The sequence below is a fragment of the Zingiber officinale genome, chromosome 11B (assembly GCF_018446385.1).
Source record: "Zingiber officinale cultivar Zhangliang chromosome 11B, Zo_v1.1, whole genome shotgun sequence".
Lineage (NCBI taxonomy): Eukaryota > Viridiplantae > Streptophyta > Magnoliopsida > Zingiberales > Zingiberaceae > Zingiber > Zingiber officinale.
Window position 1 is genome coordinate 20,394,385 of NC_056007.1, and position 72,089 is coordinate 20,466,473.

At 37.5% G+C, this 72,089-nt stretch overlaps 1 protein-coding gene and 1 pseudogene across 1 annotated transcript; both read right to left on the reverse strand.

Annotated features, from left to right (window-relative positions):
* Positions 1-5,097: 5,097 nt before the first annotated feature.
* Positions 5,098-47,116, reverse strand: LOC122033828. Its single transcript, XM_042592992.1, has 7 exons — positions 46,583-47,116; positions 6,460-6,546; positions 6,160-6,360; positions 5,890-6,060; positions 5,773-5,826; positions 5,560-5,706; positions 5,098-5,469 (listed from the first exon to the last, which is right to left on the reverse strand). Exons 1-7 carry the CDS (start codon positions 47,114-47,116, stop codon positions 5,098-5,100), a joined length of 1,566 nt encoding a protein of 521 aa, XP_042448926.1.
* An 11,133-nt stretch (positions 47,117-58,249) lies between these two features.
* Positions 58,250-58,321, reverse strand: LOC122035608 (annotated as a pseudogene).
* Between the last annotated feature and the right edge of the window lie 13,768 nt (positions 58,322-72,089).

Here is a 72,089-nt window from a genome sequence, read left to right on the forward strand (position 1 = left end):
GTCAATTTCCTCAAAGTTGGGTTAACTACCCTTCTTATTGGAGTTGACACTCTCTAACCCATTTATGGGGTAGAGAAGATGCTCCTAGGAACCCAATACCTATTTGAGCTCATTGGGTTCACTAAATATTCACTAGGGATGACTTCCCTAGCAACCCTCCTAATGACCCTCTTAGGCTTTGAAGCCTTGGTCATTTGGGTCTCATCAAGGTCAACTATAGGGGTGACTCCCCTTGTAACCTTGGTAATGGTCTTACTAGCCCTAGGTTTTGTTCCATAATCGAATGGAACATTGTGGTAAGTGGGCTTGACCACTTGGGACTTAGATTTGTGACCCAAACCTTTCTTGTCCTGGGACTTTTGACCCTTAGGCCCTAGAGTTGACTTCTCTAAATTTTTAAGGGCCTTTTCTAGGGTATCAAGCCTTGACCTCAAGACTTGATTTTCCTTTTCTAATACCTCAAGTTTTGATTTGTCATTCTTTCTTGAGGTGTTCCTAGGCATGTGTCTAGTTGATTTAGGGTTTCTACCTAGGTTTTCCTTAACCTTAGAGGTGTTAATCCTAGGGTTAGCATTCCTAGTAGTATCCCTATCTAGGTTGACATGTTTAGCATCTAAGCACATGTATTGATTTTTAGTGTTAACATGCTTATCATTATTGACTAATGCAATAAAATTACTAGCATGTATCCTACTAGAATTGCACGAATGAGCCTTAAAAGATACTTTAGGGTTTGCCTTAGCTCCCCCTATCGATGTGCATCCCTTGTCCTTGTGAGGTTTCCTCCCCTTCGGACATTGGCTCCTATAGTGTCCCCGTTGCTTGCATTGGAAGCACACCACGTGCTCCTTGCCCTTGCGTTTTGGGACTCCGACTTCCTTGATCTTTGGCGCCGGAGGAGTCTTCTTAGTCTTCTTTGGACATTTACTCTTGTAATGTCCAAATTCCCTACACTCAAAACACATTATATGCAATTTACTTGAACTTAAAGTGTTTGAGTTACCTAGGGTCGAGGATAGATGGATGCTCTCTTCTTCATCCCTCCCGGAGGTAGAAGCTTCTTCTTCGTGCTCCGATCTTGAAGAAGAACTCACCTCCTCTTCTTCTTTAGATGTTGAGTAGCCCTCAACTTCTAATTCCTCACCTCCACGATGTGAGCTACTTGGCTCACTAGGCTCCTCTTCATGGCTTGGAGTGGGGCTCTCCTCATGGAGTTTGGCCAAGTTGTTCCACAACTCCTTAGCATTATTGTATCCACCTATCCTACACAACACATCATTAGGTAAAGAGAATTCAATGATTTTCGTTACCTCATCATTGATGGTTGATTGGTGGATTTGCTCCTTCGTCCACTCCTTCTTCTTGATAGGTTTTCCTTCCTCATCCATCGGAGGGGAAAACCCTTCTTGTACACAAAACCAATTTAACATATTAGTCCTAAGAAAATACATCATCCTTACCTTCCAATATGTGAAGTTGTCGTGAGACTCGTAGAAGGGTTGAATCGTGACATCTTCTCCATAGAGATCCATCTCTAGCCCGTGCTCCCCCGGGTATTGATCCGTCGAAGAGCGGCCTCGCTCTGATACCACTTGTTAGGATCGTTCGTACTCGGCTAGAGAGGGGGGGTGTGAATAGCCGACCCCAAATCGTCGTTTCTTTCTACAAAACGTGTTAGCGCAGCGGAAAATACAAAGAAACGAAAGAGAAGAAAACCAAACCTTAACACAAGGATGTAACGAGGTTCGGAGATTAGGGCTCCTACTCCTCGGCGTGTCCGTAAGGTGGACGAGTCCAGTCAATCCGTCGGTGGATGAGTCCCCGGAGAACCGGCTAATACACACTCCTTCTGGGTGGAGAAACCTCGCCACAACACACTCTTGCAACAGCAAGTAAGGAGAGTACAGAAATACAAGGAAAGACAGCAAGAAATACAACAGTAAGAGAACTCTTGCTTGCCTTCTTCGATGGAAGAAGCGGCGGCTCAGCGCCTACAAGGTGACCCGGTAAAGGAAGCTCACGAAGCTTCAACGCTCAAGAACTCAGCAGAGCTGAAGAAGAAGAAGGTTCGAGAAGTATATTTCAGAGAGTCGCTGAACCCTTATATAACCTCGAACACCGCAAGCCAAAAGCCGTAAACACAGAGCTAAAATAGCCTAGCCGTTGTCTCTCAGTAGCTGACCGATCGCATCGCCGATCGCAGGCTATCCTGACGGTCCGAGACCGATCAGGTTCCCCCGATCGGTCCGGACGATCCCACCTCTTTACGAGAGGTGGTGCGTCTCCGATCGGTCGTGAGATCGATCGCTCCATGCTGATCGGTCTCGCCGATCCATTTCTACGACGCCCAACTTTAGTACTCGATCGGTCCGGGATCGATCAGATCTCGATCGGTCCCGGATCGATCGAAGCTCCGCAGGCACACGATCGCTTCGATCGGTCTCCGCATCGATCATGAATCTGATCGATCCATCGATCGATCCATCTTTTTTGTCCAAACCAATTCCCACGCCTTCCACACCAATATCCGGTCAACCTTGACCTATTGGTATCTCATGCTTAGCATCTGTCCCTTGACCTGCTAAGACTCCCTACCAAGTGTCCGGTCAATCCTTGACCCACTTGGTCTTTCCAACACCGGATGTCCGATCATCCTTGATCCATCCGGATTTTCCCTGGCTTCACTCACCCGGACTTTCACACTGCCCAGTGATTTCCACACCGCCTAACATCCCAGTTAGGACTTTCTGCCTGGCTTCACTCACGGGACTTTCACCTTCACTCATGATTTCCACACTGCCTAACATCCAGTTAGGACTTTCACCGCCTGGCTTCACTCACCGGACTTTCCAACCGCCTAACATCCCAGTTAGGACTTCCCAGCCTCGCTTCACTCACTGGACTTTCCAACCGCCTAACATCCCAGTTAGGACTTTCCCTTGCCTGGCTCCACTCACCAGGACTTTCCAACCGCCTAACATCCCGGTTAGGACTTTCCTCGTGCCAAGCTCCCTGCTGGACTTTTCCGTGCCAAGCTCCTCGCTTGGATTTCCGTCCCAAGTCTCCATACTTGGACTTTTCACCAAATGTCTTGACTTTTCCAGCCAAGTCTCCATACTTGGACTTTTCGCGCCAAGCTCCTCGCTTGGACTTTTCCAGTGCCAAGTCTCCATACTTGGACTTTTCAGGTCAACCAGGTCAACCTTGACCTAGGGTTGCACCAATAATCTCCCAACCATCTATTCTTGTCTCACATCAAGAATAGAACTCTCTCACGAGTGTCAAACATCAACATGCAACTCAACTAGGTCAACCTTGACCTAAGGTTGCACCGACAATCTTTCCAAGTCAAACATCAAAATACAACTCGAGTCAAGTCACCTCGAGTCGGGTCAACCAGGTCAACCTTGACCTAAGGTTGCACCTAACAAAGCCTTGTTTGGACACCAAGCAAGGGGTCGACCAAGTTAAACTTGGAGCCTAAGCTAGAGTTGGTCAAACCTTGCTTGGAGCCCAAGCAAAGGACCGATATAGAGAAGGAAATTTTATTTTTTATAAAATCTTTCTTTTCATAGAGTCGACTAGACTTCCATTAAAGGTTACGGATCATATCTTCGTCAGATTCCGTTAGTATTGCATAAGTTTGTCAGTCGAGTTCAATTGTGCTTCGAAAAAAACTGATCTAGAGAGCAATTTGCATAGAACTGTAGATAATTTTTTACATATTAATTCTGTAGATAATTTTTTACTTATTAATTGTTAATTGTCACAATGGTTTTCATATCAAATTAACAAGTACTCAGTTGCGGTTCAATGGGATGATAATTCAAAGAGCGTTAATAAGTTGAATGGACCTCTGTAAGTGATTTTTAATTTATTTTGATGATCAATAAAATTTTTTATGGAACTAGATCGATGACTTTCAAAATTAAGGTATTCGAAAATCTGATAACTATATTACCAAAAAAACACTTATTCAAACATTTAAATATCAAATAAAAGAATATTTAGACGACACCACGTTCTCTGCTGTAACGTTGGAATAGCTTCGATGAAGCTATAAATTAAAGTAGAAGATGCTTACATCTATTTGAATTATTAGTTAATTTGAAGTTGCAAAAACAAAGTTTGTTTTTTTTTGTAAAACGTAATTAAATCGGTTCGGTTTTTTGTTTTGAATTTTAGAAAATAGTTAAATTGATTAAATAATTTTTTATTAAATAATAAAATAAAATTTAATAATAATAATAATAAGATATTATTTTTTTACTAAACTTATTAACTTTTTTATTTATTTTATTTATATATTTTAAAAAATACAATTCGGTTGTTATAGTTTTAAATTTTTAATAACAAAATTTAAAAATAAATAAATTTACATTTGATATAGAAAAGGAGATTTATATTTGCTATTAACACTACCATAAAGATAAATAGTGTTTCATGATGAAAAAAAAAAAATCTCCTGCAATATGTGACGTTTACCTCCAAATATGGGAAAAAAAAAGTAATTCCCGTAAAGAAATTTATCAAAACAAGTAAGTTTTTGTAAGGAGGAGAAAAATATTGGTTAATTTGATACTGACGGGTAAGTAAAACTTAGATTAAATCGAAATAATCAAATTAATTCATAAATTTGGTACGATTTATTCAAAAGTTTTAACATATATTATTTTGATTAAGTTGTTTCTTTTATAAATTTTGAAAATAGTTAAATCAATTTTTAATAAATAATAAATTAAAAATTAAAAAAATAATATTCTAATTTTTATTAAACTGATTAATTGAAATAATCAAATTAATTTATAAATTTGGTTGGATTTATTTAAAATTAAATTTGTTTTTTTGAATTTTGAAAATAGTTAAATCAATTTAATCGATTTTTATTAAATAATAAATTAAATTTTTAAAAATAATAATTTTAATTTATATTAAACTGGAAGACATGGGTTTGGGCATGATAAGAATCTATTTTGGGCCAAATGCTTCCATTGAAAAACTTAGATCGAAATTTAATAAAATTTTCTCTGAAAAAAAAGAAAGCTAATATATATTTATTAATGAACTTAAGACAATTTATTACACATCAGATTAATATCACTCCGTAAAACCTCCAGTTCCTCCATAAGTAAAAACATATTTATCTTTATCATTTGCATAATGATCATCCGCTATATTATAATAATTATCAATATCAAACTTAGACTTAACATAATAAACATTCAAATCCAAATTATTTGATTGATCCATTGACTGAACTTGAATGAAATAAGCAGCTTTATTACGTCCTTCGTTACTCGGATGACCACTGCCCATCGGAGGACTTGGCACATTCAAGGGAGAGTAAACATGTCCACCCATTTGAATAGCATCTGAATAATCATCCATCTTCGGAAGTAATTCCTTAGGGAAATACCCAAGAGGTAGTCGATCATCATAGGTAACCCACCAATTTCCCGTGATAGAATCCTATAAATGAAAATATATAAATTTTTATTAATAAGGATTAAACTTTAATAAAAAATAGCACATTTGGGAAAAAAAAGAGAAAGAAATTACCCTAGCTATCAGTATAGCTAGATATTTTTGTTCGCCATCATAAGTGGAAAATTCAGGAATAAAACTTCCAGGTCCATAAATATTAGTGGTGCTAATAAAACCAGCACAAAGCAAATTCCCACATCCAGTTTTCTCATATCCATCACTCTGAAAATAGTTAATGAAATATTTTATTTAAGAATTTATATATAAAGTTAAAAAATTTATACTTACTGTCCAATAAGTAAAAAATCGAGGATAACTGGTATTGTACAATACTGTTGATACCTGCAAAATTGGATATTAGTGACGATATAAAATAATATTAGTAAATGATTTATATTAACTTACATGCCAACCAGCCTGGATTACATTGAGTTCATTGTTTGGAACATTTGTATCGCCAAAAAGATATATAGTGCTAGATGATGTTTGACCAGCTTGTAAATCTGGAAGCTTATAAGTTGCCATTTTTGCATAAGCTCCATAAAATGGACCATGTTCGGTTTGAATTATTGCGTACTATGTATAATGCAAATATTATTTATTTTTAAACTCTACAAATAATGAATTAAAATTGCAATAATGATAATAATAAAAGTGATAAAAATGATAACTCACGTGACTTCCTTTTGCAATTGGATCGTCAGCTATGGCTTGTGCTCTAAATTGGTTTCTCAAGTGCAGAGACTCAATTAAATCTTGTTTATGAGCACGATGGATGAGAATAGTACCAGAAGGACAAGTATCATTGAATCCGTAAAAAGAAGCTGGTTTAACTTTTGCAAGCTTTATTCCTTTTGGGAGACTACTTGGTTTTAACTGCAAAGATTATTAGGTCAGTTAAAGAGCCAAAGGAACTATACCATGCAATAAAAAACATAAAATCAAATTGACTTTTTTTTAATGCTCACTCGATACCTGGAGAGTATGATTTTTCAACAACGGGTGGTCAAATGCTGGTTGTTTGTACATATCAACACAATCAAATAGATCTCCTGTTATTGTCTAACAAAAAAAAAAATGATAAAGTATTATTTATAATTTCTCAAAAAGAAATATTAATAATGACCTGAATAGTTTTAAGCGAATGCTTAGCTTTCTTGTTCCATGATCTTGCTTGTGTACCATAAATTGAAATAAGCATAAGAAATAAAATACGAAGTAACATGATGTGAAATGATAGGAAAGCTCAGTATTGCAATATCTTGTAAACCTAGCTTGGCCCATTCTCTAGTTTATAAATACAAAATAAAGTCTATAGTTGGTAAAATATAAGACTCATGAAATAAAATAAAAGAAAGATGGTGAAATTATTTGTATGCTTTAAATGTGTAATTTATTGTTAATGTAATCTTGAAATTTATACAAAATGTAACCTTATTTCTATTAATGCAATGTGAAAATTAATGTAAGCTTACCTCTATTAATGTTAAAATAATAAATTTTAAAATTTATACCAAATCAACCTTATCTCTCTCTGTTAATGCAATGCTAAAATTTCTTCTAAATTAATATAAGCTTATCTCTATTAATGTTAAAATAATGAATCATAAAATTTATTCTAAATTAATGTTAAAATTAATGTAAGCTTATCTCTATTAATGTCAAAATAATAAATCATAAAATTTATACTAAATTAATGTAAGCTTATCTCAATTAATGCCAAAATAATTAAATTTAAAATTATACCAAATCTAAGCTTATCTCTCTATTAATGTAAGTTTAAAACAAAATTGTCTTGAGGCAGGTTTTTGTGTCATCTCTTTGCTCGAGCTCATGTCTCGAGTTTTCTCTCAAGTAGTCATTGTATTGTATTTCGACTTATTGTTGTAATTGTACTCTCTCTCTCTCTCTCTCAAAAAAGTTTTACAAAATTAATATAAGCTTATCTCTATTAATGTCAAAATAATAAATCTTAAAATTTATACTAAATTAATGTTAAAATTAATATAAGCTTATCTCTATTAATGTCAAAATAATAAATCTTAAAATTTATACTAAATTAATGTTAAAATTAATATAAGCTTATCTCTATTAATGTCAAAATAATAAATTTTAAATTGGTACAAAATGTAAGCAATTATATCTCTCTCTTTTAATATAATCTTAAAATTTATATAAATTTAATGGAAACTTATCTCTATTAATGTTAAAATAATAAATTTTGAATTTTATATAAAAGGTAAGCAATTATATCCCTATTAATGTAATTTAGAAAATATACAAAATTAATGTAAGCGTACTATATTAATGTTTAAATAATAAATTCCCTTCCATTTACTTTTTATTTAAACGTAAATAAATTTTACACATTTGATATATGCAAATAATATTCTTTTTAATTATTATTTTATTTAATGATTCTTATATTACTGACTCTATTTATTTTTTTGTGTCTTTATAAACTAAAGAATGAGACGAGATTTACAACATATTAAAAATTTAAACTTTCATATCAAATCATATTACCTAACATTTTATTTCTTGTGTTTATTTCGATTAGTGATTAGTGGGAATAAGAAAGTTAAACATTCACTTAAAACCATTAAGATTCTTATTAATATTTTTTAAAAGTAAATTATACTTTTATTAAAATTATTTATTTTTTGTCACTAAATAATTAGAGACCCAGCATTTGACTGCCCTCCATTGAAAAATCACACTCTTCATTGATATGATGTATATATTTTTATTTCAAATTGAGTATTAGTTGTACATTTTGAGTATGGATTGTATTGAATCTAAGTTTTATATAATGTTTTTTATTAATTTAAAAAATAAATCAAATTGATATGATGTTTTTGTTAGTTAGAGCCCTAGAGCTAATCATATGATGATTGTTGTATGGACTCGATGTATCATATTCCTATATACTTATAAAGATATTTCTTTATGGTTGTTATATTTACTTGTATTGGTACCAAATAACTAAGTGTAATAGCGTCCTTGAGTAGAATGTTCTTATCTATATCAATCGATTGATTGAATTGATAGTGAGATGATATAGAGAACACTACTCTTAATCATTCCTAGTCAAGTATTAACATTCAGGGACAATGTTAATGCGCTGAGACTAGCATGTAGGTCAACTCGATGACTTGAACTCACAAGTCATGGATATAGAGATATCAAGTTGACACATGGGTATGCATTGAAAAATATAGACTGAATGACCTGCTATGAGAAAGTATAATGGATCGTTATATGAGTGTCATATACTTTCTCATGTGACTATTAGTATGACTATAGGTCCTTGGACCTGAAGTCACCATAGTTCCCTACATAAGGAGTTTCATACTTTGGTTTTGTTAAACGTCACCCGTAACTGGGTGGATTATAAAGACGATTACTGGGTATGTAACAAATTATGCGGAGGGATGTGAGTGATGTAGATGGGATCTATCCCTCCTATATGACGGAAGTGACATCATGATTCTTGATAGAGTGAGACCACTGAGTGCATGTCCATGCTCAAATGAGTCAATATAAGATATTGAGCTCATTTGTTTAGAGTGAGTCTACTTGGAGTTCAAGATATATATTGATTAGAGGATGACACGGTCTATGCCTCAGTTGATCAATTTAGATGTCTAGGATAGAAGGACATTGTCACATATTGTGAGAGTCACAATTAGTAATCACAAAGGTGATGCTGGATCTCAACATTCTTGTAACTTGGGTAGTAATGATGTGTTGCTAGATACGCTCATTACTGATGCTTCTAAATGGGTTTAGGAGCATTGCCAACGTTACAAGAACCTATAGGGTCACACACAAAGAGTAATTAGATGGAGAATGAGTTCATATGATGAACCAAATTGGATTAAGAGTAATCCAAATTAGACTAATTGAGTTGGACTCAATTTGATTCATGTATTGAATGAGTCTAATTTAGATTATGACTCATTGAATCAATTTAATTTAATGAATAGAGATTCATTAAATCAAATTGACTTGAATCAATGGTTAGATTTGATCAACTATGGGGGATAAATGAGTCAAGTTTGACTTGACTTGAGAGGGAAGATGAAGGGTCAAGTTTGACTTGACCAAATGGCAACTCATGAGTGACTTGGCATGGCCGGCCAATGATGGTGTTCCACATCATCAAGAGCCACCTCATTGTGTGCCACCTCATGAGGAAGACCAAGAGCCATGACTCTTCACTCAATGTGTGGCCGGCCAAATTAAGTGTTGCATTCAAGCCTTCTTCTTCCTCTCTTCTTTTTTGATCTCCCTCTCCTCCATTGCCGTGACTCCTTTGGGGTGCTAGCACACTCTAAGGTGTCTTCTCCATTTTCTTGTCCGTGTGGATATGTATAGAGGAGTGTACGCTTGACACTCTTGAGATTCGGCAACCTTTTGGACGAGCGGGATAAGCGAAGGGCTTCGCAACAAGGGTAACACTTCTTATTCATGTAGATCTAAGGTAGATCTAGGTTAGAAACATGTACATGATTTATTTTATATATCTTCACACGGATCCGTAGTAAGACTTCGAGGTTTCCGCAACACAAAAAGTAATTTTTGCGACTCGAAAGTTCCAATAATTTTTTATTGGATTATAAAAAAATCACACTCTTTATCTTTTTTATTTTAAATCACACTGTGTTTCCAATTCTACCCAGTACATTATATAACCTTATAAGTTTATCAAGACCTATATTCAAGTTAATTTCATACCAGAAAAATATGTCATTTCTTCATATACTACATTAGTGCTATCATATTATAGATAAATGAAAACAGTTTTATCACAGGACTATAAGAGTTCAACAACAACCATGCAACTCTATGAACTTTATAGTCATAAATTTGAGTGCAAAGGCATGTTGGAAGAATTAATCAGAGAGAGTAGTAAAAATAATAACTAAGGAGCCACAACAATTAAAACTGCAATAACATAATTATAAGAGTTATCTCTAGCGGGTTGAAAAGTCATTTTGCAAGTAATTATCACACTCTTTTTCATCTTCTTATCTTGGTTGCCTTATAATGAAATTTAGTTTGATCATGATTCTCATTTTTACTCAAGATTATGGATCGATTCTCTGACTCAAATCTGAAAAGAACATGTCTACTAAAAGAGATAAGTTCATGTTATAGCCTTTAGATTATGAATGTGATACATACATATTTCATAATTATATTTTCTGATATATAAAAAGATTGACAAACTTAAAGAATAATCTTGTCGCATGTGCATGTGTATGTGTATGTGTATGTGTATGTAGTATCTGATAGCATGAAACACAGAACAAAAATTAAATTATAAATAACTCACAACGATTTGTTGAGAGAATCTTGATCTCTGCTTGATATCTGAAGCACAATCATGGATGAAACCGGAAAGTCCTTAGAGTTTCACGAGCCAAATCCCTTTGCTCAGGACGTTCTGCTTTGCTTGAGATCACCTCCAACCCCTCTTGTTTTTCCTTTTCTTCGTATGCTTCATGGCTTGGACACATTTATTTATAAGATGACTGAGGAAGACGAAGGGGAAAGGACGTCCCTTCGTCTCCTTGATGTTTGCAGCAATGAGGGACATGAAGAGGAAGCAATGCCCCTTCGCCTCCTCAACATCCAACATCTCCCACTCGTCCAAGTCAATCCATAAGGTTATATGGTCACATAGATCATGTCGGTCACATAGACTATGTCTGTCACATAGACTATAAGGTGATCATGTCATAATGCCAAAGCCAAACATTAATTGGTCACAAAGATTAAATAAATCACATAGACTATTTGACGATCAAGTCACAAAGACCAGAGCAAAATTAATTAGTCACAAAGACCAAATAAGAACATCCATTCCATACATTAGGGAAAATGGTTCATGTAACAGTAAGCATACTAAACATTCATTGCTAAGAAAATTGTCACAACTTACATAGGTGCTCCATAGAACAAATTACAGACATCAAAACTTGTCTTTACCATAGATTAAATTATTTACAACATTATGAACATATCTAATCCCTCATATTGACTATATGTCAAGAGCATGTTCAACATCTCCAATCAAATAAATTATTCACAATTACATTTTATGTACTGAACTAAAAATGTAACTGGTACCAGTGAATAAATGTTACAGATGTAAATCAATCTTAATCTTCCTTTTTAGCTAGAATCTATTCATTCTAATCAGTTACTTTCCTAGTTATGCTCCATAGAATGAATCATCCATAGCCAATAGGAAACATGTTAAAGTAGCAGACACTGATAAGAACTTTAAGTAGATAGTTAAATAGTCACTTAGGGTAAGATTGAGATTAACTTATAATCTTAAGGGTCTCACATAGTAGAGAAGTAGGGATCCATTCTCCTACTACCCTTTTTGTCGCCATATCACATGGTATGAATCACATGCAACGATGTTATTCTCTTTACTAAAAAGAGCGCATATTTTTTTTCAAAATTTAATATCGTACAGATTTCGATCTAAACATACCTAATGTCTAATCTTGAATTCAACATATGAATTCTAATATGACCTTAAGCAGATTCAATAAATGGTGGGTGCATTTACTCCAATCATTACATAAATGATCTCATCTTGACACAATAATCAAGGTGACCTTAATTTATAGGTGTGTCTCTATTCATAGCTACAAAAGTTGTCCCATAAATAACGATCGTACCTCTATTTGTACTGAATAAATAGAGATGATTGTTCATGTGAGTGAACCAATCTCAATCTGTCAATATGCTTATCGAAACTTTTATTCGAATGTAACAAAGACATATACACTAAATAGATCATGACATATTTCATTTATCAAAATGTATTTACAATAAATTACATTCTTCGAAGTCTCAAAGACTTCACATGTCCTTAAAATGACTCTTTAGTTAATGGCTTAGTAAAAGGATCAGCAAGCATATTTAGTGTAGGGATGTACTCTAGAATTATCTTTTTCTTGTCAATAATATCCCTTACAAAGTTATACTTAATTTCTATATGTTTGCCTTTGATGTGATATTTGGGATCCTTAAAAAAAGTTATTGCAGCTTGACTGTCACAGTACACTGTAATATGACTCCCATTATCCTCAGCAATCTTCAAATACTTCAGGAACTTTCTTAACTAGATAGTCTCTTGCACAACCGTTGTACAAGCCACATACTTAGCTTCCATTGTCGACAAGGCTACACAAGCCTGCTTCTTGCTGTTTCATGAGTTGGCGCCACCATTCAGCAAGAAGGCATAGCTAGATGTGGATTTTCTGTCATCAAGGTCCCCTGCACAATCTGCATCTGTGTAGCCACTGAGGCTCATATCTGATCCTTGGAAACAGAGGTAATAATCTACTGTTCCTTTGAGATATCTGACTATCCTCTTACCGCTTTCCAGTGTCTCAATCCTGGGTTTGAATGGAAATGACTAACTAAGTTAACAACATATCTTATATCAGGACGAGTACACAACATAATGTACATTAAACTACCAATAGCACTGACATATGATTTTTTCTTCATTTCATCTATTTCCTTAGGAGTCTTGGGATATATACCTTTGCTTAATATAGTACCTTTCGTTATAGGTGTTTGTTCAATGTTGTAATCAAATATATTGAAGTGTTGTAGCATCTTAGTGATATAATCTTCTTGAGACAAACCCAAAAGCCTTTTTGATCGATCTCTAATGATTTTCACTCTTAAGATGTATTTTTCTTCTCCTATGTCTATTATGTCAAATTGTGATGAAAGCCAGGATTTGACTTCTATCACACACTTTATGTCGCTTCCAACTTTTAGCATATCATCAACATATAATGATAAAATGACAAACCTTCCTTTTTCCTTTCTTAGGTAAACACTATTAGAGTAATCTCAATGGTTTGTGCGACCATGTATTTTGGTGTTTGGGCAAAGGGTTTAAGTTAGGTTTACTCTTGTTATTTTATATGTGTTTGTGAGTGTGCAGATTTGCAGGATACACATATGACTCACCTTGATGGATTCGGGTCTGGTGAAGGATGGAGCACCCGAGGGACCATGGACAAGGTAGCAAGGACAAGAGCCGAGGGAAGCGCACTTCAGGGCATACGCGAAGGATAACATTGAGATAAGTCACGGGCTTCAATGCATCCGATGGACGAGAGCCAAAGAAAGAAGGCTTGAAGGCAAGAGACGAGGGAAGCCACTTCGAGGCATACATGAAGGATGACATTGGGATGAGTCGTGGGATTGGATGCATCCAAGGGACAAGAGCCAAAGGAAGTAGGATTGAAGGCAAGAGGTCAAATCTATAAAGAAGAGTCAAGTGAGTCGTGAGGGTCCGAGTGCTGAGAGAAATGTACTCGGGAAGGGGAACCTTAGGTTTAGGATTGTACCAGTTGACTGGTACAGGGATTAGTCAACTAGGGGTGTGTACCGAGAGCTTCTGTCCCCGAAATAGCTAGGATCAGTCTACTAGTCCATTGACCAGTCGACTGGTAAAGAGACGTTGGAGTGCCGTTGGGCTAGCACCAGTTGACTGGTGCAAGGACTAGTCGATTGGTAATGGTAAAACAACAGGGCTATTTTCTTCCAAGCTCTATAAGAAGTAGCTTGGAATGGCTGGCCAAGGTGACAAAATTAGACTTGGTTAAAGTATAATTAGAGTCTCCAAGCCTACGTAGTAATCCGTGTGTTCTTAGTGTTGGGTGCTACTTGGAATTGCGTTCTGTTTCCTTGTACAAAAATTTGTACAAGCACAGAACTTTCCTAGCAACCCATGTGCTCTACTGAACTTAAACTTAGATTGCAAATGATGATTAACATTATTAATCCAAGTTGTTCTTCAGAAGTTAAACTTAGATTGGAAACGAAACTAAACATTTTTACTTCAAGTTTAACCCATGTGTTCTTCAGAAGTTAAACCATATTACAGAAGTTGATTAAATATTTATTTCAAGGATTACCTTCTAGGTTAAACATGGCGAGGCACTCGACCTTCTTGGGTATGGGATCATCCACCACTTCCTAGACAAAGCCTTTCAAAGAAATTGAATATTTAAACTTCTTACAGTAACCCTAGGTTTAACTAAAGAGACATCAATAGAAGCACAAGATCGAAACACAAAATCAAAACACAAAATTGATGGATAAAATCGATAGCCTCATGTGTTGGTATTTCAGGATCCATACAAAGAATATAAGCTAGTACGCAGTGGGATAAGTTTTCTAGTTGTACCTTTCTTTGTAGCTTAAAGACCTCTTGATCTTCTATTGTATTCCTTTCCTCCTCTTGGACGTCATGTGGCTGACGGTCTACCAAGATGAAATCCACCCGAACCACTTCTTCTCCTCCAAGAAATTCGGCCACCAAGGGAATGACAAAATAGGAAACTTCTTTCTCTTCATCTTCTTCTCTATACAACCGGCCACCAAGGATGAGGTTCTCTCCTTAATGCCGCTAGCCACAAGGAAGAGCGAAGGGAGAAGAGGATAGCCGGCCACCAAGGGAATAAGAGAGGGAATAAGAATAGGTGTTGTACCCATAAGGCACCCTCTACCTCTCTTTTATAATCCTTGGTCAAGGCAAAAAAAGGAAATTTTAACAACAATTAAAATCTCTCTCTTTTAAATTTCCTATTGTACATGGATACAAAAGGAAAGATTTAAAAATTAATCTCTCTCTTTTAAACATTGTAGACGACTACCAAAAAAGGAAAGATTAAAATTTAAACTTCTCTTTTAAATCATGGTTACAAAAAAGAAAAATTTTATCAAAATTAAAATCTCTCTTTTTAAATATTATAGATAACTACAAAAAGGAAAGATTTAACAAAATTAAAATCTCTCTTTTAAACCTTTGTAGATAGCTGTAAAAGGAAAGATTTTAAAATTTAAAACTCTCTTTTAAAACCATGTGGATGGCAAAAAAGGAAAGATTTTATCAAAATTTTATTTTAAATAAAATCTACTTTTCTCTTCTACTATGGTCGACCCCATGCTTGGTCACCAAGCATGGCTTGGCCGACCCACATCTTGGGCACCAAAAAGGCTTGGCTGGCCCCCTTGCTTGGGCACCAAGCAAGGGTGTGGCCGACCCCTTCCTTGGGTAGGAAGCTGGGCTTGGGTGGTTTAAAAGGTTTTATGTCTAGAGGCTACAACAGGGACCGAGAGGAGGAATTGATTTTGGTCTCCTGATGAGCATGAGTTTCCTGTGTTCACCCCGAACACCTAACTTAAGTTCATCAATAATAACTCATACCGCTAAAGATTTATTATTGATCTACCACACCAATTCCATATTAAATTATGGGCTCCTTCTTATCATGAGTGATTAATCTTCCTATGTTTAAGATATCGAATGTTCATTAATTAAATGAGTTACTAACAACTCACCTAATTAATATTTAACTCCAAGAGTAGTACCACTCAACATCATTATCATGCTGGACAAAATCCACCTGCAGGGTTTGTTGGGTTTTTCGGGCCGCGAAAACCGCTTTTTCGCATCGCGGAAACCCCGAAACCACCTAGCCATTGGATCCGTGCGAAGAAAAATTTCGGAAATACGAGTACGAGCTTTAAACTTCGATCTATAGTAGATATACAAAGGTTAAACATTTTATACCTTCGATGTGTGCCCGTCGCAATCCCGCAAGTCCAAGGTACGCCGGATCTCGAAGTTGTCAACGTAGACAACTCTCTAGTGATATCCACACGAACAAGATGTGTTCTCTAACACTCAAGGATGGAGAAGAGAGCACCCCAAGTATGCTAGCACTTTCTAGGGCTCTCGGGTAGGATTTAAAAGGAGAAAAGGAGAGAAAGTAAAAGGAATCTCACATACTCCTCTAGGTACCCTCCTTTGTGACCTTCACTTCACCCTTTTCACTTGGAACTCAACTCACTCACCTTCCTCTTGCTTGAAAACCCACGACAATAGTAGCAAAGAGAAGGAAGAACCCAAGGAAGAAGATGCATTCAACACCAAATCAATGCCACCAAAAATGAAAACCCATTTTTCATTATGTGGCCGGCCACATTAAATGGAGGAGTGTAACCTCTTGATCTCCCTTGATGATGTGGAGATGATGTGGAAAGGTTAGTCATGCCATGTAGGATGAGTCAACCTTCATGATGTGGCAATACATCAAGTCAAACTTGATGTTTCAATTTCCATTTGGTCAAGTCAAAATTGACCAATTCTCTTCCTTTGTGAGTTAAAACCAACATTTGGTTCAAGTCAATTTTAATTTAATGAGTCTCAATTCATTAATATAAATTGACTCAATGAATCAAATTTAAATTAGACTCATTCAACAATTGAATCTAATTGAGTCTAACTCAATAAGTCTAATTTGAATTAATCCGAATCCAATCCTTGGTGCATCATATGAACCTAATCCAATTGGTTCATCATATGAACTCAATCTCCATCCACTTGTTCTTTGTGTGTGACCCAATAGGTTCTTGTAACGTTGGCAATGTTTCTAAACTCCTTTAGAAACATAAACAATGAGCGGCATCTAGCAATACATCATTGCTACCCAAGTTACAAGAAATGTTGAGATCCAACATCACCTTGTGACTACTAATTGTTACTCCTCACAATATGTGACATTGTCCTTCTATCCTAGAGATCTAGATTGATCAATGTGAGGCATAGACCATGTCATCCTCTAATCAATCTAAATCTTGAACTCCAAGTAGACTCACTCGATCAAATGAGCTCAACATCTCATGTTGACTCATTTGGGCATGGCCATGCACTTCGTGGTCTAACTCTATCAAGAATACCGATGTCGCTCCCGTCATATGGGAGGGATAGATCCCATCTACATCACTCACACCCCTCTGCATAATTCGTTATATACCCAGTAATCACCTTTATAGTCCACCCAGTTATGGGTGACGTTTGACGAAACTAAAGTACATAACTCCTTATGTAGGGAACCATGGTGAATTCAGGTCTAAGGACCAATAGTCATACTAATAATCACATGAGAAAGTATATGACACTCATATAATGATCCATGATACTTTCTCATGGCGGGTCATTCAGTACACATTCTCTAATGTATACCCATGTGTCAACTTGATATCTCTATATCCATGACTTGTGAGATCAAGTCATCGAGTTAACCTACATGCTATTCTTATTGTATTAACATTGTCCCTGAATGTTAATACTCGACTAGGAATGATTAAGAGTAGTGTTCCCTATATCATCTCACTATCGATTCAACCAATCGATTGATATAGGTAAGAACCTTCTACTCAAGGATGTTATTATACTTAGTTTTTTGACACCAATACAAGTAAGTATAATAACCAAAAACCAAATACCTTTATTTATATATAGAATATGATACAACAAGTCCAAAATACAATCATCAAATGATTGGCTCTAGGGCTCTAGCTAACAATAGGCTCGTGGTTCCTTCGAGTTTACTACTGTACCACTATTATCACGATAAATTGTGATAATTTTGGGCAAACCAGGAATCACCTCTAAGTCCATCAAGAAGTTTCTGAGTCATACAACTTCATTGGCTGCCTCAGAGGTTGCCACATACTCAGCTTCTATGGTGCAGTCCGAAACACATTTCTGCCTAACACTCCTTCATTGTTATGGCTCCACCTCATAAAGTAAACACAAAACCCCAAGATTAACTTACTATTGCCCCTATATGATTGGAAGTCTGAATCCATGAAACCCACAGGGAGCAATTCATCTACCTGGTAAACCAGCATATAATCTCTAGTCCTTCTCAGATACTTTAATATATGCTTTACAGCAGTCCAATGTCTTGGTCCTGGGTTACTTTGATATATGCTAACCATGCCCATGGCAAAATAGATATCCGATCTCGTACATAACATTGCATATATTAGACTTCCTACAGCCGAAGTACAGTGAACTACCTTCATGCCCTCTATCTCCTTTGATGTCTTAGGGGACATCTCTTTAGATAAATGTACACCATGGCGAAAAGGTAAAAAATCTTTCTTCGAGTTTTGCATGCTAAAACGATCTAGGATAGTATTGATGTATGAAGCTTGGGATAAGCACAACATCTTTTTTTTGCGATCCCAAGAATATGTTCACATTCTCCCAAGTCCTTCATATCGAACTGCTTGGACAACCATACCCTTACGTCTGCCAATATTTTGACATTGTTGCCAATGAGTAAAATGTCATCTACGTATAGTATAAGAAATACCACCATGTTTCTGTCACGCACAAGACTCTTGCTTCAGTCATATGTCCAGGGATCAGGTTCATGTTCACCAGGGATCAAGTCCAAAGACTCTCCCAAAAACATGAATCTATCAGGTTGTCTAACAACCCTCCCACTACAACGAGGCATTACTTGTAATTGTGCATCATTTGTGACACGTGTTGCAGTTTCTTGTGGTATCTCATCTTGTACTGTTGGTACTAAAGTAGATGTGTCTTCTCTTATCTCTTCAAGAACAATTTTATTCATCGGCTAGTATATCATCACTTAGTCCTCTTCTAAAAATCGGGCATTGGTGCTAACAATGACCTTCTGATCTTTAGAAATATAAAATAAACCTCCTTTCGTTCCTTTAGGATAACCTCACTAACAAGCGAACTTCTGTACGTGATTTTAACTTATCAATGTCTCCCTTCAGCACATGTGCTGGACTGCCCCAAATTTGAATATGTTTCAGACTAGGCTTATGCTCATTCCATAATTCTGTGGGAGTAGAGGGTACTAACTTAGAAGGTACTAAGTTCAGAATGTACACTTCCATTTCCAGAGCATATCCCCAAAATGAATTTGGTAATTCTGAATAACTCATCATAGATCTAACCATTTCCATAAGAGTCCTATTATTTCATTCCGTTACACCATTCTGTTGGGGGTGTACCAGGTGCAGACAGTTGGGATTGAATCCCGACCTCTGATAAGTAACTCCTAAACTCTCCTAAGAGGTATTCACGATCAGACCGTAGTGTCTTAATACTTTTACCTTGATGTTTCTCCACATCAGCCTTGTACTCTTTGAACTTATCAAAACACTCAGACTTGCGGCGCATCAAGTAAATGTACCCATATCTCGAATAATCGTCTATAAAAGAGACAAAATATTCGAAACTACCTCTTGCCTGGAAAGTCATAGGTCCACACAGATCAGAATGAACCAATTCCAACACATCTTTGGCTCTATACCCCTTGTCCTTAAAAGGTCTCTTGGTCATTTTTCCTTCCAAGCAAGATTCACAGGTTGGAAAGTTTTCCATCACCAATGAACCCAAAGGTCCATCAGCTATTAGACTTTGAATCCTACTCAAGTTAATATGACCAAACCTTAGATGCCAAAGATATATTTGGTTCATTTTCGAAGGTTGCTTTCTCTTATTAGAATTAGAAGATGTGTTATTAATTTCCATTTGTTGCATCTTAGGAGTTATTGTATTTAGAGTATACAAATTGCCAACCAACGTACCAGAACATATAACTTCTCTATTTTTCTTAATAACTACTTTGTCATCAAAAGAAACAGAATATCCATCTAAAATTAGTTTAGAAACTGAAATCAAGTTCTTTCTAAAATCTAGTACATAAAGGCAATTTTTCAAAATCAATGTTTTATTCCTATCAAAAGATAAATAAGCATCTCCCACTACAACAGCCACCACTTTCGTAGCATTTCCCATGTAGACGGTGATTTCTCCTTTATATAGTCATTGGGTTTCCTGGAACCCTTATAATGAATTACAGACATGATCAGTGGCTCCCATATCTACTCACCAGGTTCTGGTAGATAACACCACTAAATATGTTTCAACAACTAATGAATATGATATACCTACATTGTTCTCCATATTGCGAGGACAATCCACAACAGTTAAGACATTGTCGAGGTTTTGATTCCAATCAATATAATTGGGACTAGTAAGTTTGTTCTCTTTAAATATAACAGTAAGGGGATTGAAGGTCATCCTAAGAATCACAAAACATTTGGTCAAGACTTTAGAATTTAAAATAATATTGATTCCTCAAACAATATTATTTAAATTCACCAACACCTCAAACACCGTAAATTTTGTATGCCACGATAGTGTGGACGTATACAAATTCAAGCATTTTAAGAGGGGGTTTTTACCCATTAATTTTATTATCTTGTCAACCTAGCTTTATGACAAATAAAATTAATAGTTGATTTTTCTTCAGTCACACAAATAATAGCAGTGACTCCGATGGGGAGAATACCATTAAATGCGCCTAAATGTATACCATTACTTGATACCAAGTCCATTAAATAGGATTATGCCCCTTCAGATGGAGAAGATCATACAAACCTAAATAATTTCCTATAATCATCCATAAAATAAGTTTGATCTAGTGATCTGCAAACAAACTCATCCGATGTGGAGGAAGGCATTCAGAGCCAACACGCAAGTTTGAATGCATCACTTACAAATGAATAATGGAGACCGTGAAATTTAAATAATTCTCTCCCACTCAGTTATTTAAAATGAGAAATTTTAACATGCACACAAGCACACAAACACAAGAACACACAGCATAAAAGGTAATAAATAAGAAAAATAATTTTCCAACTATTATGACATCATCCAATACTGTCCTCTGTATGCCACCAACCCTAGCCATCGCCAAAGGGTTTATGTCATCGTGTCTATGTTGTTTCCTTTTCCGTTGCGCCTCTGGTCCTCAAATAGTACCACGCCTTGCAAGGATACGATCCGCAACAAAAATAAAATTTTACATTTATCGATCCTATATTCCATGAAGGAATGTACATATAATCTTGATCGAACAAAATGTAAAATCCTAATAACTAATACAGCTCCTGCTGTATTTAATAATTACAATCATGCACACACTTAAAATACCCTCGACATGTCCGAGGGTCCAATCACACACAAACATAATATGGCCATAATAGTTGGAACTAGGATGCCTGCAATCACAGAGTTAATCTATTTGCATATCCTAGTATTATCCTGCCTAAATATGTGTATGAAAAGTGTATAATTTAACTGAAAACCAAACACACTGAGGCATAAAACCCGCTCTGATACCAATTGTTGGGAGCTACTTGGAATTCGATTCTGTTTCTCCAATACAAAAATTTGTACAAGCATAGAACTTTCCTTGCAACCCATGTGCTCTACTGAAGTTAAACTTGGATTGCAAACGATGCTTAACATTATTAATCCAAGTTGTTCTTTAGAATTTATACTTGGATTGGAAATGAAACTTAATATTTTTACTCTAAGTTCAACCCATGTGTTCTTCAGAAGTTAAACCATATTACAGAAGTTGATTAAATATTTATTTCAAGGATTGGTTTCTAGGTTAAACATGGCGAGGCACTCGACCTTCTTGCGTATGGGATCATCCACCACTTCCTAGACAAAGCCTTTCAAAGAAATTAAATATTTAAACTTCTTATAGTAACCCTAGTTTAACTAAAGAGACATCAATAGAAGCACAAGATCGAAACACAAAATTGAAACATAAAATTGATTGATAAAATTGATAGCCTCTTGTGTTGGTATTTCTGGATACATACAAACAACACAAACTAGTACGCAGTGAGATAATTTTTCTAGTTGTACCTTTCTTGGTAGCTTAAAGACCTCTTGATCTTTTGTTGTATTCCTCTCCTCCTCTTGGATATCGTGTGGGTGATGATCTACCAAGATGAAATTCACCCGAACCACTTCTTCTCCTCCAAGAAATTCGCCCACCTAGGGAATGCCAAAATAGAAAACTTCCTTCTCTTCTTCTTCTTCTCTATACAACCGACCACCAAGGATGAGGTTCTCTCCTTAATGCCGCCGTCCATAAGGAAGAGGGAAGGGAGAAGAGGATGGCTGGCCACCAAGGGAATAAGAATAGGTGTTGCACCCATAAGGCACCCTCTACCTCTCTTTTATAATCCTTGGTTAAGGCAAAAAAGGAAATTTTAACAACAATTAAAATCTCTCTTTTAAATTTCCTATTGTACATGGCTACAAAAGAAAAGTTTTAAAAATTAATATCTCTCTTTTAAACATTGTAGACGGCTACAAAAAAAGGAAAGATTAAAATTAAAACTTCTCTTTTAAATCATGGTTACAAAAAAGGAAAGTTTTATCAAAATTAAAATCTCTCTTTTTAAACATTATAGATAACTACAAAATAGGAAAGATTTTAACAAAATTAAAATCTTTTTTTTTAAACCTTTGTAGATAGCTATAAAAGTAAAGATTTTAAAATTTAAAACTCTCTTTTAAAACCATGTGGATGGCAATAAAGGAAAGATTATATCAAAATTTTATTTTAAATAAAATCTCCTTTTCTCTTCTACTATGGCCGACCCCATGCTTGGTCACCAAGCATGGCTTGGCCGGTCCACATCTTGGGCACCAAGAAGGCTTGGCCGACCCCCTTGCTTGGGCACCAAACAAGGGTGTGGCCGGCCCCTTCCTTGGGTAAGAAGCTAGGCTTATGTGGATAAAAAGGCTTTATGTCTAGAGGCTACAATAGGGACTAAGAGGAGGAATTAGTTTTGGTCTCTCGATGAGCTTGAGTTTCCTATGTTCACCCCGAACACTCAACTCAAGTTCATCAATAATAACTCATACCGCTAAAGAGTTATTATTGAACTACCCCACCAATCCCATATTATATTATGGGCTCCTTCTTATCATGAGTGCATTAATCTCCCTGTGTTTAAGATATCGAATGCCCATTAATTAAATGAGTTACTAACAACTCACTTAATTAATATCTAACGCTAAGAGTAGTACCACTCAACTTGATTATCATGTCAGACTAAGTCCACCTTCAGGGTTTATATGATAATTCTTATGAGCTCCTTAAGGGGGCATCATCAACCTAGATTACTAGGACACAATTTCCTTTTATAATCAACAACACATCATATAAATAATATTATTTCCTAACTTATCGGGCCTATTGATTTAATGAAATAAATCTCACCCATTTATAATTTAAAGAAATAAATACTAAGTATATGTGCTTGTCATTATATCGGGATTAAGAGTACCCACATCCATAATAACAGAGGTTCTGTTCTTTTATGTAGTCAGTATAAAAAGAAACAACCTCAAATGGTCATGCTCAATACACACATAGTGTACTAGTGTAATTTTATAGTCAAGATAAACTAGTATCAAATTACATTACAACCATTCCAATGGTTTGTCCCAACCATCTTGGTTGTGAGCTACTATTTATAATTTATAAGGAACCGATAACATAATATTCTGTGTGGTACCACATACCATGTAATCTATAATATAAATTAAATGGACAACTGCATTTAACATAAATGCAGACATTTGACTAATGTGATTCTCATTTCAAAATAAATGTTTATACAAAAGCTAGGCTTTTATTATACATTCTAACAATCTCCCACTTATACTAATAGACTATGATGCCATATATGTTACCATACATCTGATTCTCATCCCTTCAACATGCCTGTCAAAAGCTCTCACCGGAAGGGACTTAGTGAAAGGATCTGCCAGGTTATCTGCTGATGCAATTTTGGTGACAACAATGTCTCGTATCGGGTGGTACTTGCGCTCAATGTGTTTACTTGCCTTATAGGCTCGTGGTTCCTTCAAGTTTGCTACTGTACCACTATTATCACGATAAATTGTGATAATTTTGGGCAAACCAGGAATCACCTCTAAGTCCATCAAGAAGTTTCTGAGTCATACAGCTTCTTTGGCTGCCTCAAAGGTTGCCACATACTCAGCTTCTATGGTGCAGTCCGAAACACATTTCTACCTAACACTCCTCCATTGTTATGGCTCCACCTCATAAAGTAAACACAAAACCCCAAGATTGACTTACTATTGCCCCTATATAATTGGAAGTCTGAATCCGTGTAACCCACAGGGAGCAATTCATCTGCTTGGTAAACCAGCATATAATTTCTAGTCCTTCTCAGGTACTTTAATATATGCTTTTTGGCAGTCCAATGTCCTGGTCCTGGGTTACTTTAATATTTGCTAACCATGCCCGCGACAAAATAAATATCCGGTCTCGTACATAGCATTGCATACATTAAACTTCCTACAACCGAAGCACAGGGAACTACCATCATGTCCTCTATCTCCTTTGATATCTTAGGGGACATCTCTTTAGATAAATGTACTCCATGCTGAAAAGGTAGAAAACCTTTCTTCGAGTTTTGCATGCTAAAACGATCTAGGATAGTATTGATGTATGAAGCTTGGGATAAGCACAACATCCTTTTTTTGCGATCCCAAGAATATGCCCACATTCTCCCAAGTCCTTCATATCGAACTGCTTGGACAACCATACCCTTATGTCTACCAACATTTTGACATTGTTGCCAATGAGTAAAATGTCATCTACGTAGAGTATAAGAAATATCACCACATTTCTGTCACGCACAAGACTCTTGCTTCAGTCATATGTCCAGGGATCAGGTTCATGTTCACTAGGGATCAAGTCTAAAGACTCTCCCAAAAACATGAATCTATCAGGTTGCCTAACAACCCTCCCACTACGACGAGACATTACTTGTAATTGTGCATCATTTGTGACACGTGTTGCAGTTTTTGTGGTATCTCATCTTGTACTGTTGGTACTAAAGTAGATGTGTCTTCTCTTATCTCTTCAAGAACAATTTTATTCATGGGCTAGTATATCATCACTTAGTCCTCTTCTAAAAATCGGGCATTGGTGCTAACAATGACCTTCTGATCTTTAGAAATATAAAATAAACCTCCTTTCGTTCCATTAGGATAACCTCACAAACAAGCGAACTTCTGTACGTGATTCTAACTTATCAGTGTCTCCCTTCAGCACATGTGCTGGACTACCCCAAATTCGAATATGTTTCAGACTAGGCTTACGCTCATTCCATAATTCTGTGGAAGTAGAGGGTACTAACTTAGAAGGTACCAAGTTCAGAATGTACACTTCCATTTCCAGAGCATACCCCCAAAATGAATTTGGTAATTCTGAATAACTCATCATAGATCTAACCATTTCCATAAGAGTCCTATTATTTCGTTCCGTTACACCATTCTGTTGGGGGTGTACCATGTGCAGACATTTAGGATTGAATCCCGGCCTCTGATAAGTAACTCCTAAACTCTCCTAAGAGGTATTCACAATCAGACCGTAGTGTCTTAATACTTTTACCATGATGTTTCTCCACATCAGCCTTGTACTCTTTGAACTTATCAAAGCACTCAGACTTGCGGCGCATCAAGTAAATGTACCCATATCTCGAATAATCGTCTATAAAAGAGACAAAATATTTTAAACTACCTCTTTCCTGGAAAGTCATAGGTCCACAAAGATCAGAATGAACCAATTCCAACACATCTTTGGCTCTATACCCCTTGTCCTTAAAAGGTCTCTTGGTCATTTTTCCTTCTAAGAAAGATTCGCAGGTTGGAAAGTTTTCCATCACTAATGAACTCAAAGGTCCATCAGCTATTAGCCTTTGAATCCTACTCAAGTTAATATGACCAAACCTTAGATGCCAAAGATATATTTGGTTCATTTTCGAAGGTTGCTTTCTCTTATTAGAATTAGAAGATGTGTTATTAATTTCCATTTGTTGCATGGTAGGAATTATTATATTTAGAGTATATAAATTGCCAACCAACGTACCAGAACAGATAATTTCTCTATTTTTCTTAATAACTACTTTGTCATCAAAAGAAACAGAATATCCATCCAAAATTAGTTTAGAAACTGAAATCAAGTTCTTTCTAAAACATAGTACATAAAGGCAATTTTTCAAAATCATTGTTTTATTCCTATCAAAAGATAAATAAACATCTCCCACTACAACAGTCGCCACTTTCGTAGCATTTCCCATGTAGACGGTGATTTCTCCTTCATATAGTCATCGAGTTTCCTGGAACCCCTGCAATGAATTACAGACATGATCAGTGGCTCCCATATCTACACACCAGGTTCTGGTAGATAACACCACTAAATATGTTTCAACAACTAATGAATAGGATATACCTACATTGTTCTCCATTTCGCGAGGACAATCCACAGCAGTTAAGACATTGTCGAGGTTTTGATTCCAATCAATATAATTGGGACTAGTAAGTTTGTTCTCTTTAAATATAACAGCAAGGGGATTGAAGGTCATCCTAAGAATCACAAAATATTTGGTCAAGACTTTAGAATTTAAAATAATATTGATTCCTCAAACAATATTATTTAAATTCACCAACACCTCAAACACCGTGAATTTTGTATGCCACGATAGTGTGGACGTATACAAATTCAAACATTTGTAAGAGGGGCTTTTTACCCATTAATTTCATTATCTTGTCAACCTAACTTTATGACAAATAAAATTGATAGTTGATTTTTCTTCAGTCACACAAATAATAGCAGTGACTCCGATGAGGAGGATATCATTAAATGCACCTAAGTGTATACCATTACTTGATACCAAGTCCATTAAATAGGATTATTCCCCTTCAGATGGAGAAAATCATACAAACCTAAATAATTTCCTATAATCATCCATAAAAGAAGTTTGATCTAGTGATCTGCAAATAAACTCATCCGATGTGGAGGAAGGCACTCAGAGCCAACACGCAAGTTTGAATGCATCATTTACAAATGAATAATGGAGACCGTGAAATTTGAATAATTGTCTCCCACCTAGTTATTTAAAATGAGAAATATTAACATGCACACAAGCACACAAACACAAGAACACACAGCATAAAAGAGAATAAATAAGAAAAATAATTTTCCAATTATTATGGCATCATCCAATGCTGTCCTCCATATGCCACCAACCCTAGCCACCGCCAAAGGGTTTATGTCATCGTGTCTATCTTTCTTCCTTTTCCGTTGCGCCTCTGATCCTCAAATAGTACCACGCCTTGCAAGGATACGATCCGCGACAAAAATAAAAATTTACATTTATCGATCTTATATTCCATGAAGGAATGAATGTACATAAAATCTAGATCGAACAAAATGTAAAATCCTAATAACTAATACAGCTCCTGCTGTATTTAATAATTACAATCATGCACACACTTAAAATGCCCTCGACATGTCCGAGGGTCCAATCACACACAAACACAATATGGTCATAATAGTTGGAACTAGGATGCCTGCAACCACAGAGTTAAACTATTTGCACATCCTAGTATTATCCCGCCTAAATATGTGTATGAAAAGTGTATAATTTTACTAAAAACCAAGCATACTAAGGCATAAAACCCGCTCTGATACCAATTGTTGGGAGCTACTTGGAATTCGATTCTATTTCCCCAATACAAAAATTTGTACAAGGATAGAACTTTCCTAGCAACCCATGTGCTCTACTGAAGTTAAACTTGGATTGCAAACGATGCTTAACATTATTAATCCAAGTTGTTCTTTAGAAGTTAAACTTGGATTGGAAATGAAACTTAACATTTTTACTCTAAGTTCAACCCATGTGTTCTTCAGAAGTTAAACCATATTACAGAAGTTGATTAAATATTTATTTCAAGGATTGGCTTCCAGGTTAAACATGGTGAGGCACTCGGCCTTCTTGGGTATGAGATCATCCACCACTTCCTAGACAAAGCCATTTAAAGAAATTGAATATTTAAACTTCTTATAGTAACCCTAGGTTTAACTTAAGAGACATCAATAGAAGCACAAGATCGAAACACAAAATCAAAACATAAAATTGATAGATAAAATTGATAGCCTCTTGTGTTGGTATTTCAGGATCCGTACAAACAACACAAACTAGTATGCAGCGGGATAATTTTTCTAGTTGTACCTTTCTTTGTAGCTTAAAAACGTCTTGATCTTTTGTTGTATTCCTCTCCTCCTCTTGGATGTCGTGTGGGCGATGATCTACCAAGATGAAATTCACTCGAACCACTTCTTCTCCTCCAAGAAATTCGGCCACCGAGGGAATGCCAAAATAGGAAACTTCCTTCTCTTCTTCTTCTTCTCTATACAACCGGCCACCAAGGATGAGGTTCTCTCCTTAATGCCGCCTGCCACAAGGAAGAGTGAAGGGAGAAGAGGATGGCCGGCCACCAAGGGAATAAGAGAGGGAATAAGAATAGGTGTTGTACCCATAAGACACCCTCTACCTCTCTTTTATAATCCTTAGTTAAGGCAAAAAAGGAAATTTTAACAACAATTAAAATCTCTCTCTTTTAAATTTCCTATTGTACATGGCTACAAAAGAAAAGTTTTAAAAATTAATCTCTCTCTTTTAAACATTGTAGACGACCACAAAATAAGGAAAGATTAAAAATTAAAACTTCTCTTTTAAATCATGGTTACAAAAAGGAAAGTTTTATCAAAATTAAAATCTCTCTTTTTAAATATTATAGATAACTACAAAAAAGGAATGATTTTAACAAAATTAAAATCTCTCTTTTAAACCTTTGTAGATAGCTATAAAAGTAAAGATTTTAAAATTTAAAACTCTCTTTTAAAACCATGTGGATGACAATAAAGGAAAGATTTTATCAAAATTTTATTTTAAATAAAATCTCCTTTTTTCTTCTACTATGGCCGACCCCATGCTTGGTCACCAAACATGGCTTGGCCAACCCACATCTTGGGCACCAAGAAGGCTTGGCTAGTCTTCTTGCTTGGGCACCAAACAAGGGTGTGGCCGACCCCTTCCTTGGGTAAGAAGCTAGGCTTATGTGGATCAAAAGGCTTTATGTCTAGAGGCTACAACAGAGACCGAGAGGAAGTTTTGGTCTCCCAATGAGCTTGAGTTTCCTGTGTTCTCCCCGAACACCCAATTCAAGTTCATCAATAATAACTCATACCGCTAAAGAGTTATTATTGAACTACCGCACCAATCCCATATTACATTATTGGCTCCTTCTTATCATGAGTGCATTAATCTCCCTGTGTTTAAGATATCGAATGCCCATTAATTAAATGAGTTACTGACAACTCACTTAATTAATATCTAACTCCAAGAGTAGTACCACTCAACTTGATTATCATGCCGGACTAAGTCCATCTTCAGGGTTTACATGATAATCCTTATGAGCTACTCAAGGGGACATCATCAACCTAGATTACTAGGACACAATTTCCTTCTATAATCAACAACACATCATATAAATAATATTATTTCTTAACTTATCGGGCCTATTGATTTAACGAAATAAATCTCACCCATTGATAACTTAAAGAAATAAATACTAAGTATATGTGCTTGTTATTATATCAGGATTAAGAGTACACACATCCATAATAACAGAGGTTCTGTTCTTTTATGCGGTCAGTATAAAAAGAAACAACCTCAAATGGTCCTGCTCAATACACACATAGTGTACTATTATAATTTTATAGTCAATATAAATTAATACCAAACTACACTACAATCATTCCAATGGTTTGTCCCAATCCAACTTGGTTGTGAGCTACTATTTGTAATTTATACGGAATCAATAACATGATCTTCTGTGTGGTACCACACACCATGTTATCTACAATATAAATTAAATGAACAACTGCATTTAACACAAATGCAGACATTTAACTAATGTGATTCTCATTTCAAAGTAAATATTTATACAAAAAGCTAGGCTTTTAGTATACATTCTAACACTTGATCGAGTTATGGCCAGGTTTCTCCACCGACAAGGAGGATTATGCTAGTTGGAGTTTCCAGGGACTAATCCACCAACGATTAGGGATCATTTACCTTACGGACAATCATGAAGTATGAGCTTTATCTTTGAACCATGTTAATCGGCATGCCAGTTTGTTTGCTTGTCTCTTTCTTGTTCTTTAGCTTTTGTATTCATATTAGTATTTATATTTCTGCTTGTGCACTAATGAATATGTAGGAAGTGACTTATTGGGGTCACCGCATATTCAAACCCCTTCTAGCTGGCCACAAGATCCCCAACAAGTGGTATCAGAGTGAGGACACTCTCCTTCAGACTAACTGTCAAGGAAGCAAAGATGGCTGACTTGATAGCACCTCCAAAGTATGAAGGAAGAAGCCTAGCGGACATCACATTTTGGATGATAAAGATGGAGGCCTTCTTCAACATGGATTGGGACACCATGATGGTGATTAAGGAGCCATTTGAAGTCCCAAAAGACAAGAAAGGGAAGAAGCTCCGACCATGATATTGGACGGAGGAGCAAACCACACGATCAAAAGTAAATTCAAAGGTAATATCAATTTTAATTGATATATTGCCTAATGATGTTGTGAATCGTGTAGGTGAATATGAGAACGCCCACGATTTATGGAGCAAAGTGAAGATGATTCTAGGGGAAGAACCCAAACCTACACAAGGAGAAGAAGAACCTAAGGAGATAGGTTTAATTGCTCAAGAAGAGGAGGAGGAGCAATTGGAAGGTGAGGAGTGCACAACTTTCGAGGAGGAGAAGGAGGATGAGGAAGCATTATTGACATCCTTAAGGGTTGAAGAAGAATCCAAGACGGATGAATAAGAGGTCTTGGAGGTCAACCTAGTGAGCACCTCCACCAAAGCAAAGTCAAAGAACCACATTATGTGCTTTGAGTGCAATGAGAAGGGACACTACAAGAGTAGGTGTCCATTGGATAGACCTCTACATAAAATTTGAGAATTTTTGTAGGTTTGTAGAATTTCTGGTGTATTTATGAAATCGGGTCAGAAATGCTGAAATATACAGAAATAGGGTACCAGTCGACTGGTGAAGATACCAGTTGACTGGTAACAATGAATTTTGAGAATAGAGGGCTCTGTGAGTTGAAATTCGAAGGGGGCAATCGACTGGTACTTAGGGACAGTCGACTGATACCAGCCTGAAAGTGTTTTTCAATGCTGATTGTGACCAGGTCAACTCATTTAGATGTATGGGATCCATGGGGGATAAATACATGAGTTTAGAGTCAGTTTGGATGACAAGTTTTCAACATTTGGGATATTGTTGGAGAACTTTTTGAATGTTAGGCAAAGGGGGAGAAGTAAGATTTAGTTGGGAAAACCTTTAGTGCCTTTGCATAGGAGGAGCCTTGTGATAGGTTCTTAAATCCCTATGGAAAATTCCTAGCTAAATGGAAAGCTTAGGTGTAGGGGGAGCCTTGGGATAGGTTCCAATGCATGTTGCATATCATTTGGCGGTATAAGTCCAAGTGTGTAGCCTTGGCAACGTAAGTCCATTTGGTAGTGTAAGTCCAAGTGTGTAGCCTTGGCAACGTAAGTCCATTCGGCGGTGTAAGTCCAAGTATGTAACCTTGGCAACGTAAGTCCATTCGGAGGTGTAAGTCCAAGTGTGTAGCTTTGGCAACATAAGTCTATTCGGCGGTGTAAGTCCAAGTGTGTAGACTTGTCAACGTAAGCTCATTCGATGGTGTAAGTCCAAGTGTGTAGCCTTGGCAATATAAGTCTATTCGGCGGTGTAAGTCCAAGTGTGTAGCCTTGGCAACATAAGTACATTTGTTTTAGCATGTTTATTTGCTATTATATTTTTCCTAACTTAAAGGTATTGCCAAACATCAAAAAGGAGAACATTGTTAAAGCAATCCCAATGGTTTGTGCGACCATGTGTTTTGGTATTTGGGCAAAGGGTTTAAGTTAGGTTTACCCTTGTTATTTGATATGTATATGTGAATATGCAGGTTTGCAGGATATACATATGACTCAGCTTGATGGCTTCGGGTCTGGTGAAGGATGGAGCATCCGACGGACTGTGGACAAGGTAGCAAAGACAAGAGCCGAGGGAAGCGCACTTCAGGGCATACGCGAAGGATGGCATTGATGTTGGTACCCAAAGGTTGTTTTGATGTGATCAAACAAGTTAGGTTAGGTCTTGTTGTGTTTAACACCTTGTGTCTAAGTGTACAGGAACTTAGGAGCATAGGGTGTCTAGCAAAAGACGCAGCTAGCGAGAAGGATGACACGGGAGATAGAGCCGACGTGCTCGGTACATCCGAGGAATGAGGAGCAACGGAAGAGTACGCAGGCAGACGAGAAGGAGGCTTGCGACGTTTTCGAAGGATGAGAAGTCAGGAGCGGAAGCGTGCTCGAGAAGGCCGAAAGTTGGGTTCAGGCGAGCCCTATTCCGGATGGCCGAGATCACCCAAGTAAGAGGAACTAAAGTGGAAGACCTGGACCGAGGTGAGCGAAATTGGAGCTGAAGGCCCGGATTGAAAAAGTCATTGTCGTTGACTTTCCAAGTTTAGGCGCCCGGAACTGAAGTTTATCCATATCACATTTGACCTCAATTCATTGCAAAGGGGATAAAATTTTATCCCCCTCCAGGCACCTGAACCCTTCCAGACACCCCGAGCAAGGCTATATAAGCAGTGTTGCTCCCAAAGCTTTAGAACATTGAGAAATATGTTAGCGCAACGGCGGGGCTGGTGATAGGGCGTAGAGTATGTAAACAGAAAATAAAACCTCTCCCTTGTTTCCAACCAAGATTAGTAGCAATATCATAATTAAAATAAACTGAAATGAACAACTAATTAAAAAGAAAAGACGCAAACAGATTTGACTTGGTTACAACCTAGGTGGTTGTTAATCTAAGGTGGTTGCAAAGCTCTACTAGAAATGTCTCCTTCTTTGTAGGTGGAGAAAACTCTTACACTCTTTGAAAAGCTTAGAAAATCTCTAGGAAATGATTATAGTAGTTGTTCTCAAGTTGTTATTAAGATTCTGGACCAAGGCTATATTTATAGCCTTGGTCGGGGCGCTTGCAAGGGTTCCAGGTGCCTGGGGGGATAAAATTGTTTCCCCTTCGCAACGGATCACGATCAAATGTGATCCGGATAAGATTTGATTCCGGGCGCTATGAATGGTTCTGGGCACCTGGATCAGAAAGTCAACTCCATTGACTTTTTCAATCCGGGCCTTCTTCTTCAATTTAGCTTTCCTCGGTCCGAGTCTTCTGCTCTGGCTCCGCTTACTTGGGTGATTTCAGCCAACCGAAATAATGCTCACCCAAACCCGATTTCGGACTTCTCCTCGAGTAGGCTTCCGCTCTGGTTTCTCGTCTCTCGAACGTTGCGTACGTTCATCTCGTCCACTAGTGTACTCTTTTGCAACCCTCTAGTCCCTCGGACGCACCGAGCCCGTCGGCTCCCTTCCCGTGCCGTCCTTCTCGCTAGCTGCATCTTCCACTCGACTTCCTGTGCTTCTAAGCTCCTGCACACTTAGACACAGGGATCAAAACTAAACAGGACTTAACCTAACTTGGTTGATCACATCAAAACGACCATGGAGTCAAACAATCTCCCCCTTTTTGATGTGAATCAACCCAAATTCAAGTTAGGGTAATAATAGACAAATAGTAAAAAAACATTTTAAGTATAAAGTTTGTAATAAAAGAAATTGCAATAAAAAATTCTAACTCCCCCTACTCCCCCTAAACTTGTACCTATTTCTCCCTCTTTGATCACATCAAAAAATATGGATATTTTAAAAATCCTTAATTTAATAAAACAAGTAAAAAAAATTTAAACCAATTTCTAACTTATGAAGTTTTCCAAAAATTGACAAACATTGAAAGCAATTATCTTAATTAATTTCACAAGCTTATCAGTTTGTCAATTAAATGTCTAATTCAATAATCGACTTCCAGGTTGTGGCGAGACACTAGGGCTTCTTGGTTATTGGATCATCCACCACTTCTAGACAAAGCCTTTTAGATAATTTAAACAATTAATCTTTTCTGAAAGCCTTAGAAAAGTGTTTAATCTAAGTAGGACTTTGGAACTCAATATAGGCTCCTTCCTATTGGGTTAAGTAAGAATTTTGGGGGGGGGGGGGTACATATTCTCTGGGAATTTTTCTAAGTTGACCTTGGTGATGTCTAATATACCAATTTAATTTACCATAAATTCTAAGTTTTAATTTTTTAAAAGTTATTCAAGCATGCATGGTCATTTTTCAATTTTTTGATTTCTATTTTTAATATTTTATTTTCTAATTTTACATTATCATACAATTGTAGAGGACATGCTTTTGCTAAATTCAATTTTAATTCAGCATTTTCCTTTTTTAGTTTAACTAGATCTTTAGTAAGACTTTTAAGAAATTTAAAGGATTGTTTGGGAGATAGAGCACGTACCTCACTTACCTCAATTTCTGATGCTCCCCCTTCATCGCTACTTTCTTCCGATGATCCTTCTCCTTCATCTATGCTCATCTATGAGCTGCTCTCATCTTCTTCTTGATGGATTGTCGTTAGGGCTAGTTCGGCGTATGCTTCAATTTCAGATTTGGAGGATGACAAATCGTCCCACGTTGCTTTGAGGTTATGTTTGGATCGATTTAGCTTCATATTCTTTTCATTGCCTTTATTCTTCAGTTTCGGGCAGTCATCTTTGATGTGCCCTTATTCGTTGCAATTGTAGCATCAGATGGTCCTTTTATTTCGATACTACTTTTTCATCTGTGACTTATATTTATTAGATTTAATAAATTTATTGAACTTCTTTACCATTAGCACTGCTTCGTTTTCATCAATTGATTCTTCGGAGTCTGAATCATTGGTTCTTGCCTTCAGGGCAACGTTCTAACTCGACCCTTTTCTTTGTCCTACGCACCGAAATTTGTGTAATTCAAAAGTGGAGAAAAGACTTTCTAAAGTACTTACCTCGAGATCCTTGGATATATAGTAGGAGTCTACTATAGTTGTCCATTCGGGTGTTCTTGGGAATGCATTTAACGCATACCTTTGTGCGTCCTGTTTCATTACCGTTCCTCCAAGATTTGTTAGTCTAGTGATCAGATCTTTGATTCTTCTGCGTAGTTGTGCTACTAGCTCTCCTTCTTCCATTTGGAGGTTCGTCAGTTGATTCCGGAGCACGTCCCATTTCACAAGCTTTGTTTCGGAAGTTCCTTCGTGTAGTTCTAGGAGCTTCTCCCAAAGTTCCTTTGCTGAGTCATAGTTACCGATTCGATTAACCTCCTGGGGTGGAAGAATGTTGAGCAGATGGAATTCTGCTTTACCATTCACCATGAAGTCAGCTTGCTCCTTCTTCATCCACTGATATTCTTTTTTGTTTTTTTGGAGCTGTAAAACCATATTTCATTGTTAAAAGAATTTCAAAATCTATTTTGAAGAATACCTCCATTCGACGTTTCCATTATGCGAAGTCTCCCTCGAACTTTGGTGGATGAATGCTTTTACCGACCATCATCTTGATCTTGATGCTTCAGTTGGTGGTTAGTCCTTCTTAGGTGGTTGGGCTCTTATACTACTTTTTAGCACAACGGCGGGGCCGATGATAGGGCGCTGCATCTGTAAACAAAAAATAAATCCTTTCCCTTCTTTCCAACTAAGATTAGTAGCAATATCACAATTAAAATAAACTAAAATGAATAACTAATTAAAAAGAAAAGAGGCAAACAGATTTGACTTGGTTACAACCTAGGTGGTTGTTAATCCAAGGCGGTTGCAAAGCTCTACTAGAAATTTCTCCTTCTTTGTAGGTGGAGAAGCCTTTTACACTCTTTGAAAAGATCAGAAAATCTCTAGAAAATGATTATAGTAGTTGTTCTCAAGTTGTTATTGAGCTTTTGGACTAATGCTATATTTATAGGCTTGGCCGGAGCGCCTGGAAGGGTTCTAGGCACCTGAAGGGGATTAAATTTTATCCCCATCGCAACGGATTGTGGTCAAACGTGATCCGGATAAGATTTGATTCCGGGCACCCGGAATGGTTCCGGGCGCCCGGAGTCCGGGCCTTCCGCTCCGGTTTAGCTCACCGTGGTTCGGGTCTTCCACTCCGGCTCTGCTTGCTTTGGTGATTTTGGCCAACCGAAATAAGGCTCACCCGAATATGATTTTGGCCTTCTCCTCAAGCAGGCTTCCGTTCCGGCTTCTCGTCCCTTGAACGTTATGTTGGGACCTTTGTGCCCGCTAGAGGGGGGATGAATAGCATCTCGCCGCTTCGTCGGTTGCTTCGTCTTGATAATGTGCAGCGGAATACTAATACAAACACAACCAACGCTAACTCAAGGATTTACTTGGTATCCACCTCAAGAAGAGGTGACTAATCCAAGGATCCACACATCGAGCACACACCTACACTATGAAACACTCCTTCTCGATCGCAGCCGAAGGCGGAGAAGCCTTACAGAAACACCTCACAACAAGAATCACTCAAACAAGAAGAAAATACACAAGGGTATAAAATAAAACCTCTCCTTGCTTGATCTTGCTAATATAGGTTGCCTCTTGAACCTTGGAGATGCACCCCAAGAGCCTTCAAGAACTGGCGGTGAAGATAGGAAGAAGCTCGTTGAAGATCGCACGAAAAATAGCAAACGAAGCTCGCAAAGAACTAGTGAAGAAAACACTCCACCTAGGCTATATACAGTGCTCCCAATCGATCCAAATCAACATCAATCGATTTTCAAATCAGCACCCAGCAATCCCAGCCATCCATCGCCTGTAACCTGCGCAATGGTCACTTCCCAATCGATCGAACGATTGATTGGGACTGCCTGAATCGATCGGTCGATCGATTCAGAACCTTTTTGTGCTCTCGCGTCCGCACGAGAGCTTCTGCTGCCCAATCGATCGACCGATCGATTGGCAGCTCCCAATCAATCGCCCGATCGATTGGGAGAGCTTCTGTGCTCGCGATTTCCTGACCCTAATCGATCGGCTGATCGATTGAACTATTTCAACAATCGCAGCACACTCCAATCGATCGGCTGATCGATTGGAGCCTGTTCAATCGATCGCCCGATCGATTGAACACCCTGGACTTGACTCAAACTCAAGTCCAGCTTCCCAAACCCAACTATCGGTCAACCGTGACCTATTGGGTTTCCATGCCTAGCATTTGGCTACTCCCGACCAACCTCAAACTAGCCTTCTAGCCTCCTCCATCAGCCTCGCGTCCCTCGGCTATCTCCCTATCCTTCACGCCTTGCCTTCTGGAGCTTCCATCGGCCTCATCCTAGTTGTCGAGTTCTCCTCTCTAAGTCACACTAGGACTTACCTTGACAAGACCACATGCTTGGACTTACAACCTTTGCCAAGATCACAGTTGGACTTTCCAATTGCCTAGCTCCTCACTAGGACTTTCCTTTTGCCAAGATCACACTTGGACTTTCCAATTGCCTGGCTCCTTACTAGGACTTTCCTTTTGCTAAGATCACACTTGGACTTTCCAGTTGCCTGGCTCCTCACCAGGACTTTCCTTTTTCCTAGCTATACTAGGACTTTCCAATTGTCTGATCTCACTTATCAGGACTTTCACCACCAAGTCTGGTCAACACTGACCTACTTGGATTTTCACTCTTGCCAACCTTCCTGTTGGACTTACCTTTGCCTAATTAATCTCCAATTAGGACTTTCCCAGTCAAGTCTCCTGTCAACCTTGACCTACTTGACTTCTCTCTTGCCTAACCTCCAGTTAGGACTTTCCTAGATGCCTAAGCTCCAGTTAGGACTTTCCCATTGCCTAAACTCCAGTTAGGACTTACCCGGTCAAGTCTCCGGTCAACACTAACCCACTTGACTTGTCTTTTCATTAACCTGGTTAATCCCTTGACCATCTCCACTATCGGACGATTGCTCCAGCAATCTCCATACATTGTCAAACATCAAAAATCAATTCTGACTCAAACTTGACTCAACTCAAGCTTAGTCAAACTGGTTAAACATGACCTAGGGAAATTGCCCCAACACGTTACGTACGTTCTTCTCGTCCACCGGTGTACTCTTTCGTAGCCCTTTCATCCCTTGGATGCACCGAGTCCGTCGGGTCTCTTCCCGTGTCGTCCTTCTCACTAGCTGTATCTTCCGCTTGACTTCCTGTGCTCCTAAGCTCCTGCACACTTAGACACAGGGATCAAAACCAAACATGACCCAACCTAACTTGGTTGATCATATCAAAATAACCATAGGGTCCAACAAAATATCCAAACAAAACTTTTGTGCTTTGTCTTAATTCTTATTTAGCTTTGTCTTGTGAGCTTTGATTGCTGTAAAGAGGCTTCTCCGCTTGAAGGAGATATTTTAGTACGCTTTAACTTCCTTGGATTAACAACCACCCCTATTGTAACCAAGTAAATCTGTGAGCCCCTTTCTTTTCAGTTTTCTTATTATTTTATATACAAGTGTTAGTTTAATTAAGTTATGAGTTTGAGAAAGGTTTTGTTTGCTTAATTTGTGCAGGGACTATTCACCACCTCTAGCCGACTGCTAAGGGTCATAACAAGTGTTATTAGAGCCAAGACGCTTCAGGAGGAGTAACCACCGATCGAAGCACCGAATCGATGGTCAGATAGAGCATATACCCACCTAAGTTCAAGGGGGAGTTCACGAACTGGAAAAAGAGAATGCATGCATTCTTTAAAACCAATTTTGAATTACTTTTAATAATGAAGTTTAGTTTTGTAGCACCTCAAGCTGACTACGTGGTAAATGGCAAAGTAGAGTTCCATCTGCTAAGCGTCCTTCCGCCAAAAGAAGTCAACCGGATCGACGCCTACAACTTAGCAAAGGAACTTTGGGAGAAGTTACTTGAGCTACACTAAGGGATGTCCGAAGCCAAGCTTGTGAGATAGGACTTAATTCACAACCAGCTCACCAACCTTCGATTTGAAGAAGATGAAATGATTGCACACCTTCACTCGAGGATTAAGGATCTCATCACTGGACTTTCGAATCTCAGAGAAAAGGTAAGCAATCGAGATTCGCTAAGGTACACTCTTAATATATTCCCTAGAAATACAAAATGAGCATCATTAGTAGATGTCTACTATATCTCTAAGGACTTAGAATCTGTTACCTTAGAAGAGTTATTTTCAACTTTTGAATTCCATGAATCGAGATATGTAGATTCAAAGAAGGAGCAGAAGCACAATATTTCCCTCAAGGCAAAGATAGATAAACTAGGTTCAGAATCTTCTTTTGACGATGAGGAAACGATGATGATGATAAATCAATTTAAAAGGTTATTTAAATCTAGAAAATCTAACCATCTGCAGGGTAGAAAGAGATGAAAAATTAGATGCAACCACTACAATGAAGAAGGGAACGTTAAAGACAACTACCCTAAAATGAAGAACAAGGACAAAGGCAATAACAAGAAGCCCATTCAAACGAACAAGCACAAATACCTGAAGGCGACGTGGGATAAAACGTCGTCTGAATTAGAGATTAAGGCTTTCTCCGGGCTTGCGTTAATGGCAAGCAATCAAGATGACGAAAACGAAGCAAGCTCCTCCGAAATGAGTATCGAGAGCATCGATGAAAGGGGAGCGACATCAGAAGAAAGCAACACTTCAGGAGGAGCTACGAATAACGGGATCAACAAGGTAAGTCAGGTAGGATATCTTCTGCCTGATAAATCATTTAAGTTAAAAAAAATATTTATCAAAGAATTGTTGCAAGCTAGAAAAAGAAATTAAAGAGTTAAAATTAATTCTAGCAAAATCTTGTCCTTAAGAAAAAATAGATAAAATAAAATTAGAAAATGAAATAAAGAACTTGAAAAATCATGCATGCTTGAATGTTAGAACTGAAAATTATAATAGACTAAACTGACATCTTAGATTTTATAAGGGACAAATTAGAAAAAATTTAAAAAAATATGTTCCTAAAAAATTCTTAATTAATCCAGTTGGTTGGAACCTATATTAGGTTTCAAAGTCTTGTCTAACTTGAATTTTAAGTAGACTGGCATCTTAATTAAATGTTTGCATTTTCTTAAGAGGCTTTGTTTAGAAAGTGGTTGTTACTCTAATAACCAAGAAGGTCTAGTGCCTCGCCACAGCCTAGAAGCCGATTAATGAAAAAAAATGTTTAATTGACTAACTGATAGATTATTTAATTGTAATTAAATAATGCTTTAAATAGCTACTCAAAATATTTTCTTTTTGGTGTTTTTAACTTAAAAAAAACTTTAAGTTTTTTTTCCAAAATTAGTTTTTGCAAACTTAGGATTTTATTGAAGTTTTTTTTAGTGATATCCAAAATTATCAAAAAAATTTTGTTATCAAAATTATTTTTCAAAATTTTCAAAAACTTGATAAGTTTTTTTTAAAATGTTGATTTTTTTTAACTAAAAACTTTACTATTTGTTTTTTGAAAAAGTTACCCTTAGATTTTTTTTTGTACCCCATTTTTATATGTGATCAAAGGGGGAGAAGGAAAGATTAAATCTAGGGAGAGGTAGTTTAACTTTTGCACTTTAATTGAAAATTTATTTCTTTTTTACTTTATGTAAGTTTACCCTAACTTAACTTGGGTTGCTCACATAAAAAAGGGGGAGATTGTTGGTACTCTAAGGTTGTTTTGATGTGATGAAACAAGTTAGGTTAGGTCCTATTATGTTTAACACCTTGTGTCTAAGTGTACAGGAACTTAGGAACACAGAGCGTCGAGTAAAAGAAGCAGCTAGGGAGAAGGACGGCACGGGAGAGAGAGCTGACGGGCTCAATGCGTCCGAGGGAAGAGGAGCTGCGGAAGAGTACACAAGCGGACGAGAAGGAGGCGCGCGACATTTTCGATGGAGAGAAGACAAAAGCGGAAGCTTGCTCGAGAAGGCTGGAAGTTGGGTTCGGGTGAGCCCTATTTCAGATGGACGAGATCACCCAAGAAAGAGGAACCAGAGTGGAAGACTTGGACCGAGGCGAGCAAAACTGGAGCGGAAGGCCCAGACTAAAAAAGTCAACATGATTGACTTTCCAAGTCCTGGCGCCCGAACTCAGTCCGGGCACCCGAAACTGAAGTTTATCCAGATCACAATTGACGGTGATCCATTGCGAAGGGGATAAAATTTTATCCCCCTCCATGAGCCTGAACCCTTCCATGCGTCCCAAGCAAGTCTATATAAGCAGCCTTGCTCCCAAAGCTTTAGAACACTGAGAAATATCCAAACAACACTTGTGCCCTTTTTCTTAATTCTTGTTTAGCTTTGTCTTGTGAGATTTGATTGTTGTAAAGAGGCTTCTTCACCTGAAAGAGATATTTAAGTACACTTTAACTTCCTTAGATTAACAACCTCCCCGATTATAACCAAGTAAATCTGTGAGCCTCTTTCTTTTCAGTTTCCTTATTGTTTTATATGCAAGTGTTAGTTTAATTAAGTTATATGTTTGAGAAAGGTTTTTTTTGCTTGATTTGTGCAGGGGCTATTCACCCCCTCTCTAGACGGCCGCCAAGGGTCCTAACAATTGAGATAAACCGTGGGCTTGAATGCATCCGAGGGATGAGAGCCAAAGGAAGAAGGTTTGAAGGCAAGATCCGAGGGAAGTGACTTCGAGGCATACGCGATGGATGACATTGGGATGAGCCACGGGCTTGGATGCATCCGAGGGACAAGAGTCAAAGGAAGTAGACTTGAAGGCAAGAGGTCAAAGCTGCAAAGAAGAGTCAAGTGAGTCGTGAGGGTCCGAGTGCTGAGAGAAATGTACTCGGGAAGGGGAATCCTAGGTTTAGGGTTGTACCAATCAACTGGTACTGGGATCAGTCAACTAAGGGTGAGCACAGAGAGCTTCTGTACCCAAAACAGCTAGGATCAGCCTACTGGTAAAGAGCTGTTGGAGTGCCGTTGGGCTGGCACCAGTCGACTGGTAACGGTAAAACAGTAGGGCTATTTTCTTCCAAACTCTATAAGAAGGAGCTTGGGATGACTAGCCAAGGTAAATAAATTAGACTTGGTTAAAGTCTAATTAGAGTCTCCAAGCCTACGTAGTAATCCGTGTGTTCCTGGTCGAGTTGGAGCAAGGTTTCTCCATCGACAAGGAGGATTGTGCTAGCCGGAGTTTTCGGGGACTAATCCACCAATGGATAGGGATCATCCACCTTACGGGCATCAGTGGAGTAGGAGCTTTATCTCATAACAACGTAAATCAACGTGTTGGTTTGTTTGCTTGTTTCTTTCTTGTTCTTTAGCTTTCGTATTCAGATTAGTATTTGTATTTCCACTTGCACACTAACAAATACGTAGGAAGCGACTTATTGGGGTCATTGCCTATTTAACCCCCCTTCTAGCCGGCCACAAGATCCCCAACAAACACAATGATCCTCATCGATCATTTTCGAAACCATAAGATAAAATAATTTCATTAAATCTTATGTTCCATTATCTTGATGCTTGCTTTAGCCCATATATAGACTTCTTAAGTCTACATACTCTATTCTCTTGGCCTTCAGCAACGTAACCTTCTAGTTGTACCATATAGATTTCTTCATCAAGATTGTAGGATCGTAAAGCGCTAGAGGGGGGGGGGGGAGGTGAATGACGCTCGTGGCTAATTCATTCATTTTGAGTAAATACGCAGTGAAATAACAAAAGAAAAGAAAACATAGCAATTCTAACAAGCCCAAGATTTTACTTGGTTCAGAGCGTGTGACGATTCATACTTGATCTAAGGTCCGCACGTAAGAGTGCTTTCGATGGACAATCATTAATCAATCCGAAACAATACAAAATGGTTATAGTTGTAGTACAAGTAACTTTTAAATAAAATAATACTAACAACTTTGTATGTGGAAATCTCTAGAAGAATCGTTGTCAGAGATTTCGGGCATCGTGGAAGCGTTTTCTGAGAAGCTCAAAGAAGCAGAACTTGTTTAGAATGTGATATTGAAGCTCTTGGTCGAAGCTTCTTTTATAGGTTGTTCTGTTCGCCCGGAACCCCTCGGGGCACTTGGACCACGTGGCTCGACCACTCCGCGCGTGCCAGATTAGCTTAGCGATAACTTTTGGGTTCTGGGCCCCTGGATCAACTCCGAGCGCCCGGACCAGCTCGGGGCACCCATACCAGCTCGAGGCGCCCGGACCAGCTTTTTCCATCCCCTTATTTTATCCAAAATAAATTTAGTCCAGGCATAAAACAATATATACAATATAAGATTTGACAATCTCCGATTGTCCGGTTCTGACTTTGAGTTTTGTCGAAACTCTTGGTCGAATTGACGCCTACTGTTCCCTCTTCGGGGAATGCGTCCTCACCTACACCTCTCAGGAGAAGTTACCTGTTGTCAATCTGGTCCTCCAGATCGACTGAACTTTTGCTCTGCGACCGAGGCTTCAGGTCTTCATGTTGGACGTCAGCTCCACGACCCGTTCAGACTTCCACCCAGTCCACGACCACCAGGATTTTAACCTAGAGTCCCCGGCTCTATGATTTTGCCCAAAACGCTCGACCCCCCAAGACTTTCTGCCTAGGGTTACCTTCCCCTAGGACCTAGGGTTACCACCCCCTAGGGTTTTCCACCTGCCTAACCGCAGCTAGGACTTTCCATCACCTAGGTTACCGCACCTAGGACCAAGGGTTACCGCCCCTAGGACCAAGGGTTACCGCCCCTAGGACCTAGGGTTACCACCCTTTAGGGTTTTCCACATGCCTAGAGTCCACTAGGACTTTTGCCTAAGATAACTTAGGACTTTCCTGCTAGCTCAATCAACCTTGTTATATCACAAGACAACTTAACTTTGGACCCTTTGACATAATCAAAACACAGGTTCAATCGTCTGGTGCTTCCCGCACCAACAATCTTCCTCTTTTTGATTATGGCAACTTGGTTCAAAGTAAAACATAACGATAATTAAAGGAATTTTATCATGAGCATAAATATAATAATTTATAAAAAAAGCTTCCTTATGCTCCCCTTTTCATAAAAATTATGTTTAACTCTGAACTTCTCTCCCCCTTTGACATAAATGAAAAATAAAATAAGTAGAGAGAAAGTTTGTTTAATATATGAAGATAGTAAAAAAAATTACTCTGTTTAACTTTAACCTCCACCTGAAGGGTAGCACTTAAAACTTAGCTAATTTTTAAGAGTTGAAAATGACTTAGCTTTTTTTTTTTTTAAAAAAAAAAAAAGCTTAGCTAAATTTAGCTTTTGAAAATAATTACTTTGAAAAAGAGTTAGATCAAAACTTAGCTTTAAAAGGATTTTGATAACACTTAGGTTTGAAAAATATTTTGATAAAAAATTAGCTTTAAAAAGATTTTAATAAAAACTTAACTTTAAAAAGAATTCTTTGTAAAAATACTTAGCTAAGAAGATGATTCCTTTAAAAAAATACTTAAAAATACTTTTTCCAAAACTTATTTTTTGTCTTTTCAAAAATAATTTGTTTTCTTTTCAAAAATAGGGGAAAAAATTAAACTTCCTCTTTCAGAAGTATTTTGAACTTTTGAACTGTTTAACAGTTAAAACCAATGTTTAACAAAAAATTAAATAAATAAATAAATAAAAATTAATATCTTAACCTTCCTTTCACTTCTCCTTAATTAATGGCAAAAACAAATGAATGCTCTTTAGGGTATTATAGAGTCCAACGATGTAAAATAAATAAAAAAGTTGTTATTTATTTTCCTAATTTTCCATCTCATCCCTTCTAGGTTATCAAACATTTTAAGCTTATGAGTTTGTGCGAGATGAAGTTAAGTTAATCTTGAAGATGATTTTATCTATAATTTTAAAAAATATTTATGATATTTTAAATATAATTTAAGTTTAATTGGAATTTTAAAAAATACTGAATTTGAGATTTTAAAATATATGTGTGAATTTTGAATGAGTTTGAATTTCAAATTTTGGAATATAAGTTTGAATTTTGAAGAAGTTCAAATTTAAAATATAAGTGTAAATTTAAAATTTAAGGATTAATTAGCATTTGGAAATAATTAAAATTTTGGAAATGAAAAAGATTTGAAAGTTAATTAATATTTAAAAATTAATTAGATTTGAAAGTTAATTAATATTTGAGATTTAATTAGATTTTAAAGTTAATTAATATTTGAAAATAATTATATTTTGAAATTAATTATGATTTTAAAATTAATTATGATTTTTAATTTAATTGAATTTTAATTGAGTTAACTTAATTGATTTGAGTTTAATTAATTTGGATTTGGTTAACTACTTTTTTATACCTAGGTCCATCTCACCCTTTTCTAGATTTTCAATCACGGAACCTTATAGGATTTTGTGAGATGGTTAATGTTATCTTCAATTTAGATTACAAATCTAAGGATTGATCTACATTTGAATTAGATTAAGGTTTAACAGTTAGTTAATTAAATATTTATTTCAATGATTGACTTCTAGGCTGTGGCGAGGCACTATGCCTTCTTAGGTATGGGATCATCCACCACTTCTAGACAAAGTCTCTCAAGGAAATTAAATATTTACTTTTCTTTCTGAAACTCCCATGTCTAATTAGTCAAGTATAGATCAAGCCTAAGTTCTTATCTAACCTTCCTAGATTATATAATTAATAATCATGATTGACATTTATCAATTTAGCATATGCATGGTCATGGTAATTTGCATGGATCAACCAAGTCAAGCAATTTATTAGTTAAGTTAACAAGTTTAAGTTAACTTTTAATTTAAGTTTTAATTTGATTAAGTTTAGATCTAAGTTAATTTAATTTAAGGTTAGATTTAAGTTAGATTTACTTTAGTTTAGGTTAGATTTAATTTAAGTTTAGATTTAAGTTAGATTAGATTAGGTTAGACTTAATTTAAGTTTAAATTTAGATTTAATTTAAGTTTGTTTTATAATTAAAAGGTACTTGATTATAGCTTGGTTTGTAGGGTTTAAGTTTTACGTTACACTTGTAACCCAAGTCTAGATTTTGTGAATTAGTTAAATTATTAATAATCTTTTCTAACTTATCTATTTTATCTTTTAAAATATTACTTTGTTTCTCTAAATTTCTAAAAGTTAATTTTTTATGTTTATCAAATAATTTTGAGTTGTTCTTATTTAGATTTGAATCAAATTTATTCATTGTATTATTAGTATGCATATATAATTTTCTAGAGAAATCTATACTAGAGTAAGTAGAATTAGTTAGGGGGAAACCATGCGTTGCAAAAATTGGATTTTTATGTAATGTAAATTTACTTGATTTCTGCCCCTGGATTCTTGGGTCTTCTTTCTGGACATTTACTTTTATAGTGACCATTCACTTGCACTTGAAGCATTTAATGTCCTTCTTCCCTTTCCAGATCAATTTCTCCTTCTTCTCCAGTTGTGTCGTCCAAGTCTTATGAGTAGGGTACTGGTTTCTATAGTGCCCTCTCTCCCTTCACTTAAAACAATTTATGTGAGATTTAAAATTTAAACTTACAATTTTACCTTTTAGATCTATGATAGGATTCTTCCCCTTGACTGTTGTCATCTCGAATTTGGACTCAGATTCATTTATCTCTTCTTTGGCCATTAGGGCTATGAAATCGGTATGATTTGATTCTTCTAAGTCTGGTTCGGAGGTTGACTTTGGTGATTCATACTTAGATTTGAATTCAAGTTCAACTTGGTCTTTTGGCTCTGAAGGAATCACATGAAGCTTGATCAATTTCTCCCAAAACCCCTTAACATTGTTGAACTTTTCAACTCGATCAAGCTCTGAATTTGTTAGTCCGCATAGGAGAGTACATGTTGCTTTTGCATCTGCCTTGATTTTTCTCCTTGTCTGTGCATCCCACTTGTCACAGGCGACGGACACATCTTCTTCGGTAGGGAATATAAATCCAATCTGGATTATGGTCCATATCTCCACTTGGGTCTTCAGTTGGTGCTCTATTTGGTCTTTCCAGTACCCGAAATTCTCACCGAACAGGAGTGGTCGGCGTGCGATGTTGTACCCATCTTGGTATGCCATTTATTTAATAAATCTAGCACACAACAAAAACAAGTAGACTTGTCCCAAGACTTGGTCTTGGATTAGTAGTGCGGGAGAAAAATAAAATAGCAATTTACCAATTTCGAGAGAAAAATAATAATAATAAAATATTAATAAAAATATTTTTTAAAAAAATTTACAAATTTTTGAAAATGCGATATTTCACTAATACCGACTAATGGTGAAAAGATGAAAATGAATTTTTCAAAAATAGTTTTGGAGGGAAAAAATGAAAGGCAATCACTAATCAAAAAGTGCTAGAGGGTGGGGGTGAATAGCGCTCGTGGCTAATTCGTTCGTTTTGAGTAAATATGCAGTGGAATAACAAAAGAAAATACAACACAGCAATGCTAACAAGTCCAAGATTTTACTTGGTTCGGAGCCTGTGGCGACTCCTACTTCAAGGCCCGCACGTAAGAGTGCTTTCGATGGGCAATCACTCATCAATCCGAAACAATACAAAATGGTTACAGTTGTAGTATAAGTAACTTTTAAATAAAATAATACCAACAACTTTGTATGTGGAAATCTCTAGAAGAATTGTTGTCGAAGCATTCTGGATTCGTGGAAGAATTTTATGAGCAACTCGAAGAAGTGGAACTTGTTTGGAATGTGATGTTGAAGCTCCTGATCAAAGCTACTTTTATAGGCTCTTCCGGGTGCCCAGAACCCCTCCGAGCACCTGGACCACATGGCTCGGCCATTCCGCGTGCGCCACATCAGCTTGGCAATAACTTTTGGGATTCGGGCGCCTGGATCGACTCCGGGCACCCGGACCAGCTAGCGTCGCCAGGACTCCGGGCGCCTGGACCCCTTCTGGGCGCTCGAACCAGCTTTTTTGAGCCCCTTATTTTTTGTAAAATAAAATTAGTCCATGCATAAAATAATATATATAATATAAGATTTTACAACCTCCGACTATCCAGTTCTGACTTTAAGTTTCGTCGAAACTCTTGGTCGAACTGACGCCTACTGTTCCCTCTTTGGGGAACATTGTTGGATCGAGACGCGCTAGAGGGGGGGAGAATAGCGCTCGTGGCTTTCAATTTTCATTTTAGAATGATTGAGTAAATGCAGCGAAATAAAAGAAAAATAATGTAAGAAGAACACACCAAGTATGTAGGTTAGTTTTACTTGGTTCAGAGCCTAGGGCGACTCCTACTCCAAGGCCCACGCTTGTTGAGTGTTTACTTTGGACAATTCACTATCAGTTTAGAAATATTACAAAAAGTATTACAATTTATAATGTTGTAAAGAAATATACCGAGTACAAGGGAATCGTAAATTTGAAGCTTCAGGTCGTTGGAATGTTGTTACAGCTTTGTCGGAACGTCTCGTTAGCAGTGCATTGAAGAAAGGTTGCTCAGTAAGTGATATCTAATGTTGTTGCTTGAGACCCCCTTATAAAGGCTACTGAGGGTGCCATCAAGCCCCTTTAGGGCACCTCCATCATCACCGGATTCGTTGCGTAGATGAGAGCCGAACAGGTCTCGCCTATCCACTTGAAGGAACCTCCAATCCCATGGAGGGCACCTTTAAGGCTTCTCGAGGTGCCTCAGTACTCCTTGAGGGTGCCTCCAACCTTTCAGCGTGCTCTCCTTAGCCCTTGCACCCGAGGCGCCTCCAAGCTCCATGGAGGGCGCCTCGGGTACTGTTCATCCAAGGCAAACCTTGCTCTTTTATCCCTGCAAGATATGTTTGTCCACAAAATAACAACATATCCTGCAAAACAAAATTAGCACATAATAATAACATAAAAATAAAGGTCTGACAGTCATTGGACCATCCGGTTCTGACTTCGAATTTTCGACCGGAAACCCTAGGTCTAACCGACACCTACTGTTCCCTCAGCGGGGAACGCGTCTTCACCTGCTCCACTCAGGAGAGCATACCTGTTGCCAGACTGGTCCTCCAGACTGACTAGACTTTCTGCCTAGGGTTACCACCCCTAAGACCTAGGGTTACCCCCCCTAGGGTTTTCTGCCACCTAGAGTTACCCCCCCTAGGACTTAAGGTTACTGCCCCTTAGGATTTTCAACCACCTAGGGTTACCTCCCCCTAGGACCTAAGGTTACCACCCATTAGGATTTTCCACCATCTAGGGTTACCTCCCCCTAGGACCTAAGGTTACCGCCCCTTAGGGTTTTCTCCTTGCCTAACCGTAGCTAGGACTTTTCTTCACCTAGGGTTACCACCCCTTTGGACCTAGGGTTACCATCCCCTAGGCTTTTGCACTTGCCTAATCGCAGTTAGGACTTTTTTCTAAGTACACTTAGGACATTCCTACAAAGCTCATTCAAACATATCAGATCATAAATAACATTAACTTTGAATCCTTTGTCATTATCAAAATTCAAGTTCGATCGTCGGATGCTTCCCGCACCAACTGTTGGATTGAGATGTGCTAGAGGGGGGGGGGGTGAATAGCACTCGATCAATAATTACGCACAGTGGAAATAAAAGAAAGACAACAAACACACACGAGAACACCAAGGTTTTACTTGGTTTGGAGCCTAGGGTGACTCCTACTCCAAGGCCCGCGAACGTTGATCGCTTTCTGTGGGCAACAACTATATCGCACAAAGATACTATAAATATGTATTACAATAAGTGTAGTAATAATAAAAATTCAACCAACGATAGAATTGAAATCTCGGAGCTCCGGGTCGTCGGAGACTTGTAGCAGCACTTTAGGGCGTCTTTTGGAGCAGAACGTTGTAGTAGAAGCACTTTAGTATTTGATGATTTACACAGCTGCTCGAACACCCCTTTTATGCACTGCTGGAGGCGCCTCAAACCTCATCCAAGGCGCCTCTAAGCCTCCCGAGTCAGCCGCGTGGATCAGCGCAGAAACCTTCGTCGCTTATCCTGCCTGAGGCGCCTCCATGGCTAGTCCAAGGCACCTCCAAGCTTTTCTCCAAGGCGCCTCCAGCTCCATCCGAGGGGCCTCCAGCTCCTCTTCGCAGCCAACTTCTATTTTCCACCAGAGGCGCCTCGGACACTGTTCATCTGAGGCTTAGCTTGTTCCTTTTGTACCTGCAAGACATGTTAGTCCCTAAACAACAACATACCCTGTAAGACAAAGTTAGAACAGACATAAACATGATAAATAAAGTGATCGACAATCATCATACTATCCGGGCTTGACTTTGGATTTCCGACCGGAAATCCTAGGTCGACCCAACGCTTACTGTTCCCTCTGCGGGGAACGCATCGTCACCTAATCCTCTCAGGAGAGATTACCTGATGCCTATTTAGTCCTCCAGACCGACTAGACTTTCTGCCTAGGGTTACCACCCCCTAGGACCTAGGGTTACCACCCCCTAGGGTTTTTCTCCACCTAGGGTTACCACCCCCAAGGAACTAAGGTTACCCCCCCCCCCCCCCCCTTTAGGATTTTCCTCCACCTAGGGTTACCGCCCCCTAGGACCTAAGGTTGCCGCCCCTTAGGGTTTCCCTCCATCTAGGGTTACCACCCCCTAGGACCGAGGGTTACCTCCCCCTAGGGTTTTCCTTCACCTAGGGTTACCACCCCCTACGACCTAAGTTTACCAGCCCTTAGGATTTTCATCCTACCTAACCGCAGCTAGGACTTTTGCCTAAGAACACTTAGGACTTTCTTGCAATATCCATCAGACATGTTAGATCACAAATAAGCTTAATTTTGACTCCTTTTCCATTATCAAAACTTGGGTTCGATCGTCGGATGCTTCCCGCACCAACAATCTCTCCCTTTTTGATTATGACAACTGAAACTCAAAGTTAAGTAAAATTGATGCATAAACAATCTTCAAAGTTTAGGTAAGAAACATAAACAAGCTTAAGCAAATAAGCATAACTTAAGCTAAAACATACTTAAACTTTTAAGGCTCCCCCTTAATAAGAGAGTTATTTTTAAGTTTTACGAATTGAAGGCTCCCCCTTAATAAGAGAGCTCTTTTTAAATTTTGCGAATTGAATGCCCCCCCTTAATAAGAGAGCTCTTTTTAAATTTTGTGAATTGAATTTTGAATTTTCCCTACTCCCCCCTTTTCCATATATTAAAATAAACAAGGGAGTAAGAAGGAACATTGATTAATGACCTTAGCTTGTTTTTAACTTTTCAAAAAATATTTAGAAAATTTTATTGTAAAACTTATAGCTAAGTGAAACCTTTAACTTGTAGAAATTAATATTCTTGATTAAGTTTGAAAGATGACTTTAGCCAAGTAAAATTATTTTGACTTTGAAAAGTAACTTAGCTAAATTTGAAAAAATATTGAAAGGTTTAAAAAGCTAGGTAGGCTTGTAAAATGCTAAATTTGAAAGGCTTTGACGAACTATTTCGTTAAATTCTTAACGCCTTTTTAAAAGACAAAAACTTTTTCGAAAATTACTTAGCTTAATTAAAACAATATTTAGCTAAGTTTTGAAAGAAGTAAAAGATACTTAGTTTAGAAATCTTTTTGCAAAAAGAATTGAATTTTGAAAGTACTTAGCAAAAAAAACTTTAAAAAACTTAGTTAAATTTAGAAACCTTGTAAATGATATTTATCAAATTTTGAAATATTTGGTAAAGTAATTTGAAAATCTAGATTTTGAAAGGTCTTCGAAAAAGACAAAGTTAAAAAACTTTTGAGACAACATAAGCTTGTAAAGTTGCAACTTAGGCCATTTTCACATAAGTTCAAGAAGTCCTAAAGTCCAAGCATGAGTAACTTAAAAATGTTAAAATTTATCAATTAATCCTCGTGACCGCATGTCTAACCATTTAGCTACTAGCTGATTACCTAGAGGGAAATAACTTTCACTTGGTTAGTCAAGTTTAAGTCAATTGATCTAGTTATATTTGTCTAGGTCTGGATGACTTAACTTGATTAATGTAATTTTTGATATTTAATGCCCAGACTTACTGCGATGCACAGAAATAAGCATTCTGAAGTCTAGGTCGTACCCTATGCATCTCACACCGTTCTAAGTTCTTCAACCACAAACAAGGTAAGCCTAGTGTGCTTGTGAGATGCTCTGGCTGAATCTAGGGGAACATGATATCTAAAGGTAAGCCCTAAGATAAGTCCAAATTTAGAAAGTCTAATAAAATTAGAATTTTGAAAACATTATTTTTCCTATAATTTTGAAAAACAATAAGAACAAGTTGATTTGACAAAAAAAAGTTCTATTCTACTAAACACATTCCTATTTGTCTTCTAAGTGCACTGAACTCAAGTTCAGGTAAGGGCTTTGTGAATATGTCAGCTAGGTTTGATTTGACTCAACATAGTTAAGTACAATATCACCCCTAGCTACATGATCCCTTACAAAATGGTGTTTTACTTCTATGTGTTTAGTTCTTGAGTGGTGAATTTGATTCTTGGTTAAATTAATTGAACTTATGTTGTCAATTGAAATTTTAGTGTTCTAATATTCTAGTTGGTAGTCTTTTAGGGTATGCATCATCCATAATAATTGACATGCACATTCTCCTAGGGCTATGTAGTCAGCTTCAGTGGTAGATAGGGCAACACAGTGTTGCTTTCTTCTTGACCAACTTACTAGGCTCTGACCTAGAAATTGACAACTACCACTTGTACTTTTTCTATCTAGTTTGCACCTGACATAGTCTGAATTAGAATAGTCAGTTAGATCAAGGGTACAAGCCCGAGGGTACCATAGTCCTACATTTAGGGTTCCCTTAATTTACCGAAGTATTCTTTTAACATAAGTTAGATGTGACTCTTTTGCACAAGATTGATATCTTGCGTACATACCTACTGTAAAAAGAATGTCTGGTCGACTTGCAGTTAGGTACAGTAGACTTCCTATCGCACTTCGATAGTATTTCAAGTCTACTGGTTTACCTTCTAGGTCTGAGTCAATTTTGATATTAGTGGTCATAGGTGTATTAATATTTTTTGAGTTTTCCATTCCAAACTTTTTAATTAACTCATTAGCATATTTGGTTTAGAAGATGTAAATTCCATCTTTTGTTTGCTTTATTTGTAGACCTAAGAAAAAAATTAAGTTCTCCTACTAAACTCATTTCAAATTCATTTTCCATTAGGTTTGTAAATTCTTTTAAAAATTTTGAATTTGTTGATCCAAATATTATATCATCTACATAAATTTGGGTTGTGAAGAGCTCTTTTTCTAAGGTTTTCACAAAAAGGGTTGGATCTACCTGACCTTGGTGGAATCCTTTTTCTAATAAATAATTAGACAATCGTTCATTCCAAGCCCTAGGAGCTTGTTTTATTCCATTTAGTGCCTTTTTTAGTCTAAAGACATGACTTGGATGTTCTAAGTCCTCAAATCCTGGGAGTTGACCTACATATACCTCTTCTTTGATAAATCCATTTAGAAATGCGGATTTCACATTCATTTGGTATAGCTTGAATCCTTTGTGTGCTGCATAGGCCAGCAGCATCCTGATGGATTCAAGTCTGGCTACAGGGGCATAGGTCTCATCATAGTCTAACCCTTCTACTTGGTTGAACCCTTTGGCTACTAATCTAGCTTTGTTTCTAACTATATTGCCCTGATAATCTAATTTGTTCCTAAAAACTCATTTAGTATCTATTATTATTTTGTTAATGGGTTTAGGTACTAATTCCTAGACTTGATTTCTTTCAACTTGGGCTAACTCTTCCTGCATCGCTAAGGTCCAGTCTGGGTCTGGTAGGGCCTCATCTATAGTTTTTGGTTCAATTTTAGAAATCAGGGCTATTTGGCTTAGGTTCCTGTAAGATGACCTAGTTCTGACTCATAGGGTTGGATCACCCAAAATTTGGTCAGATGGGTGATTGGTGCTTGTTCTTGTTGGTCTTACACTTGGGGTTAGGAATTGGTTCTTCAGATTCATTAGGTTCAGGTTGAATTCTGTCATCATCTTCTGCATTTCTTGAGTTAATATTTTCTGTATTATCATTTTCATTTCTTATATCGGGTAGTTTATTTTCTTCATCAAATATTACATTCATTGTTTCTTCAACTTTTAGGGTATTTTTGTTATAGACTCTATAAGCCCTACTGGTTGTTGAGTACCCTAAAAATATTCCTAGGGTTGTTTTTGATGAAAATTTTCCTAAGTGGTCTTTAGTGTTTAAAATGAAGACTTTACATCCGAATACTTTTAAATAGTTTAAGTTAGGAATTTTATTATAATATATTTCATAGGGTGTTTTATTCTAAAATTTGTTAATTAATATTCTATTTTATATATAACAAGCTATGTTAATTGCTTCAACCCAAAATTGATTCGATAAATTATATTCGTTTAACATGGTTGTAGCGGCTTTTGGTAGGGTTCTATTTTTACGATCTACTAGACCATTTTGTTGGGGGGTTCTAGGGCAAGAATATTCATGTTGATATCCATTAATTTCATAAAATTCAATAAACTTATAATTTTTAAATTCTCCCCCATGGTCACTTCTTATTCTTTTTATCTGAGTATCTTTTTCATTTTCTATTAGATTACAAAAGATTTTGAATACTTCAAAAGTTTCATCTTTAGTTTTTATGAATTTTACCCAAGTAAATCTTGAGTAGTCATCAATTATTACTAAGCAATATTGGTTTTTGCTTAGTGACTTGGCTCCGTTTGAATCAAACAAGTCTAGGTGAAAGAGCTTAAGTATTAAGGTAGATCTGTTTAGATTGGTTAGCTTATGGTTTGACTTGGTTTGTTTACCTTGTTGACAAGCAACACAAGTTGAATTTTCAATAAATTTTAGTTTGGACAGACCTCTAACTAGACCATTTTGACTCATATTTGAAATGAGTCTTGTATGAGTGTAACCCAGTCTCTTGTGCCACAACTCAGTTTCCTCTTGTTGTGACAGAAAATATTTTATTGAGGATGTTGGTAGGTTAATTGTATAAACATTATTTCTCCTAATGCCCTTAAGAATGATTTAAGGGTTCTAAACATATTTAACTATACACTCAGATTTGGTAAAGTTTATTGAGTAACCACTATAACATAATTGACTGATGCTGAGTAAGTTAAAGTTAAAATTTTCAACTAATAAAACTTTTCGTATAATAAAATTTGAACTGAGTTCGATGTTACCTCTTCCGATTACCTTTAGTTTACCGTTGTTGCAGAATGCAACTACTCCTAATCCTTTTAATTTGAGCTTTGTGAACTTCAATCTATCTCCAGTCATATGTCTGGAGCATCCACTATCCAACATCCATTGATCCAATTCCTACACAAAAAGTATTTGAATTGGAATCTATTTAATGGAACAGGTAGTTTGATTGAAGTTGATGATGTGCGTAGATTGTATACACTTATTAGTATGTTTTGACGCTCATTCACATACTTTGAGTATGCTTGATCTATGTATTTTTGTACTTTTAGCTTTCCTTTTTAGCATATTTACTCTTTTTGTTCGGAGATATGCTTTTGTGCATCTTCTGTATGCAGGAGTTGAATTTGGCGAAAAATGCATGTTTGAGACCAAATTTGCAAGCAAAGCGATGAAGGAAGCCATGACACTTGAACCCTACACGGCCCTACCATAGGGGGTTGCCCAGGCCGTGTAAGGATGAGAGGCCGTGTAGCTGCACCAGAGAAGAAAGATGGTATGACCGTGGGAACCTCACACGACCGTGTCAAGTTTTGAAGCTCAGGGAAGCAGGGACGTGTACATCACACGGCCATGTCAGTTTTCCAGAGATAGGAGAAGCCTCGGTCGTGTGCGCTACACGATCGTGCGAGGTTTCCAGACAGCAGGAGAGTTTTGGTCATGTGTACCACATGGCCATGTCAGGTTTCCAGAGGAGAAGGCAGTGCAGGTCATGTGGATCTACACGGCCGTACAAAAGGGGCGTTGGTATAGGCAAGATACGGCCGTGTGAGGTCAGCAGAGAAGAGAGTGGAACAGGCTGTGTGAGCCTCACACGGTAGTGCCACGGGGCCGTTTGGCACCCAAAACTCATCTCTATATAAGCATTTCTTCTTGATTTACACGGCCATGTCAGTTTTCCAGAGATAGGAGAAGCCTCGGCCGTGTGCGCTACACGATCGTGCGAGGTTTCCAGACAGCAGGAGAGTTTTGGTCGTGTGTACCACATGGCCATGTCAGGTTTCCAGAGGAGAAGGCAGTGCAGGTCGTGTGGATCTACACGGTCGTGCAAAGGGGGCGTTGGTATAGGCAAGATACGGCCGTGTGAGGTCAGCAGAGAAGAGAGTGGAACAGGCTGTGTGAGCCTCACACGGTAGTGCCACGGGGCCGTTTGGCGCCCAAAACTCATCTCTATATAAGCATTTCTTCTTGATTTAAAAGAGGATCTTCTCCCTCTTGGGAGAAAGGAAGATTTGGGTCTTTCCTTCCAATCTTGGGAGGATTTCTCGGTGATCTAAAGGAGGATCTTCAACGGATTCGACTCCGGGAGCGTGGATTGGATCCGAAGACCAAGCTTCATCTTAGATAAGTTTTCTTTCTCTCGTCTTCTTGGATTGGGGATCAAAGAAATGCTTGTAATCTTTGTATTTTCGGATTTCTCTCTTCGATTCATGGAGTAGATCTCTTTGTTTTAGGATGGAGGGAGTATTTGTATGATGAATTGATGTAAACTCTTGTGGATTTGCCATTTCCTTGTTTCTATGATATTGTCTTGTTTGTATCAATTCAATCTTGAATGAATCGTTGTGATGTGGACCTAATTCTCATTTTAGATTGATTGTTTGAATGTCCTATGGATCTTGTAGAGATTATCTCCCACTCGATTTTTCGAGGGAAGCATGCGAAAGGTGCAAGCCCATGTAAGGACGTTTGAGGGATAAGATTTAGGGAAAAATAGGATGATTCAAGAGGGTAGGATAGATTTGGGGATTAATCTTTATATCTTATGGGTTGAGAAGTATGATCTTTGTGTTGATTATCTGAGGGATCTTCGTGACAGGAACATGCCCGTGTAAGGACAACATAAGTTCATATCTAATTGATCACATTTAGGTATAGATTTCAGTTCTAGGACGGTTGTCTATTGCAAGAGAGAACCGGCAACCTTCTATAAATGTTGGACAATTGAGAAATATGATTTGGTAGATCATTTACATTGAGAAATCTTACAAAGAAACCAAAACTCCTAGAACATGCCTTTATCATAGCCCATAATCTTGTTTGTTGATCTTTCATTTCTATGTTTACTTTTCATTAGTTACCTTTAGCTTTTGGAAACCAATTGATTAGTTGTTTGGCTAACTCGCATTGAAACATTTCTAGTGCTTATTCCAGTCCCTGTGGATATGATAATCTTTTATATTACTTGCGACATTTCCGTACACTTGCGGAGGTCAACAAGTTTTTGGCATCGTTGTCGGGAACTGCGCTATAACATTAGGAATTATCAATTGAGTTAGACTAAACATAATTTTTCTTTCTTTCTTTTCATTTGCATAGTTGTAACTAATTGTTAGAATTCTGTTTTTATAAGTTTTAAATTTCTTGTATAACACTCTTGACAATTTCTTTCTGTTGTGATTCTAATTCTGCATTTTAGATTCTAATATTCTTTGTCTAACTTTTCTCTATTTTCTTTTGATTTACTCTTTCTCTGTCTTTTTCTTTTATAAACATATCTTGTCATCTTGTTCTTGTGTATGTGAAGATCTAACTTTATAGGAGAACTTCTTCCTCTAGACCCTGAGATAGTCAGAACATTTCATAGAAGAAAAATTCTGCAAAGACAATAAGAAGAACAAGAACATTCTATTATGGCGAACAGACCACTAAAGGATTATGCAGCACCTTATGCTAGGGGTTTTCGATCTAGTATTTCAAGGCCTTCAGTTGAGGCAAATAATTTTGAGATCAAACCTGCAATCATATCTATGGTGCAGCAAAATCAATTTGGTGGAGGACCGCATGAAGACCCAAATCAACACTTGGAGGTCTTCTATGAAATATGCGGTACAATGAAAATGAATGGTGTTCCTTCAGAGGCAGTGCGTCTACTATTGTTTGGGTTTTCTTTGAGAGATAGAGTCAAGCAATGGTTGAATTCTTTGGCTCCAAATAGCATCACCACATGGGAGCATTGCAAGCAACAATTTCTTGACAAATTCTATCCCCCTAGTAAAACAGCTCATATGAGGAACCTTATTGCAAGCTTCAAACAAGCGGACTCAGAATCTTTATTTGAAGCATGGGATAGATACAACAGCATGCTCAGACAATGCCCACACCATGGTTTGGAAATATGGTTAGTGCTACACACATTTTATAACGGCATCAACTATCACACAAAAGTGTCCCTTGATTCAGCTACTGGAGGGGCACTTATGAACAAGAGTTTAGATAAAGCCGAGGAGATAATCGAGAGCATAGCACAAAACCACCATCAATGGGCTAATGAAAGAAGTGGTGGCTATTCTTGTATGAACCCAACAACAAAAGCATCAGGAAAATTTGATGTTGATGCAGTGACTTTGTTGGCCGCAAAACTGGATGCTCTTACAAAAAAATTTGAGAATATGGGAGTTGGCTCAAGTACAGCCAATGCCATTGTTGCTTCTTGTGAAGTATGTGGGAGTTCTGAACATCTAAGTGACTCATGTCCATTGGGGGCTATAACAGCACAAATCAATCAATTAGAATAATGTGATGCAATCATGGGTTTCAATCAGAGGCAGAACAACCCTTACTCAAATACTTACAATCCTGGATGGAAGAGTCATCCTAATTTCTCTTATAGAAATAACCAAGATCAAGGACCATCCATGGGGGCAAGGGCTAATTTTTAATCCGGGCAACAAAATTTTCAGCAACAATCTTCTCAAGGCTTTCCTATGTCCAAAATTGAAAAGATGTTTGAAGAAATCATGTCTAGTCAGAATGAAATGAAACAGGCTCAGAACGAAATGAAACAAGACATTTTGAAGCTTACTCAGAGAATGGATAATTCTGATGACATCAAAAGATTTTGGAAAGTCAGATTGCCCAACTAGCTTCCTCATCATCTAGAGCACCAGGACAATTACCTGGAAAGCCTGATGTTAATTCTATGGAGCACTGTAATAGAATTGAGTTTAGGAGCGGACGGACCTTGGGAGATCCCCAAGTGGCTGCTCCAAAAGGGATGCACAATGAAGAAGAACTCTCTCCTCCATCACCAAATCAGATTCAAGTTGATGAGGAGAGTACCACTAAGGTTGAAGAGACTCTTCCACTTAACCATCAAAGTATAGCAGTCCCTTTTCCTCAAAGACTTATTATGTTAAAGAAGGATGAAGAGTTTGGAAAATTCTTGGAGAAGGTAAAAGAAATATATGTTGAAGTACCACTCATTGATGTAATCCTTCAAATGCCCAAGTTTGCCAAATTCTTGAAGGACATCATGTCAAATAAGAGAAGGAAAGGAGATATAGAGACCATTGCACTTACAGAGGAATGCAGCGCTCTTTTTGAAAAGAACACTTCCCCAAAGTTGAAAGACCCTGGAAGCTTTTATAGTCCTTGCAATATAGGAACTGAATTTATTGAGAAAACTTTTTATGATTTGGGGGCAAGTGTTAGCCTCATTCCTTATTCCATTTGTAATAAATTAGGTCTCAAAATCTTTAAACTTACTACCATGGCACTACAACTTGTTGATCACTCCTACAGGTACCCTATGGGTATCGTTGAAGATGTGCCGTAGAAGTAGGTGGAAGTATAATTCCCACCGATTTTGTTGTGTTAGACATGGAGGAGGACCTAAAAATCCCTATCATATTGGGAAGATCATTCCTTGCTACAGCAGGAGCTATTATAGATGTTAAAATCCATAAACTATCTTTGGTGATTGGTAAGGAACGGTTGGAATATGATTTATCTAATGCCTCTAACCATGTCTCTTCTCTGTTGAATGCTTGTAGCAGGGCATGCATTTACAAATAGGAGGAATGGAATTTCCATCCTCATGGGAGGCCACCAAATGAAGAGTATAATGTGGTGGAAGATGTTGGGAGGATACCTCCCAACAAAAGTGACAAATATGTCTGCCCTCCAAGGGCAAGGAAAAGAGAGGAGTAATCAAGATTGGTCGAGCTAAAGACCTTAAACAAGCGCTTCTTGGGAGGTAACTCAAGGGTTCTTTTTAGTTAAGTCCTGTTCTATGTTTCAAATTTTCATTAGTAGTGTTTTACTAGGTTTTTGTTTTGTTTTTAGGTTGAAATTTCACTTCCATGAGCCGGCCATGACTTCTTCATGGGCATGGAAGTGTGGGAGGAGCTAGAAAGGAGGAGAAGTGTCAATTGGAGCAAAACAGAGCATGGCCGTGTGATGCACACGGCCAGGCTTACGGTGCAGAAAAGGGAGATGCCACTCATTGATGCAATTCTCCAAATGCCCAAGTTTGCCAAATTCCTGAAGGACATCATGTCGAATAAGAGAAAGAAAGGAGACATAGAGACCATTGCACTTACATAGGAATGCAGCGCTCTTTTGGGAAAGAACACTTCCCCAAAGTTGAAGGACCCCGGAAGCTTTTATATTCCTTGCAATATAGGAACTGAATTTATTGAAAAAGATTTTTGTGATTTGGGGGCAAGTGTTAGCCTCATTCCTTATTCTATTTGTAATAAGTTAGGTCTCAAAAACTTTAAACTTACTACCATAGCATTATAACTTGTTGATCACTCCTGCAGGTACCCTATGGGTATTGTGGAAGATGTGCCAGTAGAAGTAGGTGGGAGTATAATTCCCACCGATTTTGTTGTGATATACATGGAAGAGGACCCAAAAATCTCGATCATATTGGGAAGATCATTCCTTGCTACAGCAGGAGCTATTATTGATGTTAAAAATCATAAACTTGGTTTCAAATTTTCATTAGTAGTGTTTTACTTGGTTTTTGTTTTGTTTTTAGGTTGAAATTTCACTTCCATGAGCTGGCCATGACTTCTTCATGGGCATGGAAGTGTGGGAGGAGCTAGAAAGGAGGAGAAGTGTCAATTGGAGCAAAACAGAGCATGGCCGTGTGATGCACACGGCCAGGCTTACGGTGCAGAAAAGGGAGATGCTTGGGTCGTGTCTACACGGCACGGCCGTGTGGAGTTTCCAGAGAAGGGAAGGAGTATGGCCGTGTCCCAGACACAGCCGTGTGAAGAATCCAGAGGAGGAGAGTTTCTCGGCCATGTTTACCACACGACCGTGAGAAGGAACCATTGAAGAAGCATACACTGGCCGTGTCATTCGACACGGCCGTGTACTGATTCCAGAGAAGAAGGTTGTTGAGGCCGTGTCTACCACACGGCCGTGCAAGGAAGGCCAAGAGGAAGAAGGATATGGCCGTGTCAATCGGCACGACCGTGTGAATAAAACCGAGATGGAAAGGGAAGGGGCCATGTAGATCTACACGGCCCGTGTGGGGAAATTTTGCCAAGTTGTGTCTACTATACACAGCCAGATCTAGGCCGTGCCCCCCACACACCCTCTTCATCTTTGTACCCCCTTCTCTCTAAAACTCCTTTTTTCTCAAACCTCTCTTCCAAGTTTTCTCAGATCTAGTTCTAAAACCTACCTTTCTCACAAATTTCAACTAGATCTAGATCCTTCTCTTCTCGTAGATCTAAGATCTCCATTTCCTTAACCTAAGATCTTGTTCTTTGAGATCCATTTCCTCAAGATCTAATTCCTCTAAGCATAAATAGTACCCACCCCTACTTAAGCTAAACATTATGTCCAATCTTTTGAAGAAACTACGCAAGGGAGGTGGTGGTTCAAGTGGAGACAAAGGGAAGGAGTGAAGCAAGGATAAGGGGAAACAACCGGTCAAAGGCAAGGGGAAGAGGACATCACGCGATGAAGGTAATGACAATGAATTCAATATTGTATTTAGAAATGATGATCATGTAACTAGATTTGCAATTCTTGTCAATAGAAAGATTGTGTGTACTAAGTATATGGACCCAATTGTTTTAGATATGATGGGAATTAGGGATGATGTAGATTGGATGATAGGGTTCCTAGATTGGAGTGATATGTTGTACTCACATCTACCAACTTATCCTCGCCTTGTTTTGGAATTTCTGAATTCGTTAGATGTCCATTTTACCAATGAGAATGATTATGTTGGCAAAATAACTTTTAGATTAATGAATCAAGAATTTCAATGGACATTTAGTGACTTTAACACTTGTTTTGGATTGTCTTCCGGTAGCTCTAGAAGGTTTGATTCTAGGTTTAATTGGAATCATTTTTGGAATTCAATTACTGGATTAGATCATCCTTATGAGCCCTCTAGAGCCAAGGCTTCTCACATGCAAAACCCTGTTTTTAGATATCTACATAGAACCATGAGCAAAACTATTTTTGGTAGGGGTGAAAGTGATGGAGTCGTCAAAAAAGTAGAACTTTATTCTCTATGGGCTATGCTATATAAGGTTGATTTTGACTCCGGTTTTCATTTCTTACAAACCTTAGTGAGAACTGCGAGGGCATCTTCGGGATCAATAGTGCTTGGTGGTTTGATTACCCAAGTAGCCATTAACTTGGAACTTGATTTATAAGGGTTAGAAGTTATTCATGGCAACGATATGATTGACATGGATGCATGTCTTGCCATGAAGATGATCGTTCGGGATGAGAATGGGTTTGCATTTCCTAGGAGGAATGATTTTCCTCTACCTCTTCCTTGTCCTGAACGAACGTCTATTCGCAACCCTGCTAATTGGGTAATCACCGACGTCGACCCCGAAAATTTTCCCTCTATATCCGGAGACATAGAGTCGCACATTGAGCCCTCGACATCTGGATACCCACAGCCTTCCGGACATCCGGATCCTGCAAGGCATTCTTTTGGCTATGGTACGGGTCCCTCCATATTTGACTTTTCTGATTTTCATACTTCTCTAGAATCGCTTCACGAGAAGCATGATGCCCAACGAAGAATGTTGGAAGGTCTCTTCTCTTTATCAGATAATCAGTTTAGAGAAGTACAAGAGCACTTTCAGTTCACAAGGAACTTTCAGGGTCAAGTGGCTGAATTTGTCCAGGATTATGATACGGATCAAGCTAGAATGAGAGATTTTATGCAAAGCATGAGTGTCACTAGCCAACAAGTAGATGCTTTTTTTGCATATTATATAATCCTGAGTGAAACTCCAGGTTTCCCTAGTTTTCCCGTTGGTCAGCCACGTCGTAGGCACCCTTTTCCTCGTCCCCCTCCACCTCCACCTCCACCATATTGATTTCATCGGGACGATGAAAAGTTTGAGTCTGGGGGGGGTGTCGAACCTGATTTCTTTTTGCATTCTAGTTTTCAGTTTTTGTTTGTTTTCTTGTTTTCTGCATGTTTAGTTTTTGTTTTGCATTCTATTTTGATTGTCTTGCTTGAGTGTTTGTTTTGATAGTCATTTGACTATCTTTTGAAATCTTGTGGCATACATCTTGAGAACATCAAACTTCACTTATATGCTTTCTTGTCTTCAAGATAAAATGTTAGCACGTTCATTATCTAGATTCATGATGTTGTAAATGATGCTAGTAGTATGCTTAATGTACCTCTTTTCTCTATCTTGGGTAGCATGATATAAGCTAAGTATCATTTAGAGATAAGTTTTAGTCTTGGCTTGACCTTAAGGATCTTATTTTCACTACACTTTGACTTGATGCTTGAATGATTGATATCATTGAAATAGTTATGATTCATCTTGTTTGTTTAGTACTTGGTTTTCATGGTGATTTCTCAAACTTCATTTTGGTTACTGGATGAGGCTTAACTCTTGTAAGCTCATTTGGAAAAATCAAAATATCCCAACATTTATGCTAAAAGTACACTTGTGAAATAAGATTTGCAAAATGCAAATGCTTATGAAGAAAAATGTGAAAAAAAAAGTGAATAAGGGATATAAAAAATAGTTGTCGTGAGTGGAATCTAGCAAGTCACCCCTTTGAGACCGAGTTGGGTTACTGTGGAAATGAATGCTTAGCTTCTCTTGAGATTGAGCACGCGTTTGAGACCATGGGTTGATTGAGAAATATGAACCAAGTGTTTGGCAAGTAAGTGCCTATCACTGGTTACTTGTCCATCATTGGAAACATTAGGATTTCAAATTTGATGACGATTTGACTAGGACATAGATTGAAACTTGAAGAGTTTTGAGTTGTCTTTGTACTGTGCACAGGGTACTTATGCTTGAGCCATGCTTAACTTGTTTTCATGATCATGCTTACTAATGAAACCTTTTGATAGAGTTAGGAGAATGCATTAGGGATATGAGGGCATTGTAGAGCCTATGAATCTGGATTGCAGCATTTTGCTTGAGGACAAGCAAAGGTTTAAGTCTGGGGGTGTGATGTGCGTAGATTATATACACTTATTAGCATGTTTTGACGCACATTCACATACTTTGAGCATGCTTGATCTATGCATTTTCGTACTTTCAGCTTTTCTTTTTAGCATATTTACTCTTTTTGTTCAGAGATATGCTTTTGTGCATCTTTTGTATGCAGGAGTCGAATCTGGTGAAAAATGCATGTTTGAGACCAAATCTGCAAGCAAAGCGATGAAGGAAGCCATGACACTTGAACCCTACACGACCCTACCATAGGGGGTTGCCCAGGCCGTGTAAGGATGAGAGGCCATGTAGCTGCACCAAAGAAGAAAGATGGTATGACCGTGGGAACCTCACACGACCGTGTCAAGTTTTGAAGCTCAGGAAAGCAGGGACGTGTACATCACACGACCATGTCAGTTTTCCAGAGAAAGGAGAAGCCTCGGCCGTGTGCGCTACACGATCGTGCGAGGTTTCCAGACAGCAGGAGAGTTTTGGTCGTGTGTACCACATGGCCATGTCAGGTTTCCAGAGGAGAAGGCAGTGCAGGTCGTGTGGACCTATACGGCCGTGCAAAGGGGGCGTTGGTAGAGGCAAGATACGGCCGTGTACTTCACACGGACGTGTACCTCACACGGCCGTGTGAGGTCAACAGAGAAGAGAGTGGAACAGGCTATGTGAGCCTCACACGGTAGTGCCACGGGGCCGTTTGGCGCCCAAAACTCATCTCTATATAAGCATTTCTTCTTGATTTGAAAGAGGATCTTCTCCCTCTTGGGAGAAAGGAAGATTTGGGTATTTCCTTCCAATCTTGGGAGGATTTCTCGGCGATCTAAAGGAGGATCTTCAACGGATTCGACTCCTGGAGCGTGGATTGGATCAGAAGACCAAGCTTCATCTTGGATAAGTTTTCTTTCTCTCGTCTTCTTGGATTGGGGATCAAAGAAATGCTTGTAATCTTTGTATTTTCGGATTTCTCTCTTCGATTCATGGAGTAGATCTCTTTGTTTTAGGATGGAGGGAGTATTTGTATGATGAATTGATGTAAACTCTTGTGGATTTACCATTTCCTTGTTTCTATGATATTGTCTTGTTTGTATCAATTCAATCTTGAATGAATCGTTGTGATGTGGACCTAATTCTCATTTTAGATTGATTGTTTGAATGTCCTATGGATCTTATAGAGATTATCTCCCACTCGATTTTCCGAGGGAAGTACGCGAAAGGTGCAAGCCCGTGTAAGGCCGTTTGAGGGATAAGATTTAGGGAAAAATAGGATGATTCAAGAGGGTAGGATAGATTTGGGGACTAATCTTTATATCTTATGGGTTGAGAAGTATGATCTTTGTGTTGATTATCTGAGAGATCTTCGTGACAGGAACATGCCCGTGTAAGGACAACATAAGTTCATATCTAATTGATCACATTTAGGTATAGATTTCAGTCCTAGGCCGGTTGTCTATTGCAAGAGAGAACCGGCAACCTTCTATAAATGTTGGACAATTGAGAAATAGGATTTGGTAGATCATTTACATTGAGGAATCTTACAAAGAAATCAAAACTCCTAGAATATTCCTTTATCATAGCCCATAATCTTGTTTGTTGATCTTTCATTTCTATGTTTACTTTTCATTAGTTACCTTTAGCTTTTGGAAACCAATTGATTAGTTTTTTGGCTAACTCGCGTTGAAACATTTCTAGTACTTATTCCAGTCCCTGTGGATACGATAATCTTTTATATTACTTGCGACATTTCCGTACACTTGCGGAGGTCAACAGTTGACTCCTTAATTTTTTAATTATTAATTTAATTTAGTTTTTAATTATTAATTTGATTTAATTATTAATTTGATTTAGTTTTTAATTATTAATTTGAATTAATTTTTAATTTTTAATTTAATTTAATTTTTAAGTTAATTTAATTATTAAGTTAATTTAATTATTAAGTTAATTTAATTTTTACTTATTTAATTTAGTTTTTAATTATTAATTTAATTTAATCTTTTAATTATTAATTTAACTTAGTTTTTTTAAAATTTTTAATTATTAATTTAATTTAATTTTTAATTATTAATTTAATTTAGTTTTTTAATATTTTTATTAAATTTTAATTATTAATTTAATCTGATTTTTAATTTTTAGTCATCTCACCCGATCTAAATTTCAAATCAGGGAATCCTATAATTTTGTAAGATGAGTTGTGTCCAATTATAGGGTTTGGGTTAACTTTGTGTTAGATTCAAGTTTTGTTTTGGGCTCAACAAATAGACAATCTTTGGATACACTTCTGGGCTATGGTGAGTCACTTGGACATCATTAAAGTAACCATGCCTTCGAGATTTTTCAAATAGTTCTATCCACTGAACTTAATACAAAACCTTGGTCTAACTGGTTAGAATTCATAAAGCTAAGGGTAGCTTCGGTTAGTTCCACTTAGCCAAATGCACCAGGTCGAAGCCATATCTTCCTTGACATGGATAGACTAAACTTCCGTAATGTGCTATCATCCAAAATTTCACCAGTACCGTAGGTCAAGTTAAACTTGTTCCCTTTCTAATTAATTCTAATTACCCTACCGGGTAGCTTGGTTTGGGTTACCCTGCCGGGTAGATAAATTTTGGAGGTGTCAATTATCCCGGAGCCTCCCCCTACATTATTGATAATTTCATATATATTTTTATTCAATTTTATAGATTTGAGTTTTAATTTAATTTAATTTTTAATTAATTTTAATTATGTTCTTTTAATGGTTTATCTTTTTATTAATACAGTTTTTCTTTTAGCTCCTCCTGGATCATAGCCTCGATATGGTCTATCAAGGTAATGTACTTGATCCTTGGGAACCCAATATTGACCAAGTTCAACTTGATTGACCAAGTTGGGCTTGGGTATCCATGCTTGGACTATCTTACTATTTGGTTTGTTAATAAGCGATAAATATGAATGAAATTTCTTTTTAACTTTAAATCCTAGTCCGGATCGATTGTATACGACCTTATGTTTTCCAAAAATCAAGTCAAGATTCTTGGAACCCAGTGTAAATCGTTCCAATGTGGTCTTCAAATCTTTGATTTGATTTTCAGGCTGGAATTCTCTTCCTCAAGCTTTTGGACTTGAGTGGAGGTTCCAATCTGAACGGATTCAATCAAAGATTCGGTATTAGTCGCTTCTTTAAGAGATGTTACCTCTTTTAGAAGCGACTTGACCCGAACATTAGACTTAGCTAATTTACGCATTAAATAATTAATTAAACTGTAAAGACGATTCGTACTTACAGAGGGGTTTGGCCCTTCAGAAACGGATACGGATCCGTAGCTTCTCTCAGACTCGGCTTCCGATTTATCCTCACTTCCGGATTCGTTGGTGTAGTCCCGGGCCATCAACGCTAGGAAGCTTGCCTGCTCGAGTTCTTTGTCATCGGACTCCTCGGAAGAAGACTCGTCCCAGGTCGCCTTTAGGGCCTTCTTCCTTCTTGGCTTTTTTCGGATCCTTCTGGTTTGGGCAGTTCGCCTTGATGTGCCCCTTCTAATTGCACCTGTAGCACATCACCTCGAATTTCACTTTTGAGCTTGGTTGGGCTTCTTTGGACTAGATGGCCTTTCTGACATCCTTTTTGTTGAAGCCCTTCTTTTTGTAGAGTTTCTTCACCAGGTTGACTATTTCAGTTGTGATTTCGTCGTCGCCATTGTCCGAATCTGGTTCTTCTTCTGACTCTGGTTCGGCTCTGCATTTTGTTTTCGATTCGCGCGCTCTTCCTGTATCTGTAACCAAAGCCAACCCTTTCTCGGTCGGACGTTCATTAACCTGCTCATGCAACTCAAATTTGGAGAATTTCTCATCTAATTTAATACAGGAAAGGTCCTTAGAAACCTTGTAAGCATCTACCATGGATGCCCATAAGGTGTTCCTCGGAAAAGTGTTTAAGGAATACCTGATGATGTCCCAATTATCTACCTTCTGTCTGATCGCATGAAGTCCGTTGAGTAGGTCTTGTATCCAGGTGTGGAGCCGGCTAGCCGTCTCACCTTCTTGCATTTTTAAGTTATACAATTTATTGAATACCAAATCGCGCTTGCTTACTTTGGTATCGGAGGTCCCTTCGTGAAGCTCGATCAGCTTCTCCCATAGCTCCTTGGCACTAGAAAAAGGGCCGACGCGGTTGAGCTCCTCTTTTGTTAGTCCACACTGGAGGGTAAGCATTTCAAAACGACATAAAGAAATAATGCTATAAAGAATTTCAAAACAGTGTAAGCATATAAATGAATGACACTACAAGTATAAATTTAAATGCAAAGCTCCCCCTTAATAAAAGCTTAAGTGAAAAATTCCCTCTTAATTAAAGCTCCTCTTTTTAGAATTTTTATTTATACTTGACTTTTAGATTTTTATATTTGAATTTTCATATACTCTCCCCCTTTACCATATATAAAAAAATAGAAAAAAGAAGGTATAATCAATAAAAATAGACAAGTTGAGAAGTTGATCATAGGACTTAGTTAAGAATTTAGCTCTAAAAGTACATAGCTAATAACTAGTTTTGAGAAATATTTTAGCTTTTAAATCCTAGCTTTTTAGAAGGTTTTGAAAAAACTTAGCTTTCAAAAACATAGGTTTAAAAATTTAACCTTAGAAAGATTTAAACTTAGCTTTTAGAATACACAAAAACTTTTAGCTAAAACTAACTTAAAGAAAATTTAATAGAAGGTTGAACCAATACTTAAATTATTTTGATAAACACTTAGCTTTTAGAATAAATTTTCTTGAAGACTTTTTAGCTAAGTGAATCACTAGAAAAACCTTTATCAACAATTAAGTATGGAGCTTAGTTCTTTTTAAAAATAAACTGATTTTTACCCATTACTTGGGTAAGAATTGGACTTTATGGATATAAGGCTTTATAGAGGCTACAACAGGGACCGAAAGGAGGAATTGGTTTTGGTCTCCCGATGAGCTTGAGCTTCCTGTGTTCATCCCGAACATCCAACTCAAGTACATCTATAATAACTCATACCACTAAAGAGTTATTATTGAACTACCGCACCAATCCCAAATTACATTATGGGCTCCTTCTTATTATGAGTGCATTAATCACCCTGTGTTTAAGATATTGAATGTCCATTAATTAAATGAGTTACTGACAACTCACTTAATTAATATCTAGCTCCAAGAGTATTACCACTCAACTTCATTGTCATGCCGGACTAAGTCCACCTACAGGGTTTAGATGACAATCCTTATGAGCTCCTCAAGGGGACATCATCAACCTAGATAATTAGGGCACAGTTTCCTTCTATAATCAACAATACACCATATAAATAATATTATTTATCAACTTATCAGGCCTATAGATTTAATGAACTAAATCTCATCCATTGATAAATTAAAGAAATAAATACTAAATATATGTGTCTGTCATTATATCGGGATTAAGAGTATGTACTTCCATAATAACAGAGGTCCTTTTCTTTTATGCAATTAGTATAAAAAGAACAACCTTAAATGGTTCTCAATACACTCAGAGTGTACTAGTGTAATTTCATAGTTAAGATAAACTAATACTAAATCACACTACGATCGTTTCAATGGTTTGTCCCTATCCATTTTGGTGATGAGGTACTATTTATAATTTATAAGGAACCGATAACATGATCTTCTATATGACACCACACACCATGTTATCTTCAATATAAGTTAAATAGACAACTACATTTAACATAAATGCAAATATTTGACCAATGTGATTCTTATTTCAAAATAAATGTTCAGATAAAAAGCTAGGCTTTAAGTATACATCCAAACAATCTCCCACTTATACTAAAAGACTATGCTGCCATATATGCTGTCATACATCTGATTCCCATCCCCTCAACATGCCTATCTAAAGCTTTCGCCTGAAGGGCCTAAGTGAAAGGATCCAGGTTATCTACTGATGTAATCTTGGCGACAACAACTTCTCCTCATTTTACGATGTCTCATATCAGGTGGTACTTGCGCTCAATGTGTTTACTTGCCTTATGAGCTCGTGGTTCCTTCGAGTTTGCTACTGCACCACTATTATCATGATAAATTATGATAATTTTGGGCAAACCAGGAATCACATCTAAGTCCATCAAGAAGTTTCTGAGCCATACAGATTCTTTGGTTGCCTCAGAGGCTGGCACATACTTAGATTCCATGGTGGAGTCTGAAACACATTTTTGCTTAACACTCCTCGATGCTATGGCTCCACTTCCCAAAGTAAACACATACCCCAAGGTTGACTTACTATAGTCCCTATCTGATTGGAAGTCAGAATTCGTGTAACCCACAGGGAGTAAATCATCTGCCTAGTAAACCAGCATATAATCTCTAGTCCTTTTTAGGTACTTTAATATATGCTTTACGGTAGTCCAATGTCCCTGTCCTGGATTAGTTTGATATATGCTAATCATGCCCACAGCAAAACAGATATCTGGTCTCATACATAACATTGCATACATTAGGCTTCCTACAACCAAAGCATAAGGAACTGCTTTCATGTCCTCTATCTCCCTTGATGTCTTAGGAGACATCTCTTTAGATAAAGGTACTCCATGCCGAAAAGGTAGAAAGCCTTTGGAGTTTTGCATGCTAAAACGAGCTAGGATAGTATTGATATATAAAGCTTGGGATAAGCACAACATCTTTTTCTTGTGATCCCTTATTACTTTGATCCCAAGAATATGCCCACATTCTCCCAAGTTCTCCATATCAAATTGCTTGGACAACCATACCCTTACGTCTGACAACACTTTGACATTGTTGCCAATGAGCAAAATATCATCTACATATAGTACAAGAAATACCACCACATTTTTGTCACTCTTCTTATATACACAAGACTCATCCGGACACTAAATGAATCCAAAAGACTGGATAACTTCATTAAACTGGATGTTCCAAGATCTCGAAACTTGCTTCAGTCTATAAATAGACCGATTGAGTTTACATACAAGATGCTCTTTGCCCATCGCAATGAATCCCTCTGGTTGCTTCATATGGATGTTTTCTTCAAGACTTCCATTAAGGAAAGCTGTGTTTGACATTTATTTGCCAAATCTCATAATCCATATGAGCAGCAATAGATAAAAGAATCCGGATAGACATAAGCATGGCTACCGGTGAAAAGGTTTCCTCATAATCGATACCCTTTTGCAACAAGGCTTGCTTTGAAAGTTTCCACCTTCCCATCTATCCCTTTTTTCCTTTTATAGGCCCATTTTCACCGAATGGCTTTTACACCATTTAGTGGTTCTACAAGCTCCCAGACCTGATTAGAACACATAGATTCTATTTCAAAGTTCATTGCACTTTGCCAACATGTTGTATCTTTATCTGGGAGTGCTTCATCATATGTTTGGGGATCAAGTTCATGTTCACCAGGGATCAACTCCGAAGACTCTCCCAAAAACATGAGTATATCTGGTTGTCTAACAACCCTCCCACTTCGACGAGGCACTTCTTGTAATCGTGCATCATTTGTGACACGTGTTGTAGTTTGTTGTGGTATCTCATCTTGTACCGTTGGTACTAAATTAGACGTGTCTTCTCTAATTTCCTCAAGAAAAATTTTACTCATGGCCTTGTGGTTCATTACATAGTCTTCTTCTAAAAATCGGGTATTGGTGTTAACAATGACCTTCTGGTCTTTAGAACTATAAAATAAACCACCTTTTGTTCCTTTAG

What these genes read in the sequence shown, in the direction of transcription:
- LOC122033828 (XM_042592992.1), bottom strand. Translation starts at nt 47,116, where the DNA reads ATGGCATACCAAGATGGGTACAACATCGCACGCCGACCACTCCTGTTC. An exon ending in TGAAAAATCATACTCTCCAG is followed by an intron (nt 6,361 to 6,459) that starts GTATCGAGTGAG and finishes TAATCTTTGCAG; the next exon opens with TTAAAACCAAGTAGTCTCCC. An exon ending in TAATCCAGGCTGGTTGGCAT is followed by an intron (nt 5,827 to 5,889) that starts GTAAGTTAATAT and finishes CCAATTTTGCAG; the next exon opens with GTATCAACAGTATTGTACAA.